Below are 60,831 nucleotides of genomic sequence, written 5' to 3'. Positions count from 1 at the left end.
AGGCCACCATAAAACAGCCGGAGTCAAAATACATACCACCAAAACACACACTACCTCATGCCAGGACACAGCTTAATATGACCGGCACATCCCAAAACCTTTTAATGTAAAGAAGACTTAATAAAAAACAGAAAAACACACAACAGACCACAAACTCCCTGAAATCCTTGCGTTCATAATTTGTGTGTGAATGTGTGGTTCTATCAATGTAGACCAGGGATGAGGAAGAGCAGAACAAGACCACCAAGGGTGAAGACAAATGTCAGATTATTCCAGACCTCACCAAGCCCATCCAAAGGTGACCCATCTGGCTTTCTACCCAGAACAGCAGTACCAAAGCAATGTACCTGCAGACTGTACATACGCAGCAGCACTGCAGACTGTACTGACTGCTGCAGACTGTGCTTCCTTCCAGTATTCAAGCAATGCAGCGGTGCTGGTGAATTAAGGAATAGCAGGATAAAGAACATCCATAAAATGATAATGCTTTCCTCCCTAAAAGTCATTTGAGTGTTATGGAGGTAATAATCAGCTGGATAAGGCCAGTGGGAGTCGAGACAATCAGGGAGGGGAAGGAGTTTAAAGACCAGCGCAGCCTGGAAGCAATGTGGGAATGATCTATTAGTCACACCCAGTGTTCTGTATTCAACACAATATAACTCATTCTCTGTCCTCTTCCTCCTCTCTCTCTCTCTCACTTTCTCTCTCTCCAATCATTACTATGCCCATTCCTTCTTTCTTTCATGCATGAATCCACAAGGCTTTACCTAACTCTCCTCTTAATCTCCCTCTCTTGTAGTGAGCTTGCCGACTGCTCCCCCTTCTGGTAACAGAAATAAGGACAGTGGAAAAGTTGATTGAGTAGCCTCCAGTCCTGTTGGCCTACTTTGTGGCCATCTACAGACGGCTAGTTATACAGACAGACTGTGCTGTAGATACAATATTGCCTACGAAATCTCCCCTGCGATGTTGTGCAATGAGTAGGTTTCAAACAATATTTAATTTTGTTGTATAAAAAATATTTATTTGTTAACTATTTCTAAGCTTTTTAGTGGTTTGGTTAACATTCACTGTTAGAAATTAGCCAAAAGAAATAAGGCTAGATGTATTTTGTGTGAAAATTACCATAATGCCAGCATCATATGTGCCCAATTTTAACTGATCTTTGAATGGAATAGTCTACTAGGTCTTACAACTACTAGGCCCACAGAAGCTCTCAAGTTAGAGGTTTCTTGTTGAAAGCATTTGAATATTATATTATTTTGCATTTTGTCTAGGTGTTATAACTAGCCCAACTTGGGATAGGCTTGAAAAATGTGTACTTATAGGTGATAAGATAATCAAGAGTCAACATTTAATTTTATGTGGGTTCAAATTATTTAATGATTTATCTGATTGTGAAGTTCACTTTCTTTAAACTGTGTTGATGAGTTTCTGTAATAAAACACTGTGACAGTTTACCAATACATGTCTCTATCCTGTGATTATTATAAGTCACAGTAATGCACACCTTTCATATAAGTGAATGGAGCAGCCTTGCAGCTCTGATGTTGCTATTAGCTACTTCTCTGAATAAGTAGCATTTTAAAATAAAACATCAAACCGAACAAAATTTCAATGTACCATTTGTAATTCAGTAAAATTAGATAATTGGTCAGGGGCCTGAATTGGTTTTCAGGACAATATGTATATAAACATTGGATTCTGAAAGTATTCAGACCCCACATTTTGTGGTGTTATAATAATATAACCAAATGGAGTACATTGGAAATGGCAAATGGTCTGAATACTTACAAACCCGATTCCAAAAAAGTTGGGACACTGTACAATTGTGAATAAAAACAGAATGCAATGATGTGGAAGTTTCAAATTTCAATTTTTTATTCAGAATACAACATAGATGACATATCAATTGTTTAAACCGAGAAAATGAATCACTTTAAGGGTAAAATAAGTTGATTTTAAATTTCATGGCATCAACACATTTAAAAAAAGTTGGAACAAGGCCATGTTTACCATTGTGTGGCATCCCCTCTTCTTTTTGTAACAGACTGCAAACATCTGGGGACTGAGGAGACAAGTTGCTCAAGTTTATGTATAGGAATGTTGTCCCATTCTTGTCTAATACAGGCTTCTAGTTGCTCAACTGTCTTAGGTCTTCTTTGTCGCACCTTCCTCTTTATGATGCGCCAAATGTTTTCTATGGGTGAAAGATCTGGACTGCAGGCTGGCCATTTCAGTACCCGGATCCTTCTTCTATGCAGCCATGACATTGTAATTGATGCAGTATGTGGTCTGGCATTGTCATGTTGGAAAATGCAAGGTCTTCCCTGAAAGAGACGACGTCTGGATGGGAGCATATGTTGTTCTAGAACTTGGATATAACTGTCAGCATTGATGGTGCCTTTCCAGATGTGTAGGCTGCCCATGCCACACGCACTCATGCAACCCCATACCATCAGAGATGCAGGCTTCTGAACTGAGCGCTGATAACAACTTGGGTTGTCCATGTCCCCTTTAGTCCGGATGACATGGCGTCCCAGTTTTCCAAAATGAACTTCAAATTTTGATTTGTCTGACCACAGAAGACTTTTCCACTTTGCCACAGTCCATTATAAATTATCCTTGGCCCAGATACGATCCTTGGCCCTGTTTAGATACAGCTTCTTTTTTGACCTATAGAGTTTTAGCCGGCAACGGCGAATGGCATGGTGGATTGTGTTCACCGACAATGTTTTCTGGAAGTATTCCTGAGCCCATGTTGTGATTTCCATTACAATATCATTCCTGTATGTGATGCAGTGCCGTCTGAGGGCCCGAAGATCACAGGCATCCAGTATGGTTTTCCGGCCTTGACCCTTAAGCACAGAGATTGTTCCAGATTCTCTGAATCTTTGGATGATATTATGCACTGTAGATGATGATAACTTCAAACTCTTTGCAATTTTTCTCTGAGAAACTCCTTTCTGATATTGCTCCACTATTTTTCGCTGCAGCATTGGGGAAATTGGTGATCCTCTGCCCATCTTGACCTCGGAGAGACACTGCCACTCTGAGAGGCTCTTTTCATACCCAAACATGTTGCCAATTGACATAATAAGTTGCAAATTGGTCCTCCAGCTGTTCCTTATCCTTATTCCTGTACATTTAACTTTTCTGGCCTCTTATTGCTACCTGTCCCAACTTTTTTGGAATGTGTAGCTCTCATGAAATCCAAAATGAGCCAATATTTGGCATGACATTACAAAATATCTCACTTTCAACATTTGATATGTTATCTATATTCTATTGTGCATTAAATATAAGTTTGACATTTGTAAATTATTCCATTCCTTTTTTACTCACAATTTGTACAGCGTCCCAACTTTTTTGGAATCGGGTTTGTACATACAAGAGATAGTTAGGTCAAGAAATATTTGGACACTGACACAGTTTTCATAATATTGTCTCTGTACGCCACCAGAATAGATTTGAAATGAAACAAGATGCAATTGAAGTGCAGACTTTCAGCTTTAATTAAGGGGTTGAATAAAAATATTGTATGAAGCATTTAGGAATTGCAAACACTTTCATACGCAGTCCCCTTATTCTAGGGGCTCAAATGTAATTAGACAAATTAACACAATCATAAATTTAATTTAAATTTTTAATACTTTGTCAAGAATCCTTTGTAGGTAATGACTGCTTGAAGTCTGGAACGCATCAACATCACCAAATGCTGGGTTTCCTCCATTGTATTCCTTTGCCAGGCCTTAACTGCAGCGGCCTTCAGTTGTTGTTTGTTTGTGGGTCTTTCTGCTTTAAGTTTTGTCTTCAAGTGATGCATGCTCGATCAGGTTGAGATCAGGTGACTGACTTGACCATTGTAGAAAATTCCACTTAATTCCCTTAAAAAACTCCAGGGTTGCTTTCACAGTATGTTTTGGGTCACTGTCCAACTGTAAAGTGAAGCGCCGTCCAATCAACTTTGAATGTGAGCAGACAGTATATCCCTATACACTTCAGAATTCATCTGGTTGCTTCTGTCTTGTCACATCATCAATAAACACTAGTGACCCAGCGCCATTGGAAACCATGCACACAGACACACATACACACACACAAACCTGTGCTCCCCTCCCATTTTGCCAGTCAGTAATGACCTATTGACTAAGAAATGTGCATTCTGAAACAGACGTCTAGATAGCTCCTACACTGGTCATTTACCCCCACCTCCTGAATTGCTCATTATAAAATCAATGGCCTTATACAGCTGCTATTACAGCCTACTCTTCAACTGAAACATGGTCAGAAGAATCCATTTATCCTAAAACAGTATAATAGTTTTATTTACATAAACAAGACTTGCACTGACTATGATGCCTTATGGATGTTTTACATAGCTAGTGAGATTTCAGAGATGCGTACAAAAGAACCTCCTAAACATCTCTTACCTGCCAAACAGACGGCTTCATACAGTTGCAAACATACTGCCACAAAATGTCTGAATATCAGTGCGTTTGTCTGTCAGCAAGTTCTCTCGTGAATAACTCATCTGGATCAGTTGTGGACATTGCAGCAGCTTGCAAACGGTAGCAACTGCTAATGTTGATTTTGGCCCACTCCCCCATACAGACCTTCTCCAGATCCTTCAGGTTTCGGGGCTGTCGCTGGGCAATACGGACTTTCAGATCCCTCCAAAGATTTTCTATTGGGTTTAGGGCTGGAGACTGGATAGGCCACTCCAGGACCTTGAGATGCTTCTTACGGAGCCACTCCTTAGTTGCCCTGGCTGTGTGTTTCGGGTTGTTGTCATGCTGGACACCCAGCCACGACCCATCTTCAATGCTCTTACTCAACCCCAAGAACTCCATCTCGCGATATATGGCCCCATCCATCCTCCCCTCAATACGGTGTAGTCGTCCTGTCCCCTTTGCAGAAAAGCTTCCCCAAAGAATTATGTTTTCACCTCCATGCTTCATGGTTGGGATGGTGTTCTTAGGGTTGTACTCATCCTTCTTCCTTCAAACACAGCCAGCGGAGTTTACACCAAAAAGCTCTATTTCTGTCTCATCAGACCACATGACCGTCTCCCATTCCTCCTCTGGATCATCCAGATGGTCATTGGCAAACTTCAGACGGGCCTGGACATGCATTGGCTTGAGCAGGGGGGCCTTGCGTGGGCTGCAGGATTTTAATCCATGACAGTGTAGTGTGTTACTAATGGTTTTCTTTGAGACTGTGGTCCCAACTCTCTTCAGGTCATTGACCAGGTCCTGCCGTGTAGTTCTGGGCTGATCCTTCACCTTCCTTATGATCATTGATGCCCCACAAGGTGATCGTGCATGGAGCCCCAGACCGAGGGAGATGGACCGTCATCTTGAACTTCTTCCATTTTCTAATAATTGCGTCAACAGTTGTTGCCTTCTCACCAAGCTGCTTGCTTATTGTCCTGTAGCCCATCCCAGCCTTGTGCAGGTCTTCAATTTTATCCATGATGTCCTTACACAGCTCTCTGGTCTTGGCCATTGTGGAGAGTTAGGAGTCTGTTTGATTGAGTGTGTGGACAGGTGTCTATTATACAGGTAACAAGTTCAAATAGGTGCAGTTAATACAGGTAATGAGTGGAGAACAGGAGCGCCTCTTAAAGAAAAACTAACAGGTCTGTGAGAGACGAAATTCTTACTGGTTGGTAGGTGATCAAATACTTATGTCATGCAATAAAATGCTAATTAATTACTTAAAAATCATACAATGTGATTTTCTGGATTTTTGTTTTAGATTCCGTCTCTCAAGGAATGATAAAAAAACAGACATGCTTTGTAAGTAGGAAAACCTGCTAAATCGGCAGTGTATCAAATACTTGTTCTCCCCACTGTATATCGTTATGGAACTTGTTTGGGTTTCACACGTGCTGTCACACGTGTTTCACCTTTGATAGCAGAACCCTTCCTGATACAAATGTAAATTAAAAACGTTATTTACATTGTAGGTCATCGTAAAAAAAATTACGGTAAATAGGCCCTTAAAGATGCAGTCTGGAATTGTTGCAAATATCAAACAATTGTTTTAAACCTCCCATTTTGGGGTGGATGTATAACATTTTTATTTGTGCATATCTATAGATTCACTATCATACCAACATTAGCCATGCTATTCCAAGTTTGAAAGCTAATGGTTTTAATGACATGGGGCACATTTTGGGGAGCCCATTTTGGCTCAACAGCACTTTCATAACATGTGGTAAAATCTTGGAAGGCATCTTTTAGTGCTCTGTCCCTAAACCCAAACTGTGTAGCTGCCACCTCTCATTGAGATTCACACCACCACTATAGCATCAAACCAGACCCAGCGCCAGGACGAAGTGACTAAGGGGGCAGAAAAGAATGGCGAGGGGGCAAATCTTTTTTTAAACTTAAACTGGGGGGGGCAGGAAATTCAACTGAGGGGGGCTAAGCCCCCTCTTGGCGCCAGGCCTGCATCACACATAACTACATCTACTATAGGATCTCATGTTAGCTTTTTTTCTAAGTCACTTCTAGGCAAATGCCCACTCTAGCTTAGCTCACTTCTTAACATCTGCAACTTTAATATTAACTTCCGCTCTGGCAGACATTTTGCTCTGGTTATTCTTAACAACTATTCTTCCTTCCATTCAACTCATTTGAATTTACAAAATGAGTTGAATGGATTGAGTTGCAAAATACCTATGAGCTTTAGACTTGTCTGACCTTACACGTTCAAAAATGTCCAGATGCTATCTGACAACTGTACCTGCTGAATCCCCTATTCCTTCCATACATAGGTCCAACTAAATTTATTTTAATGTAATGTTTTTTGTCTATATATTTTCATACAAAATCATAATGTATTGTCTTGCATTTGAGTGCATTTGGCCAGGTTGTCCCTGAAAAAGAGAATTGGTTCAGAAGTGACTTACTTAAATAAACAAATAAATAAAATATAACACCACTACTTCACTATAGCATCATATCTCATACAACACCACTATTGTACTGTAGCATCATATCTCATACAACACCACTACTGTAATACAGCTTAAAATCTCATATAGCACCACTACTGTACTACAGCTTAATATCTCATACAACACCACCACTGTACTACAGCTTAAAATCTCATATAACACCACTACTGTACTACAGCTTAAAATCTCATATAACACCACTACTCTACTACAGCATCATATTTTATAATAACACCACTACTCTACTACAGCATCATATTTTATAATAACACCACTACTCTACTAAAGCATCATATTTCACATAACAGCACTACTCTACTAAAGCATAAATTTCACATAACACCACTACTCTACTACAGCATCATATTTTATAATAACACCACTACTCTACTAAAGCATCATATTTCACATAACACCACTACTCTACCAAAGCATAAATTTCACATAACACCACTACTCTACTAAAGCATCATATTTCATAATAACAATACTACTATAGTCAATCTATGTCAGTCATCTACAACTAATCTATCAGGCTTCCTTGAGTCTTTCTTGACTCCCCATACCTGACTCACCCCTCGATGGAGTAGACAATATCGTTGTCATTCATCTGCATTCGGCAGGGGGAGAGCCCCACACCTCTGCCCCCACCCTCATCTCTGCATAGTCTTGCTCCAGGCAGCCAAAGTCAGATCCAATATAAATGAAGACAGAAACACATTAAAACGGGGGAATAAAATATACTGCTGAACCTCCTCAAATCCCCCACCCTAACCTGCGTTCCCATGGAAACATGCCTCAGCACACACAAATATATGAGGTCGTTAAAAACTTCCTTGTAAAACAGTGTATAATGTATGGACCCTGTTTTAATCCTTGCACCGCTTTATCGATCTCTGTTTAATGAAAGTTAATTATGGCAATCATTTAATTAGCAGTCCTATCTGAGTTTATTGCTGTCTTCTATCTACCTGTTACTAAAAAGCACCATGCAGAAAAAAAACATCCATCATTCAGGGAAATGCGTAGCTCAGTTTCTAGAGCATGGTGCTTGCAAAGTCAGAGTTGTGCGTCCAATTCCCATGTGGTCTGTATGTAAAGTATTAAAGGTGCATGATCACCCTTGGTTACATAATCAGTAGTGCTGTGACAACACAATGATTTAATGTAAAATTGCGATTCTTTTTTTCTAAATATTGTAACGATATTGTGATGTCTAGAATTGACGTTTATTTATTTATGTTGTCGACAGCAGTCTTTTAAATTACTGTTGCGGTCGGTGAACAGGCGTGTTTCTTTAACAATAATAGTTTGGTATATATCACAAAATCTACAATAAGGAATATCTGCAGACCGCAAGTCAGGAGTGTTACTTATTATGGGGGTTCCTGAATATTAACTTACACCCTCTGAATATTAACTTACACCCTCTGAATATTAAGTTATGCCCACTGATGTTCGCCATTGGTCAGTTTAAATGGTCTTTCTGAATATTAAGTTGTTGGTTTGTTTGGGGACATCCCGGTTTGACACACGGTCCGACACTAGGTGTCATGCATGGGTATGATGTCATTACGTGGAGTGAACTAATGGAGGAAGAAGAGTTAACTAACGTTACAACTTTATCTCAGAGTCCATGTGATTTAATTCAATATCTTTTGTCAAGACATAACACCAGGTCCAATACCATTTAATTGTATTTTGTTTCAGGATTAAAGACTGAAGTGTCTCAAAAAATAGTTTCAAATGTTTTGGTTACAGTCAAGAATGAGACACTGGTGGTTTAGAAAGCTGCTGAGTGCAGTTATAATACAGACACATGCATACATACACATGCACAGTCATACTCACTATGCCTGCCAAGGTCAGTTTTTCTTTGAGTAGCCATTGCTTGGTTATATTTGATACAGTAGAGGGCCATCATTAGGAGGTTGATGGTTGAGAATGCTGCTTACTGCAGTTACAATATAGTTAATTTGAGCTCTACATGTTACAAAGGGAAACAGGCCTCCCTTTTGCACAAGTTTATACACGATTACCATTTATGCATTCTCCATTGATTCAACATATTACACAAATGTGTACATGCTGTGTAAGGTACATTGTGCGGTTGACCTGGGAGCAACAACTTCAGTGTCAGCTAAACTGTTTGCCAAGACCTGTGTGTTCTGCTGTGTAGATCTGACCAGTTTCAAATTAACAGCATTATTCTAGAAAGTTGAAACTGGCAAATGGTGTTGAATTTTCTATAGCCTGTTGCAGAAAGGTGGCAAGTTTCAATTTGCATCATGTAGAGGTCAGGTCAACATCTGTTTACAGAAATATTAGTGTTTCTGGGGGTGCCTGGAACAAGCACATTCTTAATTCTAGAGTGATGACGTGGTTATGGACTTAACATTGTTGGGAGGAATATAAGTGTTACATATCTTGGAATTGATTATCTGAGGTCTAATTTAACCCTCTTCCTAAAAGTTGATTCAATAGCATAAATTACATGTAGAACAGGTCCAAAAGAGCACAACAGACATTACTGAAAGTCAATTAATGTAGCCCAAAATCTTAAAGTCAATGTCATAACCTAAAAATACAAAATGAAATGATATGCCAGTTAGACAATTAAAAATGTTATCACCCAATCAAAAATTCAAAACATTACATAACAACACTAAAAAAACCAAACTGTTTCTTTATGTACTGTGTATTCAGTGTTGCCTAGATTCTGTAGGCTTTGGTTTCATCCTATCATGTTCTATGGCCAGGTTAACACTTCCAAAACACTGTCCAGTTTACTTGCTAAACAACTGATGTTTCTTGTCTCTTTCTCTCATCAAACTGTATTGTGTTTTCTAGATCTTGTAATTTTTGTTGTGTGGAAACCAGCATGAACTGATGGTTTAAAGACAGCTAATAGGTATCCTCATCAGCAAAAATAATTATCAGAGAAGCCCCAAATTATCACTAAGTTCTCTTTAATCTATTTCAACCAAGAATGTTTCAGTGTCTTCAAAATTATTAAACATAAACATGAATGGGGAGTGAGCATCTTGTTTTTCCTCTAGAGTTGAGGCCTCTCTGAGCATCTGCACAGCACCCTGTATTTCCTCATCATTCAGGGGTGAGGACTTGTACCCAGTCTCATAATTGTCCCATGTTGGCATTTACCCAGGCAACAGCATCCCCCAGGTCAACTACACATCTTGGCAACTGAAATGAAAGTTCACAACAATCACATAGAAGTAGAGGTGTACAAAGTACAAAGTAAAATTACTCAACTGGGTACAGCTGTGTTCACCACAAGTAAAATATACACTCACCTAAAGGATTATTAGGAAAACCATACTAATACTGTGTTTGACCCCCTTTCGCCTTCAGAACTGCCTTAATTCTACGTAGCATTGATTCAACAAGGTGCTGAAAGCATTCTTTAGAAATGTTGGCCCATATTGATAGGATAGCATCTTGCAGTTGATGGAGATTTGTGGGATGCACATCCAGGGCACGAAGCTCCCGTTCCACCACATCCCAAAGATGCTCTATTGGGTTGAGATCTGGTGACTGTGGGGGCCATTTCAGTACAGTGAACTCATTGTCATCTTCAAGAAACCAATTTGAAATGATTCGAGCTTTGTGACATGGTGCATTATCCTGCTGGAAGTAGCCATCAGAGGATGGGTACATGGTGGTCATAAAGGGATGGACATGGTCAGAAACAATGCTCAGGTAGGCTGTGGCATTTAAACAATGCCCAATTGGCACTAAGGGGCCTAAAGTGTGCCAAGAAAACATCCCCCACACCATTACACCACCACCACCAGCCTGCACAGTGGTAACAAGGCATGATGGATCCATGTTCTCATTCTGTTTACGCCAAATTCTGACTCTACCATCTGAATGTCTCAACAGAAATCGAGACTCATCAGACCAGGCAACATTCTTCCAGTCTTCAACTGTCCAATTTTGGTGAGCTCGTGCAAATTGTAGCCTCTTTTTCCTATTTGTAGTGGAGATGAGTGGTACCCGGTGGGGTCTTCTGCTGTTGTAGCCCATCCGCCTCAAGGTTGTGCGTGTTGTGGCTTCACAAATGCTTTGCTGCATACCTCTGTTGTAACGAGTGGTTATTTCGGTCAAAGTTGCTCTTCTATCAGCTTGAATCAGTCGGCCCATTCTCCTCTGACCTCTAGGATCAACAAGGCATTTTCACCCACAGGACTGCCGCATACTGGATGTTTTTCTCTTTTCACACCATTCTTTGTAAACCCTAGAAATGGTTGTGAGTGAAAATCCCAGTAACTGAGCAGACTGTGAAATACTCAGACCGGCCCGTTCTTTCCCATTCTGACATTCAGTTTGGAGTTCAGGAGATTGTCTTGACCAGGACCACACCCCTAAATGCATTGAAGCAACTGCCATGTGATTGGTTGATTAGAAAATTGCATTAATGAGAAACTGAACAGGTGTTCCTAATAATCCTTTAGGTGAGTGTAAGTAACCAGGTAAAGGGAGTTTAAAACAAACCAGTGATCAATAAAAAAAAAAAGATCAATTAAGGTCATTGGTTAGTTAAGAACTCTGTTTAGGTAATTTAGCTCATCCTTAGCAACTTCCCAAAATTGGTGAACACAGCCAAATACTTGTACTTTTTACACTACTGCATAGAAGATGGCCATGACAAATTATTATTTGATATACTTTCCAAAATAATGACAACATAGTGTATATGAAGCTAAAAAATAAACGGGTCTTGTCTGCTTGCATATAGTGACAGGTGCATCATGCATCTTTAGCTAGTTATAACGTACACTAATTGACTAGAGCTGGTAAACAAGTAGCCTACCTCGTCGCGTAGCTAGCTATCTTTAAACGTAGCTATAAGGGTTGTCGTGTTTTCTGTGGTCTGTCACTGGCAAGCTATTTGAATCTCAGATTCAAAGAATTTAGTAGATCAGCGATTTTATTGAACATGTTAACTATCCCTAAATATATAACTAGAGGTTGTCACATGGAAGCACTTACCAAAATCTTCATCATTGACCCTGTAATTCTTCCTTCATAAACGCATGCACTAAATCAAAAACACCACACCAATGGAAACCGTCAATGGGCGTAACTTAATATTTAGGAGCCCCCATATTAAGTTATGCCCCCAGCTTACGGTCTGCAGCTACCCTCCTCAAAATGTAGGCTGCCTGATGAAAACCTGTTACTGTATTCCCATGGATGTCGTCATTAATAAGAAACCAAAAAAGTGTATGCTCTCATTTGAATTGTTTTTTATTATTAAAAGCTTTTCTCAAAATGCTAGCGCCAAAGCGGCCACGACTTTTTACGTTAGAAGAGATTGTTTCTGTGTTGTTTGGGGATACGAGGTCAGAAACGTACTTGCTCTTTGAAAGCGATAAAGGATGTCGAGGTGAGTCCGAAATAAACTGTGGCTATAAGTTTTGTTTTGACCATATTGTATGCTGTTAAATGTTGGTCTCTCACAAAAGTGAGTACACCCCTCACATTTTTGCAAATTTGATTATATCTGTTCATGTGACAACACTGAAGAAATGAAACTGCTACAATGTAAAGTAGTGAGTGTACAGTTTGTATAACAGTTTACATTTTCTGTCCTCTCAAAATAACACAACACAAAGCCATTAATGTCTAAACTGCTGGCAACAAAAGTGAGTACACCCCTAGGTGAAAATGTCCAAATTGGGCCCAATTAGCCATTTTCCCTCCACAGTGTCATGTGACTTGTTAGTGATACAAGGTCCAATGTGAATGGGGAGCTGACATGTTCAATTTGGTGTTAGGGCTCTCACACTCCCTCATACCGGTCACTGGAAGGTTAACATGGCACCTCATGTCAAAGAACTCTCTGAGGATCTCAAAAAAAGAATTGTTGCTCTACATAAAGATGGCATAGGCTATAAGAAGATTGCCAAGACCCTGAAACTGAGCTGCAGCACGGTGGCCTTTTTTAAAGTTCAAATCGTAGATAAGCTTGTTCTACAAAAAACGTGCTCCCTCTAATACTAGTACTAGTAGTAGGCTAAAATACAAATAATCCCTATCCAGTGCCACACAAGCCTGGGAAATGTATACAAATTTACCAATTTCTCCTTGACAATAAAACTTGCCCAAAGGTTATCATGGCAATACTGGGTATTTCACAAGGCCAGTGGTTCTCACAGATCTCTTCAGAAACCCCAGAAGGGTATTGGAAATATATTATGACGGGGGTGCGGGATTTCCAAGAGACCAATTTGGGGTGAATGTCACGGTTATGTCACTGAAGTTTGGTGGTGGCAGAAAACTGTGGGAATAAGTGTAGGGAAATGGGCATGATCCTCAGAATAAAGGAATATGATTAGTTTTTGTGCCGTTGGATGTCAGAATAGGAATGCAAAAAAAAAGTGCCTTAATTTTATACAATTCCATTGTCTAAGCCACCCTTTGAAGCTAAATGCAGACGTTTATGGTTGCAAGATATTAAACAGATACATTGTATTTCCCAATCTTTTTTCATCATAACAAGAATTTCATAAAATCATGGTCTTTTTTAATAAAACCGTGCCATATTTCATAATTTCATGGTGTTTTTCATCATTTAATTGCATGTTTCAAAATAGTTGTTAGTTTTAGCCATAAAATTAAGCTTGAAAATGGGCCAGGAGAAACCACAATCCACAGCTCAGAGAAAACACAATCCACAGCCTATATTCTCAAGCGTTTTATTTTTGCATTGTAATTTTCAGATTTCTGTAATATATCTATATTAATAAGGACATGACAGTGTTTCACAGGATTTTAGGACTTATTTTGCGGTGCATTATGTAAATCGGAGAGCTATACATACCGATTTTTTACGGCTTTTCTCTAGTATGAGTCTAACTAGTGAATTTAACCATTTGCAGCTCCAACCATTGGTGTTTTTTGTTGACAAGTTGAATTTGGGCAGTGAGAAACAAATTCTTATCTTGCTCAGTCTGTGAATACATTAAGGTAGGTTTCCTTAGAATCTATATTTTCAGAATATGCGACTTACTTAATTATACCTGAAATGGTTGAGGTACTAAAAGTTCTTGTGACTACTGACTTTTTTGGAACATTTCACTTTGATCAAACAGCACATTCAAACAGCACCTGCCAGTTTTGACTCATCTCCATCTCATCTTCATCTGCTTATCCGGTATCGGGTCGCGGGGGCAGCAGCTCTAGCAGGGGACCCCAAACTTCCCTTTCCTGAACCTCATTTGCCATCTCTGACTGGGGGATCCCGAGGCGTTCCCAGGCCAGTGTCAAAATATAATCTCTCCACCTAGTCCTGGGCCTACCCCGAGGTCTCCTCCCAGCTGGACGTGCCTGGAACACTTCCCTAGGGAGACGTCCTGGGGGCATCCTTACCAGATGCCCGAACCACCTCAACTGGCTAATTTCGATGCAAAGGAGCAGCGGCTCTACTCCGAGTTCCTCACCCTATCCCTAAGGGAGAAGCCAGCCACAGAACGATTATGCCATCAGGACCACTCAGACGGAAAGTAAAAACACTATGAACTGGAAGTCTCTAATAAAAACACGGTACACAATACAAAGTACTTATATAAAAGAGAAGTTTCTTTATAAAATAAAAATTATACAAAAAACATCCAAACATACATGAAGACAACAATATTAATGACAATAAAACATTTGTCTTTAAAACTAAACTAACTTTGATAAGGGACAAATGACATGATACAACAGAAAAACATGAACTACAAGTATATTTTATCTCACAAGAGCACATACAAAAACTAGGAATGTAATGCTTTTACACCAACAGAAATACAAATCCTAGGTTGATTTTGAAATTCCTGAATTTATAATAAAACTGTGTATCCTTTTTTATTTTATTTTATTAAAGTTATATTATGGTTGTGAAAAGTAATATCAACAAAAAGGACAACTAAGATAAGTATGTACATTCTCAAAAGCAATTCTTTATCTCAGAGAATAACCACAATCCTCAAGCATTAAAAAGATAATTATCAGTTATAGCAAAAGCTGTAAAAAGCAAACAAAAACTAAAATAAAATACAAAGTCAGGAAACGGCACCCATAGGAATGAAAAATACAAAGAAACTTCAATTGTCAGGTTTTCCAGAACTCCAAGTTCTAGGATTATAAATGTCCTGTGTGTTACCTCCTGGAGAAATTAAAAACCTGGATTTCTGAAATAAACTGTTATTTTTTTTGAAAGATATGCCTAATTGAGATTTGTCATGAATGTCATTCTTTTTTATTTGGCCAATCTATTTTCTATTATTATTGGCATCAAACAATGACACTTTATTTCCGCTGCTGTTAATAAAGCTTTTGTCCAAAATATATGCCCTATTTACTGTACATAGTTCGTGCTTGATAAGTGCTTGCTAAATTCACAAGCACCCTGGCTCTTTGCTACATCTGCTTAGCTTTTATCAAAATATTGACTATATAACATCAAAGCAATAAAAAATAATAATACTTAATCAATTTATTGGTTACTGATATTCCTCCCAAAACCTCAGGAACCTGAACTAATATCCCATTTAAAGGGTATAACCATGGTATAAAAATATTGCTTGTGCCAGTAATATTATGAGAAAGTTTTTCAGCATTTTGAGGACACACACACACACACACACTCACACACATCCACACAGTAAATATGGCTTTTATATGAAACGAGTGCTGTCAGATATGCAGTAAAGTTTGAAGTTTTAGCATCAGGGTGTGATTGTGTAGGCAAACCACTCCCCTACTCCTAGAGGGCTTGGCCAAGAACTGAGTAGAGGTAGGGCTGTGCTTTGGCTGCTGACATGAAAGTGTAAATCACTCCCAATGCACCCTAGGGATTATTTCAAAATCCATTTGTTACTCAGCCTGAGGTACATGTTAATGCTTTACAGACACATACTTTCAGAGTGCCCACACTGCAGTGCCTGTTGGCCATAGCTTAGAGGCCAACAGCAAGACGCGGACCGTGTGCAATCTGATTATTCTATTGATGTGAGTTATTATGAGCATAAACATCCCTGGTCCCATATCTAGTACAGTAATGGGTAGGGCAGGAAGATCAGTTTGTAGAGGAAATAGGTGGAATATCACTTGTGGACATTTAGATATTTAAATGTAGTCATTTTACAAGGACAAACTTATTCAAGCTGTAAATTCAGCAGAAACATTTCTGATATGTAATGTGTACAACTGAAATAATATAAATAAGAAATGCAGAATTACTTTTATCCTCTTTCTGTTTACAAAATCCCAGTCTTGCATAGATTAACTTTACGAATGAATACTTGTATTTATGACCGCAGTAACCAAATCCACAATACGATTTGTTGCATGGACTATGGAGACGGTTTCCAAAATACTGTCTCATCTGTTCTATGGTAAAATAGGCAAAAAAAAACTAAATATATGTTATATAAGTAACAAGAAACACAGAGAGTAATGTGTGTATGTACCTGCACGCACACGCACACACACAAACACACACATGCAGGCACACACACAGAACAAAAGGAAATTCCAACTACAAGCGAGTTCTCTCACATTCAGATCCCTGTTCAATGGCTTGGTAATGAAGACAACAGGGTGGTTGGAGGAACCGGAGCTAACTCCACACTTGGGATTTTCTTGAACATTCATTAGGGAGATTTGATCTGTTTGTAGAGTCACCCTGAGTCAAAGCCTTGGCACCAAATTACACAGAATGACCTTGCACATGTTTATGGACACTGAACATGTGTGTCTGGTTGTTTAGGAACTGTGTGCGTGTCGCTCACCCCTACAGTTTTTAATGGGCCGTAGTCCGTTGGTCAAATCCTTCCTTTTGTTTGTCTCACTGAGCAGAGATCTATATTAAGCTCTACCCGAATTAGTCAGAACGACAACTGACAAAAAGATCACAACAGAGTTGCCAGTTTGTGAATTGGGTTTCCTGATGAGAATCTACTGCTAGTCTGAGATTGCTCAGCAAATGTGAGCATGACTGACGCCCAAAGCAAACAACAGCAAAAGAGAAGGTTCCTAGCAATATAAAGGAATATGACGACATTGCGTACATGTTTTCGGGCGAAATCATACAATCGAACATTGCTTGTACAATGAAATATCAATTGCAAATGTTTTCCTCAAAGGCATTCATGGTGATTAGTTTCCATGTTAAGATTTTGTAGTCCTTAAGGAAAGCGAGGGAGTGCGTTTCACCGCCGCTCCATCCAAGCTGCTTTACAAAGTTCAGTATCTCCTTGTGTTTTTCTTCCATTGGAAACAGCATTGTAAAGCGTCATACGGTTTTTCAGGACACTTGTACTGACTTTGTGTGATTTGGCTGACTTAGTGCTTCTAAAAAAGTATCTTATTTCCCAGATGACATGTTCCATCTGTTCCTATAGAGCCCATTATCATCCTGGAGTGTCAGAGTAGGTCCACTACACAATGGAGCCTTCACTTCAATGTTTATCTAGATTCTAGAGCAAAGGGCTAATTGTCATGGGTTTAGCATGTGTGTGTGTGTGTGTGTGTTATGTGTTTGTGTGTGTGCGCGTGTGACAGCAGAGGTGAGTGCTATGTCTTGGAGACCAGGTTGCTCATGTAGAGAAAGGTCAGGGAGTGTTGGTCTCTGCGGGCGGAGGGTGGAGTAGGACGAGATGTGAACGGGTCAGAGTGCATCACCATGTCTCTCACTGGACTCTTCCTGCAGCCCCCTTCTGGGACTCCCCTGCCACGGCCTCTCGGAGGGTCTCTCCATCACTGTCTGCTCCTCTTTCCCTCTCCTCATCCCCCCACTCGTCCTCCTCATCCTCCTCTTCCGGGCTCTTCTCTTCCTCCCTCTCTTTTTTGATGGCCTGGATGGCAGGGGGGGGCGGAGGCACTGTCCCCAGAGTCACTGCTGTCCTCAAAGGCCTCCGGGTTCTCCAGCATTTCCCTGATCAGCGGAGGCATGGGCCCTGGGATCTCCATCTTCAGAGTGATTGCCCTCTCCGCTCCTGCAGAACGCAGAGAGACACTTTCAGATATTTACCCAGTTATTGGATACATTCATGCGCTCGGGAACTGCTTGTTAGTGGCCAAAAAAACCTTATTGAGTAAAATCTAAATAGAAGTAGAACTGTCATCTAGAGTCTTGTTGAAAGTGGTATAAAGCCAAAGGCATACAAAGGTTGGTTATTCTCTCTCACCTAGGAGCTTCTACCCAGCTGTAATAGTGGAAACCTTTAATGGTTATATCTATGCCAAAACAGGTTTTATGCATCTAGAGTCCTCTATCTAATTATATGGTGGTAAATTCCCACTTGCTTTAGAACAGAGTATATGTTTGTTCTGGACAATTACCTTAAAGTTTAACAGTCCTGCTTTCGTCAAAACAGAAGTGTTCTACAGAGTTATTTAAAAGAAGGCAAGAGAAAAGGACTTCAAACCACTAACTCACTTCATTATTTTAGATAATACTTTGCAGATTATAGAACGTAGAGCATTGTAACTTTGTCAGAAGTGCATTGAAGTGTAGTCTGCTTGCACATCGCATAGTGTAAATGGCAGCATTTGGAACATAGAAATGAACAGAGAACACAGCACCTCCAGCTGCTCTCACTTCATCTAACTACTATGTAGTAGGAGACTTCAACCTCTCGACATCTGTATTTGATATGTTTCTTTAAAACTTTCTTTCCACTCTTTTCCACTTTTGACCTCACACTTTACCAGTCTCCTCCCACTCAGAAGGCAGGATGGGATTTTTTTTCAGGTGTTGGACCAAAGACATTTACATTTGAACCTGGAAGAGGACAGAGCTTGTATTCCAATCCTTTTAAAAAGCAAAATAAAAAAGCTTATATTTTTCTGTTAACACGTATTTGGCTAATAACCCCTCTATTGAGGAAGAATACTTGCTGTGACTGTATGGTGTTTTTGCTTACCTAAATGCACTGTACCTGTATGGCTCTCTGGATAATAGCGTTACTAAATGGCTCAATTGTAAAATATCAATGTAAATGAGTAGTGATTGACAGCAGCAGCCTGAGGCTGTCCCATACTCGTATGTTGTATGTCAGTGTGTTGTTAATAGAGCAGTGCCGTGTCTCTGTACTGTACTATAAACCACATCCTTCTCTGTACTATAAACCACATCCTTCTCTGTACTGTACTATGAACTGCATCCTTCTCTGCACTGTACTATGAACCGCATCCTTCTCTGTAATGTACTATGAACTGCATCCTTCTCTGTACTGTACTATGAACCACACCTTTCTCTGTACTGTACTATAAACCACATCTTTCTCTGTAATGTACTATGAACCACATCCTTCTCTGTACTGTACTATGAACCACACCCTTCTCTGTACTGTACTATAAACCACATCTTTCTCTGTAATGTACTATGAACTGCATCCTTCTCTGTACTGTACTATGAACCACATCTTTCTCTGTACTGTACAAGGAACCACATCCTACTGACCTTTGGTACTGATGCCTCTGAGGTCAGTGACCTTCATCAGCATGCGAGGGAACATGTGGGGCTTGTTGGGGCGTCTGCGGCGGGCATAGATCTTCAGGGCCTCCAAAAGAGGTTCCTGTAGTTTGTCCACCTTCTGCGGCTCCTCCAAGTCCATACGGTCTGAAAAACCAGTCGCAAAGAGTCAGTAAATGGGAAGAGCCAATGATAGTGAAGAAATTATTCTGCAGTCAATGATCCAGTGAGAAGAAGCAAAATGAATGAAAGAAAAGGAGATCTGTTAATATGGGCTTTATAGTAAAGTATATTCACAGACAATTAACACAAAAAATGACAACCACCCATTGTGCAGTACCATACCTCCACAGATAAGGCAGATAGCACTGAGGAGGCCAGTTTCTGTGTCATCCATTTCCAGAGGCAGCAACTGACCAGCAAAGGCAAACACCAGTTCTGTGAGTGGGCCAAAACCGGCATTGTGCATCTGGGTCCGGTTTAAGGTCAGACCATCAGAGAAGGTCATAGTGTCCTGCTCTGGAGTGTAGCGAGTACAGATCCTCAGCATCTGAGGAGAGAAGATGGAGAGATATAATGACCACAAAGAAAAGGAAGGGTGGGGAAGAAAGGAAAGTGTAGGGAGCGACAGAGGATATACGATGGGGAAAGAAAATGAAAGGTGGTGACAGAGAAAAGGGTGGTAAAAGAGGAAAGAAGATGGTGAGAGAGGAAAGAGGATGATGACAGGATAGAAGATGGGAAAAGAGGATAGAGGATGTGAGAGAGGATAGAGGATGATGACAGAATAGTGAGTGGTGACAAGATAGAGGATGATATTGGAGATTTTGGTAATAGAGGATAGCAGGTGCTGAAAGAGGATTAGAGAGTAGATTGTGAGGGAGATATGACTGTGCACTATAGAGAGCCAAGAGGGATTAAGGAGCACAGACTGGAGATTCAGGGAGACTTGTGTAGGTACCAGTATGTCCAGACATGCTGATTTGAGGAGAGTAATTTGGTCAGCGATCGTGAGCGTGGTAAAGCCTGGCAGGCGCTTGGCAAACTCCACTATCTTGATTATGCACTTGGTGGAGAGTTCACTGAACTTATCCCACAGCCCCAGGTCCAGCTGTACGCGATGGTCTGCACTGGAGTTCTGGAATATAGGGTGGACAGAGAAAGGGCTGAGATATTTGGGCTGGCATATCTTTCCTGAAAACTACTGAGACTAGATGCAAAAGCGATGATTATGACATATTCGTTTACATAAAAAAGTGAGGAGACAAGATTTCCATAAGGGAACGATGGACTTTTGACCAATCATAAGCATGCATGCCTTCCATGATGTTGTTCACACCTCTTATTGGTATCAGCTAGCCAGGACACTTCAACAAACTCATTGAAATCAATGATAATCTTTTCTTACATAGAGCCGGAACATTCTGGTTCAAGAACCTCTATGCGTGCTGTTGTTAATCCTCCGTGTTACGCCTTGTCAATGGCGAGAAGCGTTTGCTGACATTTTGCTCAATTCTGGGATTACACTAATAACTCAGAGATAAATTGCTTCACCTGCATAATGTGTGAGTGCACGTGTGTGTATTTGTGCGTGTGTATGTGTGTTTGTGTAAGTGACTTACTGTTGTGTATTTGCCCAGCTGGACGAGTGAGGGGAAGGTGTCTTTGTGGGCCTTGCTAACTTTGTTGACTAGCTCTTCCAGTTCTCCACTGAGCTCATAGCTCTCTGGCAAAACCACTTCCTCCTTCACATCCTTCTTTTTCTTGTTCCTGTCATTACGCACTGCTGTATAGGGAACAACAATTGACAGAAGACGAGGAAAGATGATTGAGAGAGAAAAGGAAAGTTGTGGATTCACACTTGCCATCTTTTACTGACTAATTGTAGAGCAACACATCTCTCATGCTTCTTCCCGTTCCATTCCATCCTTCCTCTTTGATGTGGAAGCCTTTCTGTTACTAGTGGTCTGATGCTCTGACCACTAGGATACCTGCTGCTTCTATATACCAAACAGGAATGGACCAAACTAGTTTTAATAACATCCCTCTCATGTATTCACCTTCTTTGGACATGCCAACCTCGAAGCACTTCTGAAGTCGGCAGTACTGACAACGGTTCCGGGTCACCTTGTTGATCTGACAGTTCTTGTCTCGGTGGCAGGTATACACCATGTTCTTTTGAATACTGCGCCGGAAAAATCCCTGAGAATGAAACAGAGAGAAAAACAGACAGCCCAAGAGAGAGAGATGAGAGTGATGAAAAGGTTATTATCATTGACATTATTAGTGGTCACAAGGCCAAGCCTGTAGCGTTAATGGAATATAAGGCTTTCAGTCCACACACTTGTTCTTAGATAAAGATTCCACCAGAGGGCAGTGCAAGCATTTCTATATCCTATCTAACAGCTTTCAAAATTGAAAAAGACTGCATTGAAACAATGATGGTACTAGACTGTGTCATTTTAAAATGTTTGTTATTTACTTGTGTAACATCAGATTATCTATTCTTGGGTAGGCTGCTTATGTAAAGTACTTGATATATGTTAGGTACTTAAAAACATGGGAAAGGAAAAATGACATTCAGCGCTCATCTGTAGATTTAGGACTAACAAAAACCGGTCTTTTAATAGTTACCCAGTTGGTAATGGCATAGATTTTGTTAGTGAAAGCACAGCCAGCTGTGAGGCACAGTGCCCTTGGAATAACAGAACATCCATTTACCCTTATATTAGAAAACATAAAATAACATGTTTGCCCTCCCCTCGTCCACTTTAATTTAAATGCCAAGCACAGCCTCTGCTGCCTTCAGTGAATATATGTTTTTATTGTCCTGACCAATGCGTTTGCTGAGATGGCCAAGTCCAACAATAATGTGAGACTGCTTTGAAATAAATCCCCATGTTTTATGAATAAATAGATCAAGTTTGTCACCAGGAAAACAATGGGTGGATATCCTATTTTATATATTTAAGACAGATCCCATTTTTGGGAGTAAGAAACTTAGAAACCACTACAAACAGTGGTGGGTGGCCCAGAGGTATTGAATGGGTTGCAGGTTTTGGAGTAAAAATATTTAGTGAAATAAATTAAGAATGGAATGGGTATATATATAAGTACCCATTCCATTCTTATTTTACTTTACTAAATATTTTTATAGTATATTTATGAAATTATTGTCAGTGAACATAGTATGAATGTGTAATTGTCTTTTTCTTCTTATAAATAGAGTTTCAGAAAAAAGAAATCCATGCAAATATTTTATGATTTCTCAGACTGCTGAAAACCACTGATAGAGTGCAGTACAGTAGAGATTGGAAAGTCAGAGATGGGAAAGATTTGGACAAGGCATTTGGTACACTCCTTTTCTGTATTCCACAGCAATTGAACTTGTGTAACCATAGAGCCAATTTAATGAGTCTGGTGCATGGTCCGTTGGTCTCTCAGAATAGTTCCAGGTAGTATCTCCTTACGACATCCAGACAGCTGAATGGCACACTTGCTAAGTTATGGAGTAGTTTAGCTCCATTCAGCGTCCAGCTCAATTCAAGGACAGGCAAACACCAGGACTGCTACAGTGCCAAGATTAGTCCGTTGGACCAAACTGAGATATCACAAAATGGGAGGTGTAACAAGGTGTTGTTTCAGAGAGGTCTGACACCCTCTTGTGCGTTGGAACTTTGCTCTTTTCCTCTTTCATTTGTCGAGGGGTTCTGCAACCACGGAGAATGTTAGCCGAACCAGATTGTACCTTCCTGCCAAGATCCACCTGGATCTTGTCAAAGGACAGTTTGGCCAAGGAACATTCACTGTCAGTCCAGGTACCCTTAGCCTGTCCAGAAATGGCTGAATTTTTTTGATCTTTAAGTATTTAATGATATAGTGCAGATATAGAGCAGACAAAACCAAGCTTCCCTTTGAGCTCACCTAATGCAGTCTGCATGAGTCTTTGGAAAGTGGCAGACCCCTTTTAACCAGACAACTTGACCTTCATGGAAAACAGGCCCCCAGCAGGGACAGAAGTACTCTTGTCCTTGCTGTGCTGGTCCATGTCAAACTGCACTGTGAGCTACACTGCCGTTACCTTGTGCCTTCCTAGTGACAGATGATGAATAGATTGTCTTGGGTTGATTACATTGTTTAAAACACATAAAAAGTTGGTTATCCTCAATGTTGTCAACAGTGCTGGCCCTAGTCTTTTGGGGGCCCTAAGCAAAATTTTATTTGGGGGCCCCCTCTCCCCTAGTGGCCCGGGCCTCACTGGCAGTCTGGGGGCCACCTGGCGGTTGTGGGCCCTAAGTGGCTGTTTATGTTGCTTATGCCTAGGGCCAGCCCTGGTTGTCAATATCCCATCTGGAGTATGTTTTCTTTATGTTTAAGACTTGAGTTTTAGTTAGCGGTGCCATGTAGGTCATGCCAGGTAGATTGTGCCTACCAGAGACATTTTGGATATCTAGTTTTTTGTCCAATGCAAAAGGCCTATTGTGAAAATAACATTGAAGAGAGCTATTTAACAACCACAAAATAATGTATCACCAGGAACATTTTTATCATCATCATGTCGTGCACTTGCTTGTCCAGACATTATTCAGAAAACTGCAGATGTCACATCCGTTTATCTGTTTGCATGAAGTGCCGGATGCCGGTTTGGAAACTAAATGAGGACTGCTTATTGTTTATTATTTCTTAAATAATGCAGCTTCCTCTTTTGGACCTCCATGCTGTCCATGGTTCTGAACCCACCAGACATTTGATACTGTATCAGGCAGGTTGTCTACCTTACATTTCATCAGTTCCCTGCAGACTATATCAGACTGTATGATGGTGAAGGTACTCTTATAATGCTTCTTAGAAACAAGTGTGGACTGAAATGTGAAATGTGGGAATAATATTTCCATCACAGAGCCAAAAACTTTTCTAAAAAAACGGATAGACCTACAAGTTTAGTCACTCTACCATGGCCTAAGGTTGTTGTTGGATTTCACTGGATAACTCACATTTACACAGTAGCGGGCTCTACAGTGGTAGGACTAGAATGATATGTAATCATATTTCAGTCAGAACTATTGATTTCAGTACCCACAAAATAACACACATTCATTTAGGTTTGCAATTATATGGTATTGTCTGCTTAAATCTGTAGTAAAAAAAGAAATAATGATTGTGACATCAGAGCTCCAGCATGCTCACACTAGTCACTTCTCATTCCTATTATAAAACCTGGGTTGAGTTATGTTTGCTACTCTATGGCCTCATTATACAACATATGTTGGGTTAGGTTGGCTTCTCTATGGTCTGATTATAAGACGTGGGTTGAGTTAGGTTGGCTACTCTACGGTCTGATTATAAAATGTGGGTTGAGTTAGGTTGGCTACTCTATGGTCTGATTATAAAACGTGGGTTGAGTTCGGTTGGCTACTCTATGGTCTGATTATAAAATGTGGGTTGAGTTCGGTTGGCTACTCTGTGGCCTCATGTTTTATCAATAAACTATCTTTAACGTTTAGGACAAAGATTCCCACAGAAGGGTCAAGCCCACGACACTCAAATGACTTATCTATTTTAAAACTCAGCCCTTTCGTCCCACTGCCAGCTTCTGCACCCATAAGAGAAAATAGCATACATACAATTCTCGTGACACACCCTATAGTGCTAACGCCTGCCTTGAGATGAGCATTATGTTAGCTGGATTTGTTCAGATCTTGAGATGAGCATTATGTTAGCTGGGTTAGTTCAGATCTGGAGATGAGCATTATGTTAGCTGGGTTTGTTCAGATCTGGAGAGGAGCATTATGTTAGCTGGGTTTGTTCAGATCTGGAGAGGAGCATTATGTTAGCTGGGTTTGTTCAGATCTGGAGAGGAGCATTATGTTAGCTGGGTTTGTTCAGGTCTTGAGATGAGCATTATGTTAGCTGGGTTTGTTCAGATCTTGAGATGAGCATTATGTTAGCTGGGTTTGTTCAGATCTGGAGAGGAGCATTATGTTAGCTGGGTTTATTCAGATCTGGAGAGGAGCATTATGTTAGCTGGGTTTGTTCAGGTCTTGAGATGAGCATTATGTTAGCTGGGTTTGTTCAGATCTGGAGAGGAGCATTATGTTAGCTGGGTTTATTCAAAGCGTGCCTCTGAGTGTTGGTTTGAGTCTCACCTTGCATCCCTCGCAGGAGCTGACCCCGTAGTGGTAGCCAGAGGATTTGTCCTGGCACACGAAGCACGGCTTGTAGATGCGGGGAGGGGGGGGCGGAGAGGGCGAACTGGGCACCATCTCCTCAGAGCTTGAGCTTTGTGTCTCCACTGCTGCTCCGAGGGAGAAAGAGAGTGAGAAAGAGAGATTAACTCACTGCTCATTTCTGTAATGCAGCTATTTGGTATAGTGTATGTGAACAGAGAACATCTCCTTCTTTCTGAAGCCCACACAAGAAGGTACAATATCAGTCATATGCGAGGCTGAGGTTCGACTGGACCACAAAAAAAGTTGCCTGAAAAAGTTAGGCTGATGTATTAATATAGAGAAATTCATGAAAGGAAGCTTGTCAACAAACAAGCCCAACCCCCTCTAACCCAGCCTTTAAACTCTACCCAGGAGGGCAGCTCAAAGGCAAATATTTTAAGAGATCAGGGAGGAGGAGGGAAGGGGGAGCCATGCTGATTGACATAGGCGAGAGAGAGAAAAAGAACAATTAGCTGATGGCCAGATGGCTATGCTGATAAAATGCTGATTGGCAGATGAGATTTGAATGGCGTCTTCTACATACCTCTCACTGTCTGACTGACTGCTAAATATGTGTGTGTGATCCAGGTCTATGTGTACATGTGGGGGCTTAAAGTCTGCACAGAAATAGTCAAACCTGAAAAATCGGTTCTCTTTAGGCAGGTCACCACCACAAACATTTTGATTTATTGCTTAGCGGTTACATTTAGGGTAAAACCTGTGGAAAGTGTTAAAATTCTGGTTGCTTTAAGGTTTAGGCATTACTGGTTTGGGTTAGGCATTAAGGCCTGATTATTGAGGTTAGGTTTTGGTTTAGGCTAGGCAAGAGGGATTTCTGTGGCAGGATTAGGTTACAGTTCTTCACAAGAGTAGAAAAACAAAACTGTGTGTTTGTGTGTGTGTGTGGGTGTGTGTGTGTGTGTGCGCGTGGTGGATGTGTGCATTTGTATGTTTGTGTGCATGTCTTTTGATTTGAATGCCTGCCCAACCCAACATGCTTGTATACCTCAAGCCACATTTGAACAAACAGACTAAAGGTGTTTATAAGATGTGCTGTCTCCCTTCTGTCTTGCAGGGGGAAATGTAACACCATTTGCTGTGCCACAGGCAAAGTCATTCAACGGCTGCCAATGAAACCCTCAAAATAAACAACATAAAATACACACACTGACAAACATTTTCACACACAGCGACAATGTGACACTGATGGAGACCAGATGAACAAAATCTTTGTCCTTCTCTGAAAATATTTTTGTAATGGCTCTATTTTTCCATCACTGACATTTTCACCTTTATCTACAGTAGCTACTAAATGTAACTACAAACACACTCTGTTCTTCTTGGCTTTAAATACATTAGCAGACATTTGCACACACACACACACACACACATATATATATATATATAAACATACATACAAAAATATATGGTCAAACAAGCAAATACATTTTGCTATTCAAGACCAAGCCCTAAACCAATCCCCTCTAACATGTCTTTCAACTTTCACCTTCAGTCACCCCAACTTCACCTCCCCCTGCCCATCCTCAAACCCCCCTGTTTTTCTCTTGTTTCCTGGCCCTAAATTCCTCAGCGCAGGCTGGCCAGGGTTTAATAGAGGCCCAGGCTCGTAAGCTGGCCTATAAAGGCTGTGTCTGGGCTGGGAAGGAGGCCCCCGGCCAGGCTGACCGCCTCTTTATTGGGATCCAGTCACCTTGGACAGCCATTCACACCACCAGCTGGACCCTCACATCCCTGGCCCATAAAAAAGACCCACATTTTTTTTGAAGGGGTCCAGAAATCCCAAAGCCGTGCACAGCCCCCCCACCTAGCTGCCACCTTCAATGGATAGAACAGCGTTGGCCCAAATGTGGCTCAAGCACCCACTCCACCCCACCCGGCCCCCCCGGACCCCGGCTCACACTCGGCCATGCCTTTAACAAGTGTGGTGAGACTTCAAAAAGAGGCAAAAAGGGCATAAAGGAATAATCTAATAAAAGAAGAGAGGGACAAATGAAGAGAGAACGAGAGGGGACTTAGAGGACAGAGGGCTTCCAGTGGCCATAGAATTGGAATACAACTCTGACCATTTAGCTTTGACCTTGACAGAGTGAGACTACCACTACCAATACCATTAGTACAAGCTACCATTGTCCTAAATGTCTACTATTAGGACAACTATTAGTACTAGCTAGCTAACAGGCTAATAGCCTCACTACCAAGGTGTGTTACAAAATCTGCATACAATGGAAATATTTTTATGAAGTGTAAATCAGTGATTTCCCAGTCCTCCTCATTCACTGTTGCGCCTACTTCACAAATATAATGGACACCATTGGAGATCTGATTTACAGCAACTTCCCTCCTGTACTATTAGAGCTGTTTGTCTAGAGTGGACTTTAACAAGTGATGTTTAACATTCTAAAACATTCACTTGATCAAGACAGTCCTGTTCATAACTGCCAATTGAAAACCTGAGAGGGACAAGGTTGTGGGTGGGGAATCGCTGCCAGCCAGACCACAGCCTTTATATGTGTTGCTCTGGGGATGATTTCCAACTGCTGGTGAATGGGACATGTCAGCTTCACTTGCAAAACTTGTCCCTACTTGTCAAGCAAAAATTGCCCACGATTCACCAAAGTCACTGCCTTTGCCATGGCAACAGATCAGCGAGCTGAGGAAGTGGGAGCTGTATGCAGGGATATGCCGTATGCCCACTTTTCCTTCAGTAGGCATTACATTTATTCACTTTTAGAGTGGAGTTATATGCTATTTCAATCTATAAATGTTTAGCTTACAGAGTTGATAAACTTGTATTCCCATTTTAAGCAGAGTTGTCACAAGCAGAAGCATTCCAAAATAAAAATAGCTGGAAATGAGGATGCATTCTTGAGAGGTTTCAAGCGAGCGGTTTCATTGGCAGAGATGGAAATATCCATTGCAAGCAGAGAACTGACTTTCTAACAACCATGACTAGCAGCTTAGCTGCCTGGCAAATATATATTTTCCCCAGAAACCAATAGAACAGCTACTTTGAAATAATGGCTACAACAATTTTGTTATTAACAGCAACAATTTAATTATTATTTGCATCACTTCAGTATGCAGGGTGATCGTGTCTTTTGCAGAATAATGACTTGTCTGCTGACATCCACTCTTTTTGGGAATATTGGTGGACTAATGAACAAAGTACTAAAATAAATGTCCTAGGTAAAATAACCCTTTTACACATTGAAGTGAAAAGGTCTAAGAACTTTCTCATATATTCCTGTGCCCCAAATCTTTCTACCATGGCCTTTGACCGACATAGTTCCAGCCCCCGGGTCTCTGTCCCGAATAGCTCCCTATTCCCCTTATAGTACACTTCCAGATGGGGAGGTTATAAATGAGTGCCTATTAGGGAATTGGGTGCCATTTGGAACACAGAGGCGGCTAGAGGCGGGTAGTGGAGGTATGAGGAGGTATGAGGAGGTGCGGAATGGGGCTGCTGCTGAGTGAGTGACGCTGTAACCAGAGAGCTGTTTTCTGTTTATGTAGTAACACTGACAATGAAAGAGAGGCTCTGAGAAAACGTGTGGGAAAAAATACCCCTGTTAAGAAAGGAGGAGTTGTGTGTGGTGCCAGGGGAGAGGCGGACTGAGAGTGTCTGAACGTTGGTGGGGAGGTGAAGGGAGGGACACGGAAAATCAGAAGACGGGGACACCATAGAGGGAGACAAGAGAAAGAGGGAGGGGGCGTAGAAGGATGGGAGAATGGGAGACGGTAAAAATCTAAGATCCACCTGGCTGACAGAAAGGGGATGAGAGAGAGAGAGCCTGGATCTGTCAGGATCTGTCATCACCCTGATTTGAGCCCAGCCTCTAAGCATCAGCCAAAAATAAAGTCTCTCCTTCTCTGTTTTTCAGTCAAGTCAGAGAAAAGGGCTTAACTAGCAGGAGAAACATGTCTTTACATTGTCAAACCATATGAGATAAACAATAAAACACAACAAGTAACAGTAAAAACTCTAAAAAGTTGAAAAACAATGAACATCACTTCAATAGTGCCAATGTAGTGTTACCAGGCATGCAAGTGGAAGCAATTCGAGCCTAGGGAGCTTAGTACAGCAAATTATTTTCTCAGATAACTAGCTATTTTTATTTTCAAGATCCCACAAGATCCCAGAACTCAACAATTCCACCTGGGAAATGAACGAGAGTCAGATTGAATGTGCCTCAGATTGAAAATGTAAGACTGTTCTGGCAAAAAATGTATGTTCATCAAAATAGAATATGCTTGTTCACTCAGCATGTAGTCTGCAAATATACTGTATATGTATATACTGTATATAGTTATAAATATATCATTTTATATACATTTATATATATATACAGCTCTGGAATAAATTAAGAGACCACTGCACCTTTTCCTTTCCTTTCCAAAAAAGTTGAAAAGGAAAGTTTTGAGTGAGGAACAAGAGCATTACATTTGCAGTCGTCTCTTAATTTTAATCCTTCTGGTCCTCACTCAAAAAAAAGGTGCAGTGGTCTCTTAATTCTTTCCGAAGCTGTATATATATATAATTATACCCTGTTTTCCTTTTATTTTTTGCTTGTGATTAAGACAATGCTTCATCACAAGAACAAGTGCCCAAGCGGTCACAAGGAGCTGGTAGAGTGCCAAAAGGCAATGCAACCATATTTGATTTACTAATCCACAAACCCAAACGGCGTTGGCCAATTGCAGCGTCCTCTGTGGGACCCCTGGGCAAATCCGCAAGCAGGATTTGAACCCCATGTCTCACTATGATAAAGCTTTCTGAAAGGCAGTGGCCGCTGTGTACATTGTGTATGGTAACAATATGCTGATGGTTCATGGATATAGATTGTGCAACCCTGTTTCCAAAAAACTTGGGACACTGGGTAAAATGTAAATAAAAACAGAATGCAAACATGTGAAAATCATTCAAAGCCTATAATCAATAGAAAATAGTACAAAGACAACATATCTAATGTTGAAACTGAGAAATTATTGATTTCTTGAAAAATATGTGCCAACTTTGAATTTGATGCCAGCAACATGTTTTAAAAAAAGGCTGGGGCAACAAAAGCCTGGAAAGGTTGTGTAATGCAAAACAATATATACAAATTAGGTTAATTGGCAACAGGTCAGTATCATGATTGGGTACAAAATAGGATGAGTCTTTCAGAAGTAAAGATGGGGAGGGGTTCAACACTCTATGAAAGACTGTGCAGGCAAACAGTGAAACAATTTAATAACGTTTTAATAACGTTTCTCAACATAGAATTGCAAGGAGTTTGGTGATCACATCATATACGGTACATAATATCATTAAAAGATTCAGAGTATCCGGAGAAATCTCTGCATGCAAGGGACAATGACGAAAACCAATATTGGATGGCTGTGATCTTCGGGCCCTCAGGCGGCACTGCATTAAAAACAGACACGATTCTGTAGTGGAAATCACTGTGTGGGCCCAGGAACACTTCTGAAAACCATTGTCTGTGAACACAGTATGTAGCTGCATCCACAAATGCAAGTTTAAACTCTACCATGCAAAGAAGAATCCACATATAAACAAGATCCAGAACCACCGCCGCCATCTTCGCTGGGCCCAAGCTCATTTAAGATGGACTGAGGCGAAGTGGAAAACTGTCCTGAGGTCTGACAAATCAAAGTTTGAAAATGTCTTTTGGAATCATGGATGCTGTGTCTTCTGGACTAAAGAGGACAGGGATACAGTTCAAAAGCCAGCATCCTTAAAGGTCTGGGGGTGCCTTAGTGCACATGGCATGGGTGACTTGCACATCTCTGAAGGCACTGTTAATGCTGAACAATATATACATGATTTGGAGCAACATATTCTGCCATCTAGACAACGTCTTTTTCAGAGAAGGCCGTGCTTATTTCAGCAAGACAATTCCAAACCGCATTCTTCATGTATTACAACAGCATGGCTCCGTAGTAAAAGAGTCCGGGTGCTAAACAGGCCTGCCTGCAGTCCAGACCTGTCACCCTTCGAAAATATGTGGTGCATTATAAAATGAAAAATAAGACAAAGGAGACCCTGAAAAGTGGAGCAGCTAAAATCCTATATAAAGCAAGAATGGGAATACATTCAATTTCCAAAAGTACAGCAGTTGGTCTCCACAGTTCCCAAACGCTTACAGAGTATTGTTAAGAGGTGATGCAACACAGTGGTAAACAACCTTTTTGAAACATGTTGCTGGCATCAAATTCAAAATGTATTTTTCCAAAACCAATAAATTTTCTCAGATTCAACATTTGATTTGTTGTCTTTGTACTATTTTCAATAAAAATACCGGGATAAATGATTTGCACATCATTGCATTCTGTTTTATTAGCATTTTACGCAGCATCCCAACTTTATTGGAAACAGGGTTGTATTTGCAGTTGGGTTTGTGCCTTTGCAAAGTGGCAATAGGTCCTAAATATTGCTGCAGTAATGGCATACTGTGGAATTTCAGCAAGTGTAGAGGTTTATCAATATTTGACTTGTTTTCAAATTCTTTGTGGTCATGTAATCTGAGGGAATTGCAGTATATTTAACAAATGTGGTCAAACATTTGGCTACAGGTTATGAATTGCAACTTGTTTTCCATCTCACAGTGCCAGATGTGCCTAGGACAGGTTCTCAGTGTCAAGGGTATTATGAGTCATAGTCACATATACATAGACTAAACCTTTCTTAATTTTGGGTCAGAGTGTATAACCTTTTTTTTCAAAGCCAGAAACACATATAGCAATTTAGGGCACCCCAAGAAAATATTCCAAAATTATGAACTGAAAAACTTTTTCTAATATTGTAATGTCATTCTAATGTTCAAGCTTTTATCCAAATTTAGCTCTGACTTCAGAAACTCCCATTCAGTCACACAGAGGGGAAAGGCTTAGTTTATTGTATTTTACAGAACATTGTGTAATTACACAAATGATCTTATTTTGATTTTAGGATCAATGTAGTCACAGCGGTTTTCCATACTAAAAAGTTAAGTGCCAGTTAATACACACTAGTTTACCAGAAACAAGCTAGCATACACACAAAATCTAAATCATATTGTAGAATTCTGGCCTTACCAGATGTCTTTGAGGTTTTTATATGCGAGGAGTATAACTTGTAAAATGGTCTAACATGTAATTCATTACACAAATCAACTACATAAGTATGTGCTAGGCTGCATTTTGTGCAACCTTGACTTTAAGGCCAAATAACATTAGAGTTTGCCTTTTTGTTTAGTAAATTATTTCCAATGCTTTGATATACTATCTTTTTGGTTGCTCATGATGTGGTTGTGCCTAATTGCTCTCCTGGGACTGTGGAGTCCTTTCATTAATGAACAAAGTCCAGCAGATTGGGAAGCTTCTTGTGTAGTTAATTCAATTTGTATGTAAGGGATTTCTTGGAAATGTATGAGAATTACTTATTTTTTATAGATGTAGAACTGAAAGTCAATTTTCTTGACTTGAATGATCTGCAGGTATCATCCTAATGCTGCTCTCCTTGCGTTATTTGCTTTTGCTGAAATCTGCAAGCTGTCTCCCATTTATCCCATTTTGTGATGTCTTGTTTGGTGAGTGAAACGCACACCCCTCTTCTCACCATTGCTCACTTTTTGGATGTCAGTACATCAGTCAGCACACCATAGGACTACCACAATACAAGACCATTAGACAACATCCAACCCTATCATGCCCTCCAACTCCTCCCTTTCTCAATCCATTTTTATCCTTCTCTACCTTTCCCTCCTACTTTTTGCTTTGGCCTAAAATCTACCCTCGTTCTGTAGTTTCACCCACGTACAGTGGGTGCTCTCTTCCTCCCTCTCTTGCGGCCTCTTACATGCTGTCTCTACCATTTGGGTTCCGTCTTTCTCCCCTTCTCTCTTTTTACTTTGCCTTCAGTGTCTCCTGAACTCGACACGTCACTGTTTGAAAAACAAAAGCTGGAACTTGATTCCTTCCTTATCAGTCCAGAGAAGCCTGGGACTCAATTAGCATGTCAATCCCTGTCCTGGTGCCTTGTCAGCCTGGGATCTTAGAAGGGGTAAGGTGGGGTCTGTGGGTCTATGGGTCTGTGGGTGTGGTCAGGGAGAGTAGTTTCAGCAGAGACGTCACCATTCAGTATCATTTTACCCCTAATCCCCTCTGTTAGCTGTAACACCAACCCCAGATATCTAGGCTTTCCAGAAACCATAATTTTTTTTACAGTCTTGTGTGGAATAATAAATCAGTGTTTTTAATTAGAGTTTGTTGAGGAGAGTGACAGTCTGTGTGGCTATCAACTAACAAAAGGCCATTCCCACTATGTCTAAAAAGATAAAATGTTCATGTGAATCAGTGGCCCTGGAGAGTTGTGGACTTTTTTCATTACCTATTGTATCTAACATCTTTCATTGGCTGTTGTACTTAGAATCATTGCATTCGTTTATGACAATTATTTATCTTGTCAACGTCAAAGTAACTAGCCTGTTATTTTAGTAAATTCTAATAAAAAAATATTATCTATGTAAAAATGTATTTACTGTTATTTCAGTAAATTAGTATATACATATTATTCCAGTAAATTAGTATATACATATTATTCCAATGGATCAATAATTTTTTTTGTAGGACAACTATGACAAATATCACACCTATGACAAATATGACAACTATGAGAAATATAAAAAATATGACACCTATGACAAATATGACCACTATGACCACTATGAGATTTTGCCAGCATAATGCAATGTATTTCAGTGCAGTCAGTGCATAGGGGAGCAATGTTCCCACCATTATTGCAAAGGTATTAATTTAATGCCATTTTGATCAAAGCTGAACTAATGTCTCCCAAGATCACATCAAGAATAGCCTAACTAGTATTCTGCATAACAGCCTGAAAACATAATATTATGCAATAACATTACTGTAAGATGAAAGACTCCACATAATTTTGATAAAATGGTCTCCAAAGAAGAAAGGCCCGTACATTATGCACACCCACATGTTATTTTAACACAAACTTATGACACCGTTTGTGGTTTGGAATGTAATACCTGGAATACTGGACATATTACTTAGTAAAATAAAAATAAAATGAAAATTGATAAACATTTTGACGGAGTGAAGCCCCTGAAACCATATCACTTAACTGGTCATAATGAATACTTGAACTTAACTCATGAATAATCCTCATTAACAGCTGACCGTATCCCAAAATGGAACCCTTGTGCTTTGATGGCACCCCAACTCTCTATGGTGAGGGACTTACCTACATTCTCCCAGCATGTTCTGACTTCGATTCCCACAGTAGCGACAGTATTGAACTCTTAAGAAGTTATTGTGGGATAAACCAGCCCATATTACATATCAACACACACACACACACACATATGCACATGCACAAGTGAGGTGTGTTGAATGCGTTCTGTGATGATTTATTTTATTAGCTGTTTCACCTGTAGTTGTGTGGTCAACAGAGACTGGTGCATCAGCTGAGGGCTGTGTTTATGTCTCAGGGTTTAGATTCAGCAGACTTGGAGGGGCTCACAGACCTTCTTCATTGGATGTTAGCATGGAGCATCAAGACTATGGGCTGGTTTCACAGGCAAGTTATTTCTTATCTAAATGTGATCATCCTGTAGATCAACATGTATATAAGTAAAAAAAAAAAAAGATTGTAAAGTTCCACAAAATGTCTGACTTGTTTGATGTCGCATGAAATGTATCAACCACTAGAAAATGTCAAATAATTATAATCACCATAATGTAAAGCTCCTGTCCTGTAAGTTGGTCTGGATGAGAGCATCTGCTGAATGACTAAAGCCTAAAATGTATTCATAGTAGTTTCTCCAGTTCAGGTGCCATGGTTATCTACTTCTAATGATCAGTAGAACAATGCATTTTCTGCAGCTTATTTTCTGCACAAATATCTGTTGCAGTAACATTATGGAAACTTCATACTGTAGTTGTTTCTTGTTTACTCTGTTGTGGTCCAATCCATAGCGCTATCAGATCTAATTCCTGGTCTTATTTTTTACTCTGCTGTGGTCTAATCCATGGCGCTATCAGGTCTCCAAAGAGCAATTTGGTTTTCAAATTCGCCTTTTACATAACTTATTTTTTCACAAAATGTTCTCTAGTGTACTGTGGAATGTGTGTGTGTGTGTGTGTGTATGTACTGTATGGGCTGGTTTCAGCGGATTGATATGATGGAATGTGGAACCCACAAATACACACGCAAACACGCACACAGACCACCTAAATCCTCTCCCAGGAAAAAAAAGAAGACTATGTCCCAGATGCTACATAACAACTAAAACCAGAAACAAAAATATGCCTCAAAACCAGCAGTCACTTAGTTACTATTTAATCGGAGCAGACTTTAACTAAATTAATCAGAACTGATAATGAATGGTGATCGGAAAGTATTTACAGATAACCTGTAGCTATCCTATAGAACATATAGACCTAAACCCCTGGGCTGCATGTGTGGTGTTTGTGTGCACATTGTGCAGTGGCACGTCTTATCATCAGCTGTCTTAAGTTCAATACCTGCAACCTTCCTTCACACATCCCCCGCCCTTGCCTGTACCATAGCCCCGCCCCCTTCCTACCCTTTTTGTAGGAGGAGTCCTTCCTGTCATTGGGAACCTCTTTGAAAGGAAAGGCCGTGATAAAACCAGGCAACCATCCAAGAGAACGCTCCATAAAAACAGCAGCACCAAATGCACAGGCAAGAATGGGTCACACGCACACAAACACTCACGCAAACACATGAGCGCACAAAACACATGCACATACACATGCACACACACGCACACAACCACAGTCCAGCAGGAATTATCACACATTTACTACAACGACACACAGCTGTGGACTATATAGCTAATATAAGGCCTAGTCCTTGACAAAAAAATCTAGCTCAATGGAATACAGTGGATATAAAAAGTCTACACACCCCTGTTCAAATTCCAGGTTCTTGTGATGTAAAAGAACGAGACAAAGATAAATAATGTCAGAACGTTTTCCACCTGTAATGTGACCTAAAATGTGAACAATTCAATTGAAAAACAAACTGAAATCTTTGAGGGGGGAAAATCTAAAACTCACAATAACCTGGTTGCATAAGTGTGCACACCCTTAAACTAATGTTTTTTTGAAGCACCTTTTGATTTTATTACAACACTCAGTCTTTTTGGGTAGGAGTCTATTAGCATGGCACATCTTGACATGGCAATATTTGCATACTCTTCATTGCAAAAACGCTCCAAATCTGTCAGATTATAAGGACATCTCCTGTGTACAACCCTCTTCAGATCACCCCACAGATGTTCAATTGGTTTCAGGTTTCATGCTCTGGCTGGGCCATTCCAAAACGTTAATCTTCTTCTGGTGAAGCCATGCTTTTGTGGACTTGGATGTGTACTTTGGGTCATTGTCGTGCTGAAAGGTGAACTTCCTCTTCATCTTCAGCTTTCTAACGGATGCTTGAAGGTTTTGTGCCAAAATTGCCTGGTATTTGGAACTGTTCATAATTCCCTCCACACTGACTAAGGCCCCGGTTCTAGCTGAAGAAAAACAGCCCCAAAGCTTGATGCTGCCACCACCATGCTTCACTACAGGCATGGTGTTCTTTGGGTGATGTGCAGTGTTGTTTTTGCACCAAACATACCTTTTGGAATTATGGCCAAAAAGTTTCATCTGACCATAACACATTTTTCCACGTGATTTTGGGGGAGTTGATGTTTGTTTTTGCAAACTTCAGCTGGGCTTGGATGTTTTTCTTTGTAAGAAAAGGCTTCCGTCTTGCCACCCTACCTCATTGCCCATTCATATGAATAATACGGGAGATTGTTGTCACATGTAGCACACAGCCAGTACTTGCCAGAAATTCCTGCAGTTCTTTTAATGTTGCTGTAGGTCTCTTGGAAGCCTCCCTGACCAGTTTTCTTCTCGTCTTTTCATACATTTTGGAGGGATGTCCAGTTCTTGGTAATGTCATATTTTTTCCACTTGATGATGACTGTCTTCACTGTGTTCCATGGTATATCTAATGCTTTGGAAATTATTTTGTACCCTTCTCCTGACTGATATATTTCAACAATGAGATCCCTCTGATTCTTTGGAAGCTCTCTGCGGACCATTGATTTTGCTCTGAGGTGCAACTAAGAAAATCTCAGGAAAATCCTACAAGATCAGCTGAACTTTATTTGTGATTAATCATAGTCACTTTAAATGATGGCAGGTGTGTAATGACTTCTATTTAACATGAGTTTGAATGTGATTGGTTAATTCTGAACTCAGCCACATCCCCAGTTACATTAACACCCATATGTTTTTCTCCTAAAAGATAGACAGGAAGGCAGACAGGCTTGTGTGTGTGTGTGTGTGTGTGTTTGTGTGTGGGGGGGGGGGTTCTTATTTAGGGACAGGTTGTTAAAGCAAGATTGTCCCCCTCATTCACTGGCCAGCATACAAAGCAGCCTTTCTTCTTTACAACACCTTATAAAGCTACCTTTTTATTTTGCCCCTTTTTTGATGAAACAGAGTCAACATTTGGCCACCCCTAATCTCCTCGTCTCCCCTCCTAACCAACTACCTCTACTTTCCTGTCCAAAGACCAACACCATGCTTCTAACAGCCAAGCCTTCCTAAACCCATCTTGATAACAAACAACACACACACACACTTTAATACACTTATGTAGCTCCACCTTCACCATGACCCCCGGCCGCCACTGACCACTGACACAGATCAGTATCTCAATAGTTGCTTTGCCTTAGATTTAGACAGGCCTACTCACTGGAACCGAGGGTGAAACCCAAAGCTGTGCTATAATTGGTAATGTCTTAGCCAAATTCTACAGATACATTTCGGAAAATATTTATATATGCTAAAATGACAAGTTAATCCACGGGGGATTGGGATTTTAGATAAAAAGTGATCTATGTCTAAGCTTTGGTGCCAACACACCATATATTTGTCACACACACGCATAATGGGAATTACCATCACATAATGGAAAATGGCTGAGCAAATTGCCTTGAAACGCTAGCTTGATTCACAGTATAGGGAGTTATTTTTTATCATACTTGAGAGCCAGTGTTGTTGCTGTTGAATCCATATTTGCTTTATGCTGTCTCTCCAATATACTTTTGCCACAGCTTCTTAATGGCACCACAAACATGCAACAGGTTAATAGAGATGACCAGAGATTATCTTGAAAATGTGCTATTTCTGGATATAAGGCCTAATAACACATTTCAAATTTAAGTAAAATTATCATAGATTTTGAAAAAAAACTATCTGATATTAAGATTTGTACTGTCGGTGCCTTTGGCTACAGAAGGCAATTCTGTCTACACCGCCCAGTTTGGAAGCAAGCAACCATCAGGTGAGTGGCAACAGTCAAGGCGTTTGCAAGCTTAAATTAAAGTTAAATGTGGGACTGATCTACCAAGTGAAGTATTTTTTTTATAATTACATTTTAGTGATCTGTTTCCCTTGACAGTCCATGTTCTGAGCCATAAATCTAAGTGTGTTAACTAGTAAAAATAGTACTTTGCCCTCCAAAACATTTGGAGCTTTTGTTTAGAGATTTTAACTGCACCATTAAACATCTAGCTAAGGGGTCTAATGCTTGTAGGGTCATTATTTTTGACATTTCATCATGTACACAGGCTCTTGTCCTTAATGCTAATGTTACACCTCTAAGCCTGAGGCAGACATTTCATATGAAAAGAAAAAGTAAAAACTAACCCGGCTATAACACTAAATGTTAAGTTCTCAATAATCTAGTTCCTTATCTGCTGTAGTAAGATTATATCATAATAATGATTGTGTTGAAATGAAATACCAGCCGGCTGTTTTGACCCATGTCAGGGCAGCATTGAGACAGCAGGCCGCTGTAGAACAGAACCAGAGTGGTTCCAAATAAATGACCAACAACGGTGGTGGAAGGTGTTGTGGGAACTGATTGGTTGGCAGATATGGCCAAATTAAGCCAATGATAACCGCCCCAGGAGATTCCCCTGGCAATGTAAAACCTATTCCAACGAAGGCTGAGTTGACAGATTGTTCCAGTAGACCGCTAACGCAGTGTCAGCGAACATGCTTAAAATATCCAACCACTAAGACTGTTATGACAAAACAAAGAATGGATTTAAAAAGTGTAGAACAAGCTGGAACAAGACATGGTGGACTATTAAATACAACAGTCAGGCACTACTGAGCTGCTTACCTGACTACTCTGCTGCCTCATACTGACTGGTTTTACATAATGTTCCCAAGCTAATCCTATTACTTCTAAGTTGTTTTGAGTTACAGCGAAATTGGTTACCAATTTTGCAATTACCGTCAAGATCCAATTATATAATAATATAAGTTGTTCAGTCATCGCAATTGGATAGTGACAAATCCAAAGGATTGATGTCCAGTAAATCAATTGATCAATCATGAATATAATCAAGTAAACAGTCTCTCATAATCCATCCTTTTTTATGATCCTTAGGTTTGGCACATAGAACTGGAAAGAAAAGTAGGACTGGAAAGATCCCCGCATCTTCTGGACAAACACACACACACACACACAGACACACAAGCACACACACACACAAACAGACTGACAGACATGCAGGCAGCCCTGAGGCCTTAACCGTTTACAACCATTTTATCTCTGTCTGGGAGAAACCATAGAGGCGTGCTTGACAACAATTGGATGAATCAAAATATAATGTTAAAATTATTTAAATGGTCTTAATGACTGTTAGTGTGACTGTAACAATGGGGCATCAATCAGACTAATACTGCTGGTCAGTCAGACTGCTCCAGTGTAATACACATGGACATGCTCCTGTTCATAGAGTGTGATGGGCCGTAGCACAGGGCCCAAGGGCATTCTGGGAAGGCCTGCCCAGAGGCATCCTGGACACTGTAAGACCCACAGGAGTGGACCAACAGCCCATATTATTTACTGTGCTCCTTCTCCCACTGAAGACAGGCTATAAAATGCCATTACTGAATTCCATCAAGGGACTGTGAAATCTAAGCAGGCACACACAGGGGCAGCCGTCTGAGTGCTGGGACAGACACATGAATGCACACACGCACACACACACACACACACACACAGTGCACTGAACCATAGACCCACACCGCTCCAACAACCCACCCACCAATAGACCTACACACAGACACACACACAGTCTTTGGGATGTATTCTTTCTCAGTATCCCTCTAAATCCATTCATACCATCTTCTTCACAGATTTCTTCCTTATATCCCTGTGTTAAGCAAACTGGCACTTGTATTTGTTTATTTTCTCACATTATAAACCTAGGCCTTTGGCTTAAGAGGAAACAGTCAGAACATTAAAGCATATAGCCATCAGGGATGAACCCCCTGAGTACAGTAGAATTTACGGAGTTGTAGGGGGTAAATCTTAATCCCTAATCAAACTATTCCTCCCCCTTCAATCTTCTTTCATCCCCCTGTTTTTGTCCCTGCAGGCAGTCTAATCTCTTAATTGAGCCTTTTGTAATTATAATTGAATAATTAAAAGCCTTCTTCAAAGGCAAACAAATGATGTTGACAGATTCTGACAAGACACATGATCTGAGGGATAATGTATACATAATCCATGCAGCAGAACCCCAATGAGCACTCAGAATAATGGCACGGTCCTGGTTCGGTGTTGTTTTTATCCTTGGACAATAATTGCCCACCTTACTAGTGATGCCTTTCTCTTTTTAAATCAGAATACCCACCAGTGTGCAAAGAGGGACACTGACTTTGGCCTCTCTGTGCTCTCTCCGTAACCCCTGACATTGAAACAAAGGAAGGCAGATAGGTCCTAAACTGAGTCACATTAAAACAACAGAAAACAGGAAAGCTGGCCACACACACTCGCACACACACACTCACACACACACACCACGGGCCTCTCAATGCCTATCCCAGATGAGGAGAATTTAGAGAAGTAACATGATCAAGTTCCACACTGTGACATAACTCAGGTTGGATCCTCCACAGCCAAGTTGGCTCTGGGTTGACAACATGCTGCCTTCCTGTAGGCCAAATGTTAACTTCTGCTGGTGTCCTATGAGAAACACCTTCAGAATAGTTTCTTTTTGAAATTCAATAAAACAAGTATTGCTTTGGGTCGTACTAAAAGCTAAATATATGCATGCTTAGTTTGTGTGTATGTGAAATAATAAGGGCCTCGTTAGTTGTTGACAAGCCTCTCATCTATCATTAACCTCCTTTCTGTCAATGCCGGAAAATGACAAATTGTTGTTCACCCTTTGAGGGCAGAAAACTCAAACATGCAACACCTCCACAAAGACCCATTTCTTTGAGCATTTGAATGGGCGCTTTCTTTTGCCATCCCGTCCTACTCCATAAACGTGATTTTAGTGTGAACGTTCCATGTTTGGCAAGGTGAGGGTGAGCCATAGCTAGCCCAACCATCTGAAAGGGCAACAATGACGACTGCCCGGTGTGAATAGAATGGTTGAATGGCACCTCTTTGCAAGTTATTGTCCCTCAATGTTTACAGAGGTTATTGGGAACAGACGAGTGAAACAAAAAACCGGTCTAAAGAAGAACACTCAACGCTCCAGCGATCTCCCCAGCCTGGGGCCATCTAAGCTAAACTCGCCTATCAAAGGACATTTTTGTAGTCTTTAAACAGCTTTCCTTCACTTTTTCACCCTAACACCAGATACTATTTTGTGAAGACAAAAAAATCGTTTTAGCCTAGAATAAGTGTGAAGTAGGATACTAACAAAACTTCATTTGATCAAAATGTGTTCACATTCGTGAGAACAGATATCTAATTATACTGTAATAATGATACTATCATTCCTCAAGTGACAACCGAGGAATGGCCATAGTTTCGATGGTAAAATAGCTGTAGCATGTTGTTGTCCTGTCCACTCAGAAGTTGCTGTTTGTATTTAGCGAGTTGAGACCGGTTGTGTCCTTGTCGGCCATGACAACCCATCCGTCTTCATTATGGTAAACACTGTGGGGCTGACAGGGCCTGAAGCCCTGGTGTCTTCACGATTAATGAAGATACATAGGCCTTTCGCCAAGAAAAAAAACCCTGAAAATAACCATGACCCGGTGTACTGACATGAGGTTGACTGTCTGCGATGCAATTACCAAACCAAAACACAAGGCTTCAAGTGCCAGTGCCTCAGGTTTGTAGGCCAACTGGATAACATTGATGAATAGATAGTAGTTCTTTCGGTTTCTTCACTGACTGCACATACAGTAGTTAGTTCAGTTCAATGGCAAGAACCTCATCTTTCATATTCAAATGGGCATGCATGAGACCCCATGTGTCCATAGTAGTATTAGATGAAATGCAGCCATAGTGTTGTCATATAAATACAGTAGTCAAGGCAGATGGCCTACATAACAATAAGAACTAAATTCTTTTCTCACACCCATTCTCTTTCACTGCATCTCATTCAAGCAGGCATTTTGTTTGATAAAGTGGCAAAGCCTTCTGGAAAGAGAAAGAGAGAGGGGGGGTTGAGAGAGAGAGAGGGAGAGAGCGAGAGGGGAGAGAGAAAGAGAGGGAGAGAGAAAGAGAGGGAGAGAGAAAGAGAGAAAGAGAGGGAGAGGAAGAGGGTTTACCAACTACATAGGGTTTTGTAGTTAGTTGGTAAAACTGTGTTGTATTCAATAATCATGACATTTTTCATTAAAAGAGAATAAATAATCTCATAACTTGGAAGCTTATTATGATCAGCATTTATTCCTATTGACTCAATTGGCATGTACTGAAATGTGTCATAGGCTTTCATCACTGGGCGTTTTTGGTTCCTGTTTTAAAGATCAACTTTCATTTTTTCTGTTGTTGTTAGATTCTAAACACCTCGCAAGGTCAGGGGCCCATATTGTGTGAGAGCTAAAGAGCTAAATCATTCATCTGAAGTCATTCAGAAAGAAAACAAACATGATGATGGATAAATACGCAGTCCCATACACACACTCACACACACACACTTGTGTGCAAACACACACACATACACACACTCTGAGCACATAAACTAGAGGGTGAGAATGGGCACAGAGAATCGAATGGAATCTGTCCCTTCCTGTGACGAGAACTCTATGATAACACCAGCCCTCTGATAAGGACACACACTCAGTGAGATAGTTGCTCTTTCCGCATGATCACAATAATGCCACCAGTCTGATGAGGAGAGTAAAAACCCTTGTTCCTCACAAACACAAACCCAGTCAAGATTTTCTAGTCAGATGAGTTGAGTAAGGAACACTTACACTGAACACTGGCCGTCCCAGCCCAGGCAAAGGCGTCCAGACCAGGGAAGAACGGCGTGGCCTTGCCCAGCATACAGGTCCCCTGAGTGGATACGTCGTAGAGCGGCCGGGGGGCCATGCCTAGAGCCTCCATGCAGTCAAACATGCTCCAGATGCACCAGATGACCAGGCACCACAACAACGCTAGTCCTCTGCTGTGGTTGTTCAACCGAGTTCAGCTAGCAATGACGTCTCAGAGGACTTTCCACCCGATGCAAAACAAGGGCAGATCGGGACAAGAGCGGCTGTCCAGCTGGTGGCTCTTATCAGGCGTCACTCCGAGCCCCAGTCAGGATGAGCCCTGTCCAGGTGACGTGTTTGTTGCAATCCCTGCTTGGTTCCAGTCTGTTTAGGTCCTAGTTTGACTTCTATGTTGCTCTGTCTGGTTCTCTCTGTTTTGGAGTTGAACAGGTTTCTTTTCTTTGGTCTCCCTCTTTTCTTGAGCTCCAGACAGCTTCAGACAGTCCTTTTTGTCCGTCTCCCCTATCTGGGTGTCTCTCTTTGGTTGCAGTAACTGATCTAAACACCCTGCTCTCCTCAGCTCTCGAGGCCTCTCACACACAGCCAGTGACACTATGGAGAAAACCAACTGCCTGTTCTCTCAGCAGAGAGAAGGGAGAAAGGGAGGGGAAACAGGGGGCGGGTCATAAAGAGAGGGGGGGCAGATTCTACAAGTCTGGATGGTCAAACAACTATCTTTTCTCTTTTTCATATTTTCTACCTCAGCTTTCCCTCCTTCTCGCTTCTCCTCATATTTCATATTTTACTCACAAATAGAAAACAAAGCTCCCACCCTCATTGTTTTTCTCTTTTTCCCTGGCCCCTCATTTACTGCTTTGTCAGTTAAAAAGCATTGTCCCACTCTACCCGTAGTCCCACATGCACTCAAGTTCCCCAAAGTCCGTACTGATGTGTCCCCAAAGCCACTTCTGAGAGGGCACAGATTAAGGCGTGGAGGGATATGCTAAGAAATCAATACATAATGTTCAGAGCAGAGTTGTTCTATTGGGAATTAATGCTGAGATTACCTGAAAGTACCACACTGGTAAATGTTTTTGTTACAAACATATTATTGGGGTGGTTATATATACTCTATTCCGGCTGTGGGGTTGAAGCCAGTGGTGCCCCCCAGAGGCCTCTGGAGGCATTGCTATAGGAAGGAACACGCACAGAATTGAAACTGATGACAAAGGGTTTATAAAAATTCCTACACACATCCTAAACTGAACAATCACCCATGCGTTGTGCAACTTTTCCAAGTAAGTGGATTATGCAACAAGCGTTGAGGAAGGCTATAGCTAACAGCCTAACGGTCATAATGTCATTTTAAGGTGGTAATCTGATATCTACTTCCTAGTTTAGGTCAGGCTTTTCCTACTCTCTCCGTGTCCTCTGGCTACCCATCATCAACGTTTCCACCCTTCCTCTTTCTTCCACTACCTCCTCTCCTCCTCAAGGACGCACGTTTACACACATACGCACGCAAAAGTGTTTCAATGTCAAATTAGGATTCACAAACACCTAAACCTGACTTTCACCTGATCCAACTGTAACCATTCACCTAACACCCTGGCCTAACATAGCATTTTACCTTGTAACAACAACAATATGTCCTAACTTGTCCCAATGTTACTAGTTGTACTACTCTTAAGGACACAAACACGGTTTCATTCTCTCTCTGTTTTCTACACACACTCTGTCCTGCGTTGATTGGTACGATAATATGGAAAGTAATAACATGACACTCATTCTCACACACACACACACACACACACAAAGTAATTGAAGTTACTAAACTGAATTGTGTCCAGAACCATAATGCTGGTACCAAGTTCAAACAAAGAAAAACTTTGACCAAACACATTATAGATACGTTTCTAAAATGTTATGTTTCTGTTTTGTTTAAAAAATATATATATATTCTCACAAAGTTGCTCTAAAATCTAATCTACATACTGCCAGTATTTTTCCCTGTCCTTGAGTTTCCATGTATAATGTTATGTCCTTATGCAATAACTCAGAGAACAATATCAGTTTACATACTTACGTACTACATACATATTATTAGCAATGTTGCAATTTCTTGGTATGATATTGATTGTTTGTCCTTTTAGCTTTAACAAATTAAAAGTTGATACATCTTTTTAGGATAGGATTCGAAAGATGGTTGGGTATTCTATCTTTTTTGTTATTAAAAGTGAATACATGTTTTTGGGATAGGATTTGAAAGATGGTTGGGGTATTTTTCTATTTGGTCATTAAATGATCCCTAAATGACTCTAATTGTCTGTTGAATTCTATGCAGATAACATTTTAGTAGTGAACCCAGATTTACGTTGTTAAAAGGTTCTATCAGTGATTGCAATCCCTTTAAAAATGTACTAATGTCCCAGCATTGTGAAACTCTGCACTTTACTTAAAAAACCTAATTGAGCTGAGAACAAAGAAATCACCAGGAATCAGTGGTGAGTTGTGTGATGTGAAATGTTTAATGTCGGTACTACCTGCAGTGTGCTTTGCACATAAAAAACCTTGTACTTTCAAGGTGTTGAAATGTGCTCTGGTCAGTCTCTAGTTTTCCCTCTACCTCCTTTTTTGTCTTTCTTCTCCTGTGGGTTTGATTTAACTTTTTTTGATTCTCAATCATTCCAGTTCATCTGGCTTGTGGTGTTTTTCTTATTAAATGTATTAAATTCAAATCAATTCATCTGGCTTGTTTTGCTTTGTTACTAAATGTAATAAATTCAAATCAATTCATCTGGCTTGTTTTGCTTTGTTGCTAAATGTATTAAATTCAAATCAATTCATCTGGCTTGTTTTGCTTTGTTGCTAAATGTACTCAATTCAAATCAATTCATCTGGATTGTTTTGCTTTGTTACTAAATTTATTCAATTCAAATCAGTTCAATTGGTTTCCCTGGCCCTGGGGTTAATGGTTACCTCAGCCACATTAAAACCAAAATTTCCCCCACTCTGGTGCAGTGACTTTGGATACTTCATAATTATGCTCTCCATGATCAGCCCCTCTCCCACTCCATGATCAGCCCCCCTCCCTCTCCATGATGTGCCCCCCGCCCTCTCCATGATCAGCCCGCCTCCCTCTCCATGATCAGCCCCCCTCCCTCTCCCTGATCAGCCCCCTCCCTCTCCATGATGTGCCCCCCGCCCTCTCCATGATCAGCCCCCCTCCCTCTCCATGGTCAGCCCCCTCCCTCTCCATGATCAGCCCCCCTCCCTCTACATGATCAGCCCCCCTCCCTCTCCATGATCAGCCCCCCTCATTCTCCTTCTAGAGGGATGAACTCTAGTAGAAACCCCCACTGGGGCACTTACTCCCCCTCAAAACCTCTCCTCCCCTCCTCCCCTCCATCCCTCCCTGGTTTCTGTTCTTTCCCTGGATCACTTTTCCTCGGATCGTTCCGTTTTTCCCACTTTATCCAATGTGATTTTATTGTATTATCGCAGGTTTGCTGTCAGGTCAATATACTCTGCACTTTGTTTATGTACTGCAACACAAATCCCACTCTCCGCCTGCCCTTATTCACAATATCTAATTTATCTCATTTATCTTGCTATGGATGTTTTAATGTTAACTGAAGAATAGCGAAACCTAGAAGAAAAACACCCTTCTTTGTAAAGCTATGCCGTCTTTTTGCCTTGTCCCCATGGCTTTGTTCCGCTAAGCATTCCCCCTTGTATCCCCCTCAAAAATCTTTTCCTCTGTTAGTCTCAACATTTCTACCTGCCATTCACCACATCTCTCTCGCTCTCACACACACACGCACACACATTTCTATGTGACACACAGCAGGGAGCGTAGCTGCACAATCTCAGCCTGCTCGGTTCTCTCCACACCTTGAGACAATTACGGAATCCCCCCCCCCCGTTCCCCCACAGCCCTCAGCACCAGGACTAAAGAAAGACAGAAACCAAATAGGGAATGTAGACAGGAAATAGGCAGCCCATTCCCTCTCTCACTGATTCTTTCTTTCTTTCTCCAACTATTTTTCAAACACACACACACTCGCACACACTCACACATATACAAGCAAACACACCCACCCACGCACAATACACTCAGTCACATTCCAGCTCGTCACAGGACATTTCAGAATCAGGTTCCTCCACTATTCATCCTGTCGTCATCTTTGACACAAACACATACAGGCCAGAACAATGGTCTCTGTCTGTCTCTCATAATGCCAGAACTAACAGCCTGTTCATCAATAAGGCTGTAGTCGCCATTATGGTCACAATTACGGAGCTGGGGGAACTTTGGGCAGCAGTTTCTGGTGGTATTTGCTTGTTTTAGAATGTGCAGCCATTGGTTCCTCCGAGAGAGCAGACTGGCTGTGGACATGCTGAAACTGAGTGCCTGTGATGACAGATACTCCCTTGCGCCTTTGGGTTCATGTTACACACACACACACACACACACAACACCAAGTCAAGGCCCGACTTTACAGCATTTCTGAGAACATTGTGTTGTAAGAACAGAACAGGCCTAAAGCATTCGCTCATCAGTCCAAGTCTGTATTTCAGACTGTGGATTATTCTAAATAAATAAGATAGTTTAAAATGTTCCTGACAGTAGAGCAAGAAACAACAGTCAACCATAACCAGTGAAGAGGATGGGGGGGGGGAACAACAAGGAAGAGATTTGGATAAGGAAAAAATAACTGCCAAGGCCTACGTAAGGTTGTTGTCTGTACATGATGTACGTAAATGACTTATTTGGTTCCCGTTTATCATAATTGGCCAATATTGGCCTTTATTCTCTGTATTCTCTGCCTGTATTAGAGTTTGTGACAGACTTTGGAGCATCTTCTAGATGAGGCAAATTGGGCAAATATGGGTTAGTGCAATCCAGGATCCTTGGAATGTACCTGTACCCTTTACTCTAACCTTACTCTGAACTTACCCTGACCTCAAACCAAAAGAGTACAAATCATGAGATTGCATGATACAGAATTTGGATGGAACCAGATCAAACCAGTAGGAGGCATATGCTTGTTGCTTTTACATTGTTAACATTATTGTTAATTGTTCCCTTTGAAACCCACTAGGATTTAGAAGGTGAAATTTATGTCAATGAAAATTCCAGATTTTCCCCCTATTAGGCCAAGGGAAACTTCACTCTTTAATCTGTGTCTAGTATTATCTATACTAGCTGGGTCTTTAGCCAACATGGAAAAAGTCGGGATAGTGTTGCCCAAAACACTGATGGAATTTTTATTTCCTGGAGACATGTCAGACAGGAAATTCTTAAAAATGTCTTAACATCATTAAATGTTCATTTACATTTGATTAGTTTAGCTAAGCGGTGATTTGGTGTCTATGGTGCTAAGGGCTATGTAAGAAATGAAACCAGGACATCAGGGTTAACACCCCTACTTAGATCTGTAATAACCACAGTGAGTCAAGACAAGCTTTTAACGTTTCTTCAGGAAGACAGCTCCATATGTGGGACACGTCCACTGCCCTGGCACATTGAGATTGTATAGTTTGAGCAGGGGAAGAGTGCCTTCTACTGACTTTCAACACCATTTCCAGCAGTATCTGGTCTCCTATCCAAAGACTGACCAAGATTGACCCAGATCCACACCTCACATTAAGTTTCAATCGAACGTGTGGAAGATTGGCCACATTTTTCTATGTTGATGCTGTCGCCTGGAGGTGCGCCTGTTCATTTTAACATCTCCATTTCACCTTAACCTTTTTACATGACACCTGGCTCACTGTTGGGATGTCAGAGTTTGAACATCCCGTGGATCCTGTTTAGTCTTTTCCCTCTGCTCAACCCATATCCTCAGTCTGTAACCACCCACTAAGCTACACTGGATTTACATGGAGGTGTGTGACCATCTCCTGTAAAATGCTGTGACCCTGAATCCTCTTAAGACCCCTCTGAGAGTCAACATCCTTGAGCTTGCTAATAGCATGCATTATTATACCATCAACTGTTACTAACTATTGTTGACTTAACTAGCGAGCCAGCTAAGCAAGTATGGGGAAAACAGGTCAGTTTTTTTGCAAGTGCAGGAAGATTTGACCTCACGATTAAGATTCAAGCATGTATTATTGCACAGTTAAATGTTATGCTTTTGAGAGCAAGCACCATTCTGCCAGGGAACAGCCTGTCCATAGTAATCATGAGCACTGTGTTTTGAAGGAGGTGTCCGCGTGGATAAAATGACTGGATAAGCCATTCCTGCCACAAAATAATCTTGTGATTATTGTCTTGCATTCATGCTCGCTGTGAATCCCTGAATCTTGAATTCCCCTATTTTCTACCATACTGTGTATAATGTAGGAACATTAGAAACATATGTGGATGCATACAGTACAAAAGCAAAAAAAAAGTGGTTCTCTTAAAGAAATAATACGGTGTATCAGAATGAAGGAAGAATGTCATAATCTAAAATAACTTACATTAAAATACTTTATTTTTTCCAACCGAAGTTTTGACGCCTCTGAAATGTAATTTCACATTCCACATTAAAATATTTAAGGACATATCTGGTGGTCTGCTTTGCGGTGTTCATACAGGCTCGTCAACCACAGGGCTGTCTGACAAAATGTAAATATGAAAACATTGGACATGAAAATACATCGAAAATAAATTAAAATAGCAGTGCAATACAGGCCTATTTATTTCTTCTTCATCAATTGTGATTACAAACTAAACAGCACACAGGAGGTCAAAGTGAGATCACAGTGTGGCCACAGTGTACATGTATGGAAAGACACTGTATCACAGCTGTTCATCTAGTAAAAATAGGTTGTGTAAATGGGGTCCAGGGTCTTCATCAGAAACCATCTGCTTACTGGTACCAGGGGCGGATGCCTGAGTCCAGTCAACATTTGATATTTATTTAAGAAAACTGCTGTTCTGTCCCTAAGAAAATAAATAAACCCTAATGGCCCAGGGTCTATATTGTAAACAAGAATGTGTTTTAACTCAACTCACCTTGCACAATAAGGGTAAACCAGTTTTTAGAAAAAGGTGGATTCCCTTTTCATTCAGAACTGATGTAAAATAAAATACCCATCCACCTTTCCTTTTGGACATTCCCTCAACATATTTTGGATCCAGGTAGAAGGGTTTCTAAAAAGAGTTCCCCTAAAGGCAACAACCAAAGAACCCTTATAGAGCCTGTTTTTGTGTATCGGTTAGGGTACCCTAACCCTAACCCTTTTTGTATTGCGGACATTATAATTCAGGTGCTATTAGATATGAAAATAGTAGTAGTAATTGAATTCAGTGGCTTGCAAATTTAAATTGTACAGCAGCCTAGATGTTTGTGGCATGTTAGGCTAGCAGATTATAGACTCCATTCCTTGCCATACACTGCTCTGCACTATTCCGCTGTGACTCTGTCATAGACTCTCTCAGGTAATTTAGTTCAGTTTATATTCTGCGAGTAATAAGTAATAAATAAGATATTTATGGCTGCATTACTGAAGATAAGCAGCCCCATAGCATGATATTGTCTCCAACATGCTCAGTGGTGACCCATGCTGGCTTTGTGCCAAACATACCTTTTGGAATTAAGGCCAAAAATATTTCCAACTTGGTCTCATCAGATCACAACACATTTTCCCCCATGGTGCCTCCACTTCGTAATAATGGTCTTCACAATTTATCATCACAAATGTAAAGCCTTTGAAATACTTTTTTATCCCTCTCACGGATCTGTACCTTTCTACCATAAATATTTTGTTAGCTCTTTGTGGACCACAGGTAAATCTGCAGTATGCAACCAAAAAACATTTAAGGAATGTTTAGAGGAACTGCAGATTTTATTTAAGGCCAATCAGATTCACTTCAATTGATTTCAAGTGACGGAAAATGACCGTTGAACCTGTTTTGGAATGTGATTGGTTAAATCAGAACATTGGTACAACACTGTTATAAAGGCTGTGCACAGTAACCAAGGCAAGGTTTATTTTCCAATAAATGTATAAATCTTTCAGATAAATATTGTTGGTTATAAGATTTTATTAAATCTGAAAAAAGTCTGAAATTATTTAACCCCCGATTTGAGCTTTTACATAAACAAAAGCATACTTTTCAGAGAAGGTGTGTAGACTATATAAACTGAAAATCAACTGTATACATACATACTTTCAATATTTCTATCCCAAACCAGCCGGTGAAATTCCAACAAAGAGTTCACCTTTAACCCCATATCCCGACTGAACACCAAAAACATTTTAAATTCAATTTGAGCTGAAAAAGAGAATTTAAAGCCAGGACTTCCTCTTGACACCAGAGTTGTTTACACATGACACCAACTTAGGGATCATGAGAAGTGAAGTGTGACAGTAGCTAGACCGTTTGTCTCTTACAACTGAATGGAGATGCTTTAGTTCTGCCTCACCTCTCACCCCTTCTCTCTAGTTCCCTCTCTCTCAATCTCTCCCCTCCAGCTCTCTCCCTTTCTGTGTGTGAGGGACAGGGCTAAGATGTTATCAGGTAATAAGTGGTGCTAATGGACTCCCTACTGTTTGGTCTAAAGAATCCAGATAATAGCAGAGATCAGCAGATAACAGCCACAGTGGCCAAATGAGCTGATAAGTTCCCTAGCTGCTCAGGACACACACACACACACACACACCCCTACACCACAGTACTACTGCTTTTCTCTCTGACTGATACAAAGGGTCAAAATAGGTGTTGACCCAGCCGGGAGTCCCCGCCCCAAGCTGTAAGAACCCAGCTCGATCCTGACCAAGCTCATTCAGGCCGTCTTCACCACAACCTGAAGGCCTGGGTGCCTGGAGTTGTTGTACCTCGTTTCCCTACCTCAGGGAACCACTATTACAGTCATAAGCCAAATTTCCCTTTCGGTCAGTCACTTGTTGTTTCTGTGTGTGTATGCATCTGTCAGTGTGCACATGCTTTATGTGTGTAAGTGTGTGCGACAATCAATCTGTGTGTGTGTGTGTGTGTGTGCGTAAGTGTGTGAGTTTTCCGGGCAGGATATCTTGTCGGTTTTCACCCCAGCCCTGGCTCTTCTAGAGGGTTTAGCAGGGAGTCTTGTCTACAGTGCGCTGCCTCTTCCTCAAATCCATACAGGACGAACTGAGTGGAGGGAGGGAGGACTGACATGTGAAAGCCTGGCACGGACAGCCGACGAGTTGGGACAAGGAGGAGATGTAGAACAGAGGGGGAATCACTAGCTTTTTGTTTTAAAAATATTTTAGGTGGTATCACCTCTACACCCCAAATAGAAAGGTTGTCTACAGTCAGTTTTGATAAAAGTGTTCATTGCGTTGGTAAATGATGTCCCTTGATTTTGGAAACATGAAATGAGAATGATTATGAATGTTCAGTATAATTTATTTGTTATTAGAAAACACATGCAAGTTCATTATACTGCAAAACATGTATATGTATAGGTTGTAGAAAGTTCCGGGAGCTATCACATTTACTCAAATTGACCGATTGATGTGCACAGATGTCATAACATGTTTTGGTGACATATACCAAATCTAGCTTTCATTTTCAATGTACATTTTTCTTTTTTATATATTGTATAGAGTAGATCAATATAAACAAAGAACACTAATTAATACCTATTTTTATATGTGTGTTCCTCTGTTTCATGACATTGGTGTTACTGTCTAGAAAATCACTGATATCTAAACACACCTTTTAGTAACAGGTGTAAACATACCATTCATAATTTGGTATGTCTAAACACACCTTTTAGTAAAAGGTGTAAAGAAACCATTCATAATTTGGTATGTCTAAACACACCTTTTAGTAACAGGTGTAAAGATACCATTCATAATTTGGTATGTCTAAACACACCTTTTAGTAACAGGTGTAAAGATACCATTCATAATTTGGTATGTCTAAATCGAATGTTACTTGGTGTTAGTAAGTTTGAATCATGGGAAATAACACTGGGTTAGGGCAAAATGATTTAATCATGCCACTTCGATCAATCATTTTTGAAGGATTGGTGATCTAGATTTCAAGATTTGTAGCCTCCATTTCAGAAAATCCAGATTGATCAGAAATGTCTAATTTGTTTGACCTTAATTGTTTTATCTACTGGTGGCACAATGGTCAAAATTATTTAAAGGAGAATAATAACGATTATCTACAATAAGTCTTTTGTCATGGATCACTTGCTGCAATTGTAGGAAGGTCTCCAGGCATACATGTCTCTCTCTCAAGGAGAACAGGGTCAAGCTAGTGCAAGAACAGTGTCTTCTGGTTATATTAGTCTTTCCGCATTACTGTGATTGGATAGAACTCTGTATAATAATGAAAAATGAATGTTTTTGTAAAACGAACGTCCTACAAAAACGTGTTTGAATGTTCGAAAACACAACACTAGAGAACCCTAATCGATTGCGATACTTGCCAAATTCACTTTGTGATTATTATCAGTTGTGCATTTTAAATATGAGCTTTTCTAAGCTCTCCTTTGTAGACAGCGCATGGGGTTGCGCACATGTGTCACAGATATTAATATTCTATTGTGAAGATGTTCTACAAAGTGTACATCGGATTATTTTGCTCATACATTTAGTCATAACCAAAAACAGAAAGTGTTTCTCAAAGTAAATGAAAGTTGGGTGTGGATTACAATTATGTAAGCAGTTCATGCCCCCTTTTGCCAAACTCCACATCCAGTAAAACAATCTAGCAGTGTTCATTTTTTTTCTTTGTTCTCTCCAGCGGTGCCTCAGTATTCATCTGTCATTAATGTGAGTTCCTGTCCAGGCCTCATTCCTGCAGTGTTGACGCGGCTGCGTGTTTCATGTGGTTAGAGTCAGAGACGGGACACTAATAACAGAGCTGGCAGGGATGTATCTCTCCTGCTCACTCTGCTCATGCTCACACTGATCTCAGCCTCCACATGTCTGGTGGAGAAGAAAAGGGGCAGGGAAATGGCTGTATGTAAGGACTGCTAGATGTGTGTGTGTGTTATTTGTGCATGTGCGTGTGTGTGTGTGTGTCAGACATCAGTACCCTTCCAAAATCAATGATATCATCTGCAGATTCTTTCCCTCTTGCTTTCTCCATCACAGTTTTTTTTGCCTTTCAGTCTTTCTATTGGATTATCTTTTCCCCTCCCTGTTCAATTACTATTATTATTTAACATGTTAGGGGTTTCAGTGGGATGGGATTTTTTTTTGTATTTGTTATAAAAGCAAGTATGAAACTAGACAAACACAATTTAAATAATAAGTAACAGAAGTAAAAGAAAATAACAGTAAGATAAATATTAAACACACAGAAAAGGATAAAGCCTTTGCAAACGATGTCTCTCCCTCAGTCTTTATATCTGAAGGACAACAGCACCCCCTGGGATCTTGTGAGAAAATTCCGACAGCTCCATTGGTTCAAAAACCCATTTCAAAATAAGGAAATGTTTTTTTTCTCTCTCTCTCTTTTCGGGTCGTTTTTCATATGTTATAATTTGATTCACCTCTGTGTGCAGTGCCAGCTCATAAAGGAGCCCTTGTTCTGCCTGCTGGTATTCCAAACCAGAGAGAGGCCAGCCTGGCCCCGGCCCTGTACCCTGTCAACCCACTGCCCACCCACACACACCGTCCAGCCTGCCTGCTTTACCACATGGAAAAACCCTGCTCAACACTCTACTTAAACGTACAGTTACCCCTCTCTTTTGGACTGTATGCACTCCTCCCTTTCTCTCTGGCTTGATCGTTTTTTATTTCTCTCTTTCTCTCCCACTCTTTCTCTCCCTCACTCTATTGTATTTGTTTATTTGCTCAGGGTAATGATCACAGAGCATTTTCACATGCTGGACCCCACAAAATAGTTTTCTGCCTACAGGTGTGCATCTGTAAAAAAAAAAAAAAGAAAGTATTTGAAGTAAAGGGAATTTACTTTTTACACTTTGAAGTCTGTGGAGAATCTGGAATGAGGTTAAAAAGGGTATCTTTCCAGTGTGTTGACGGATTGTGTGTATTGGGGTTAAGTGATCGAAAATCTTGAAGACGGAAAAGGAAAATGGAGAAAAGAAAATGAGGAACGGTTTACATTACTCACACAATGCAGCCATTTCTTTTGGAAGGTCCGCCCCAAAACGTCCAAAAAGACTGCTGTTAGCTAGCAGGTCGAAGGGGGAGTGGCTCCTCATGGAGTTGAAGGCAAAGGGGTAGACGGCAGGTGAGAAGCCAGTCATGTGACTAACCTGCCGTTCCCTGTTGGTTGCCATGTCGTTGAGTGGATAGTTCTGGTCCAGGATCGTTCAGGTCCACGGTCCCTCTCAGGCAGTGGTCTGACTTGGGCTGGTCCTGGTGCCTAGAGACAAAAGAGCTGAGGCGATGGGCAAAGATAGGATCCCACCAGACACCTAGCCTGGCCCACGGTTCTGTGGAAGGAGAAGAAGAGAATAGGAGTTTAGTTCAAATGCGGTCTGCTCATCTCAGACAGTTTATAGTGGTCTACACAGCTTACCAAATAGCATTAAGCATCACCATTGCAAATGTAACGACAAGTCCTTAACTAAGATAAAGGAATTACATTGTTAATGGTGAAAGTATAAGAAGAAAAAGAGAACGAGTTATGTGAATCATAGGACATGGATAGGGAGAGCGATAGGAAGGCGCCAGAGGTTCTGAGCGAAATAAAAAAAGTATTCACATGGAAAATAAGTACAAACTGGAGCTAAGGAAACAAGCCAGAGAAGACAGAAGTCTAATTTCTGTCATCTTTTGAAAGGCTTCCAAACAATGCCATATGATTTAAATCATTCCAAATCCACTATGAAGAGTCCCTGTGTTCTCTCTGCCAGCCTGACACTGTGACCGCTCTGCCCAGGGATCTGTGCCCAAACGCTGCACACTTAACTCATTACAACATGAATCCTTCTCCCTCTTCTAAGGCCAGTGTTCACCACAGTACAAGATTGGATGACGACTATGGAGACTTTCATGTTGAGGTCCATTTGTCAGGGATAAACGGTTTTGATTGATAAGGATGCAAGATCTTAAACATTTGCTTTCTTTCCTCTCCAACTCCCCTGCTTTCTCTTTGTTTAAATGTTGTTATGGTGAAAGATTTGCATACAAGATACTGAAAAGATGTGTTTGAGCACTGGTAAACACAAAATTAGTAATCAAATGAGTAGACAATGCAAGGGCCAGGAAAAATCCTAAAATAAATACATAAAAAAACCACCCTATTTACAAATGAATACTTTCCAGTTGAATCTATGACCCTATCCAATCAAAACAACTCCAACTAATTCAGGACAGTTGGAGATCATGGCATGCTTCACTCATAAGCATTTCCCCCCCCATACTGCTCTTCCAACCAGGAAGACACAAGGGTCAATGAGTGAGGACATCTCTTCCAACCAGGAAGACACAGGGGTCAATGAGTGAGGACATCTCTTCCAACCAGGAAGACACAAGGTTCAATGAGTGAGGACATCTCTTCCAACCAGGAAGACACAAGGGTCAATGAGTGAGGACATCTCTTCCAACCAGGAAGACACAAGGGTCAATGAGTGAGGACATCTCTTCCAACCAGGAAGACACAGGGGTCAATGAGTGAGGACATCTCTTCCAACCAGGAAGACACAAGGGTCAATGAGTGAGGACATCTCTTCCAACCAGGAAGACACAAGGGTCAATGAGTGAGGACATCTCTTCCAACCAGGAAGACACAGGGGTCAATGAGTGAGGACATCTCTTCCAACCAGGAAGACACAAGGTTCAATGAGTGAGGACATCTCTTCCAACCAGGAAGACACAAGGGTCAATGAGTGAGGACATCTCTTCCAACCAGGAAGACACAAGGGTCAATGAGTGAGGACATCTCTTCCAACCAGGAAGACACAAGGGTCAATGAGTGAGGACATCTCTTCAAACCAGGAAGACACAAGGGTCAATGAGTGAGGACATCTCTTCCAACCAGGAAGACACAGGGGTCAATGAGTGAGGACATCTCTTCCAACCAGGAAGACACAAGGGTCAATGAGTGAGGACGTCTCTTCCAACCAGGAAGACACAAGGGTCAATGAGTGAGGACATCTCTTCCAACCAGGAAGACACAGGGGTCAATGAGTGAGGACATCTCTTCCAACCAGGAAGACACAAGGGTCAATGAGTGAGGATGTCTCTTCCAACCAGGAAGACACAAGGGTCAATGAGTGAGGACATCTCTTCCAACCAGGAAGACACAGGGGTCAATGAGTGAGGACATCTCTTCCAAGGAAGATTTTGATATGATACATAAAAATAATGTTTTGCTATAACGCAGCTGAGTCGTGACAATGGCATGAACAGGTATTGGTGTTGACATCTATACAAGCGTCATTCTCTGATTTAATGGGATCCACTTTGTGGTTTGGGATCCCAACAGCAGCCTGTGTTAGCAGGATGAGCCAGTGTCGTAACATGCCATATTTCTGAGCGGTGACGGTATGATCAGGTTTACTGAAGACAATGTCATGCTATCACTATTTCTGTTGCTGTTGTGCTGTTAAAAAGTGCAGTACAGTAAGCCCACAGGGCCTTTTCCACGTCTTCACAGAGATGTCAGAAAAAGAGATCAGAAACCTGGTACTCACATTTCTCACTTCAAATGGATGCTATATTTAATCTCAGCAATCAAAATATGGCTGTTAGGTGGGTATGGGCTTGGCACACTGGTTGTTACCTTAGGCATTGTAATGGTTATGGCTGGGCATGATGAAGAGGTTTCCAGATCTCACGTTTCAGAAATGTTTTCCTGGTGTTATAAAAAAAAACTATGAAATAACACACATGGAATCATGTTGTTACCAAAAAAGTGTTTCACAAGGTAGATTGTTGTTTCAAATTACATTTCATATTGTTGATTCTTCAAAGTAGCCACCCTTTGCCTTGATGACAGCTTTGCACACTCTTTGCATCTCTCAATCAGCTTCATGAGAAAATCCAAGTTTGACAGCGAGTGGGTTGATGACACAGGGCAAATGCAAGGAATGCGTCTTATACACCAGTGCCAGTGTGACTGAAATACAGCTACTCAGGGGTGCTTCATGCTCATGCTTCTGTTCTGATTGACACTCCTCTGTTCGTCTTGATCTTCCTGTCCTCTCAGTTGGATAAGACAATATTTCTCCCATATACCTCTTTCCCCCATCTTTCCTGTTTTCTCTCCCTCTCGCTCACCTCCCTCAATCTCCCCCCTGTCCCTCTGTCTATCTACAGCATGCCATCCCACCCACCCCCCACAGAGCGATGTGAGGAGTGGGCGGGGTCACATTCTCTCTGGTGGACCTGTGGTATACACACGGGAGCCAAAGAATGCTGAATGTTGTTTTGGGCCTGCCGCAGCTTACGAATCAGAGATGGAGAAGCAGAGGGGAGGGTTAGAAGGAGAGAGAGACGGGTAGGAAGAGAGAGGAGAATGGCAAAGGAGAGAGTGGGAGAGAAAAAGAGGGAGGGGAGAAAGAGAGAGAGGGAGAGAGAGAAAGGGGTGTGGAGGGAGCCGTGGGGGGGAGGGATAAGAAACTCACTGTACCCTCTCGAAACAGGGAAAACACATTCATGGACTGACATGTACACACACTCACGGTCACTCTGCAGTGGCTTTTTCCACACACTAAGGGCACTGCAGGGGGAGTGGGATGGGATACCGTGGAGATGCACGCAAGGTCATACACACGCGCGCGCGCGCACGGCGAGGCCATAACTCACACCACAAACACTGAAGATGCACACACAAGCACAAACACTCGCACTCCTATATGTTCTCTACTGCCCTCCCCCTCTGTCTCACTCCCTGTCTCCCCCTCGTTCACAGAGCTAGTTAATTACAACCTACAGTACTGCAGCGGGCTGCCTCAGACCACCGCTAATTTAAAGTTCCATTCCAGTAAACTGTTCCACATGTGGGGCCAGGCTGGCTGGCCGACTCAGCCACGTTACAGGAAGGACTCACATGCACACAAAAACGCGCACATCAATGTCTTCATCACTGGCAAAGATTAATAGTTGAGTTTGATATGATATAAAGCTTACACAAACTGTTTAGATAATTTGTTAATAAAAAAAAGATTTGTGATAAAGATTACACTTATCTTTAGCATGAATTGAGCTATTTATTTATTATTTTCTCCTAAGGTTGTAGCTTAAACAAAATGCAAGTTGCTGAGAATACAATTTCATGGTACTTGGGCTTCCAACCATCTTCACCGTAACATTTCCATGGAAAATCGAATGCACTCATCAAAACAAATTCAAGAGTATGCAATATTTTAACCAATGGCAAGCCCAAAACATACTGTAGATTGAGCTTAACTGAGCTTAATACAACAAAATAAGAAATTAAATGAATGGAAATAAAAACATGTTCATAAAGAAATCGAATAAGTTTGGTTTAACCGGTAAATGACTGGTTGATATTTGGTTTACTTGTACCAGCATCATTTTAAAAATCTTAAAGGAGCTATGTGTAGAATGTATTCTCGATGTGGAAGCTAAGTGAATTTTGAGCAACAACAGTTTGCATCCATACCAACTCATCCAATCCAACAAGATAAAGGTAGTTTTATAATAGGCATTCGATTTGTCTCATCAATTGCTATTAGGCCAGGACAATGCAAATTTATGAAAGAAACCAAATATCCACAGCATATCTATTATAAAATCAACTTTGTTTTGCTCCCTAATCCTCCACGTTTAACCTCCACTATAACTTTCTTGTATTGTTGACCAGCAGGAAAAAATACATTTTATTTATATTTAAAAGATGTTTCACAAATATTCCCTAAAATATTGCTTGTTCCTTCACATGATAACACATTTTGTGAACTGTGTAGGATTTTTGCAACCTGGAAATGGTT

The 60,831-nt window shown here is 40.9% G+C and overlaps 2 protein-coding genes across 4 annotated transcripts in view; one reads left to right on the top strand and one right to left on the bottom strand.

Moving 5' to 3' along the window:
- The window catches only part of calcoco1b (calcium binding and coiled-coil domain 1b), an 8,731-nt gene extending 7,263 nt beyond the window's left edge, over positions 1-1,468 (top strand). For 2 of the 3 annotated variants that reach the window (XM_013138167.3, XM_010881257.4), the window contains exons 13-14: positions 213-298; positions 800-1,468. In XM_013138167.3, coding sequence (XP_012993621.2) covers positions 213-298; positions 800-830 — 117 coding nt within the window. In that variant the 3' untranslated portion in view covers positions 831-1,468. The remainder of the gene's footprint in view (positions 1-212; positions 299-799) is intronic. The other variant, XM_013138168.3, reaches the window with a different exon arrangement.
- Positions 1,469-14,612: 13,144 nt separating this feature from the next.
- Positions 14,613-44,595, bottom strand: LOC105016995 (retinoic acid receptor gamma-A). Its single transcript, XM_010881259.3, is given in 9 exon segments — positions 14,613-17,860; positions 17,862-17,976; positions 19,446-19,604; positions 19,803-20,007; positions 20,419-20,595; positions 21,080-21,243; positions 21,518-21,659; positions 25,604-25,752; positions 43,964-44,595. Coding segments are annotated over 9 exon segments (1,446 nt in total). The 5' UTR covers positions 44,109-44,595; the 3' UTR covers positions 14,613-17,670.
- Between the last annotated feature and the right edge of the window lie 16,236 nt (positions 44,596-60,831).

Source organism: Esox lucius, chromosome 17 (assembly GCF_011004845.1).
Source record: "Esox lucius isolate fEsoLuc1 chromosome 17, fEsoLuc1.pri, whole genome shotgun sequence".
In the NCBI taxonomy this organism is placed as follows: Eukaryota; Metazoa; Chordata; class Actinopteri; order Esociformes; family Esocidae; genus Esox; species Esox lucius.
The sequence above is the reverse complement of the archived record's forward strand: the minus strand, read 5'-3'. Positions and strand labels throughout refer to the sequence as shown.